Source organism: Humulus lupulus, chromosome X, assembly GCF_963169125.1.
Source record: "Humulus lupulus chromosome X, drHumLupu1.1, whole genome shotgun sequence".
In the NCBI taxonomy this organism is placed as follows: Eukaryota; Viridiplantae; Streptophyta; class Magnoliopsida; order Rosales; family Cannabaceae; genus Humulus; species Humulus lupulus.
The window spans coordinates 192,349,272-192,421,360 of NC_084802.1; the positions used below are offsets into that span (position 1 = coordinate 192,349,272).

General features: G+C 42.8%; 1 protein-coding gene across 2 annotated transcripts; it reads right to left on the minus strand.

Annotated features, from left to right (window-relative positions):
- Positions 1 to 39,143: 39,143 nt before the first annotated feature.
- LOC133803384 (cytochrome P450 734A6) lies at positions 39,144 to 42,509 on the minus strand. 2 transcript variants are annotated; one of them, XM_062241411.1, is made up of 6 exons: positions 42,183 to 42,509; positions 41,948 to 41,997; positions 41,317 to 41,862; positions 40,441 to 40,685; positions 39,925 to 40,288; positions 39,144 to 39,804 (listed from the first exon to the last, which is right to left on the minus strand). In XM_062241411.1, exons 2-6 carry the CDS (start codon positions 41,948 to 41,950, stop codon positions 39,385 to 39,387), a joined length of 1,578 nt encoding a protein of 525 aa, XP_062097395.1. In that variant the 5' UTR covers positions 41,951 to 41,997; positions 42,183 to 42,509; the 3' UTR covers positions 39,144 to 39,384. The 2 variants fall into 2 exon arrangements, with proteins under 2 accessions (XP_062097395.1, XP_062097396.1); XM_062241412.1 differs by lacking the exon at positions 41,948 to 41,997 and having other exon boundaries at positions 42,183 to 42,508.
- Between the last annotated feature and the right edge of the window lie 29,580 nt (positions 42,510 to 72,089).

Below are 72,089 nucleotides of genomic sequence, written 5' to 3' on the forward strand. Positions count from 1 at the left end.
TCAATTTTGTTATTAAATAGTATTACTTAACATGTATGATTCTTAAACAAAATTCCAAGTATACTGCTATATGATACAATATTAGAGCAGCTGTGTTAGCTCAAGCGAGTTTGGTTATTTGGAAAGTGATCAAGGGCTGATTGTAATGCCCCAAATTTCCTAATAAGGTTTAGGACCTTTATTAGGAGGCCGGGAGGGCCATAATTGATTTATTATGTGATTAAATGATAATATGCATGTTTAGGTGTATTAAATATGCATGTGAACCCATTTTTGATGAATTAGGTGATTTTCATATTTTGGCCATTTCGGACATATTTGGCATATATGTGATATGTGTGTGGTGCTTTATTATTATTTGGTTATGCCAGGGTTACTCAGCACGAGACGATCCTAGGAGGTAAGCTAGTGGGAAGTCACAACGAGATTTATTCTTGACTCGGAGTGAGTCAAGGGGTATTTAGCATTACTGGGTTATTGGGTAATGGGAATAAATATTTGATGATAAATTGGGAGTTAGTAAGATCAGGGGGAAATTCTGGAGGTTTTGACTATTTTGTCCCCAGGGGTGTTTTCGGGACCCCGAGCATTAGGATTTGCTTAAGGCTACTTAAGCTTGAAGTAACCTTTTAAGAAATAAAAAGAACGTTCATGAAGTTCTCTCTCCCTCTAAGTTCCATTTTCGTCTCCCGATCGCATTTTCGAAGGAAACTTGAGTTCTAGGATTCAGATTCAAGCGAGGATCGAGGCATAGCGATCCTAGGGAAGATTAGATGCTTATTAGCTGGAGGATTTAGTTGGAAACAACTCAATTGAAGGTAATTCAAGTTTTAAGTTCTAAGTTTTTCTAAAGTTTTTAAGCTTGAATTGGACTTTGTGTTTTGATGAGTTTTTGATTGATTTGAGACTTGGGTTTTGCTGGTTTTGGATCATGGGGATGTTTGGGAACTTTGATTTTGGGATTTGGAGATGTTTGGATAGGTTTTTGGAAGGTTTTAAAAGTGGAAAATCGGGGGAAAATAGCTGGTTCGAGGTTGGGCCGCGACCCTGTTCTTGGGCACCGCGGTCCAGGCTCGATGAAGCAGGTGGATAGTTTTCAAAGGGCTGGGGGCTGCGACGCTTGGTGATGTTTATGGCCAAAATGATGTTTTGATTAGGGGAACTCAAACCTTATGCCTCGAGATCGTTCCTACTACCCGGTTTAGTGGGATTTGATGTCCCGGAGGCTAGGTCTTGGTTCCGAGATTGGTTTTAGAACTTGAACTCATTGGATCACCATTTATGGTTGTGACTAGGTTATCACTAGAGGCTTGGAATCAGGATCATGCTTGTGGCTCGTTTATTGGTAACCTGTGCTTGGACCAAAAGTAAGAAAACTGCACCCTGTATATATGACATGCATGGTTATTATTGAGGCATGTCGAGTGTTTAAATGTGATGCACGAGAAACATGTGGTTAGGGCATGCCATGAATGTTAAATGTGAGATTGATCAAAGCTTGAGTCTCTATGTTTGTGCATGATCCTAATTATGCTAGCAATTGTTAAGTAAGCATGTTGAATGCCCTGTATTCGAATATTTAACATATGATGTATGCCTGGTTGTAACGCCCTGGATAGCCAAGACCGCTACACTATGTACTTATAAAGGTGCAAGACTTGCTATTCAAGTCATTAATTTAAAAAATGTGTCACTAAACATGTATGAGCTAGGGTTAAAAAGATTTTGGTCTTAAAAGCTTCATTTTATATAATTAAACTGTTATATACATGGTATCCCAAAAGAATCAGAGTTAAAAGTTGGTTTACAGACTTCCAAAAATACATAAACAGCTGTTAGCCATACTAAGGCAAAATAGACAATCTCTAGGTCTCGTGCCCCTACCTAAACCTCAACCGTGGCGGCCGAGCAGCTGTCCATGTACATTCTGCTCGCAGAGCTCTCCAATCAAGGCTGATCAAGCTTGCCCTTGCCTTTACCTGCACCACGTAGCACCCGTGAGCAAAGGCCCAGCAAGAAAACACGTGCAACACAAACAGTAATAACAGACAGAAAACTCACTAAGCATGAACTCTCATCAAGTAATCCACATTAATCATTCAGCATATATTCAGAATCATGGATGCAATCAAACACTTATAACATTCATATCACATAATAATCAGGGCCGACAACTTAGGCCGCACCCTCTGTTTACCCCACTGACTCCGGCCCGCTTAAACCGAGATCAGTGCATATTAAGCTGTCCTTGGCTACCATTGACCAAGCCGCGCCCTGTGCACTAGTGTAACCCTTGGCACCCTTAGGCCGTTGGTTCACTAATTATCTTGCATGGCATAATACCATCTTTTCAAGCATACACAATAGGGAACCCTTAGTCCCGTTACATATATTCAACTAGGTGTAGTTTTCTTACCTTTAATCTTTACGATTTCGGATTACGAGCGACGCTCCTCAAGCACGATCCGTTCCCGAGCCTAAGCTTTTATTACCTAGTCACAACCAAGGTAAAGGATACCATCAACAAACTTAAATGAGCTTCTAGACAAAGTTCTAATCTCCGGAACATTGAACTTCACCAAACATGGTAAAAGATTCAATCCCGAGCACCCTAGGTTAAATTCCCAAGCCTAGAATCTCAAAATCCCAAAATCCCTTAAGGGTCGTGGCATTAGCCATCCATGCCATGGCATGGCCCCAATCAGAGACCACCAAATGCCCAAAAACAGGTAAGGTCCGCGACCCTACTTAGACCATGCCGCGACCCGCCCTCCTTCCTCAGCATCCATCAGCTTCGAAGGGCCGCGGCTCACCAAGAACTATGCCGCGGCCCGACCCCTTCGAACCCAGAAAAACCACCATTTTTAACTCCCAAACCTCATGCAAAATCACTCAAAATCACCCCAAATCCACAGCTCAATTATCCAAAAACTTCCCACAAGATTCCAACAACACAACCCAGCTGAATCCTAGGCTAGAAACTCATAGAAAACCCATTCCAATTACTAAAACTTTCTAACCCAAGAACTCAAAACCCAGCCATGCCAAACTCGAATTTAAGCCTCTAAATCATGAATTATAACTTACCTCTTCAGCTGAACTCCTTTTCTAGGCAGAATCCCTGTTAATTCCCAAGTTTTCCAGCTCCAATTCAACCTTAGCATCAATATCACAATCATCTCATTACTCAGTCAAAAACTCAAAGTTTCTAACTTCAAAAAACAGTTTAATTCTTACCTTAGCCTAGATTAATTATTCCCTGAATAATATCTGAGCTTAGATTCAAATCCCCACTGAATTCCCAGCAAATTCCCAGGTTAAAGTCCCATAAATTCTCTGTTTTTCCCTTCCTTGTGTTTTCCTTGAGAGAGAGGAAAGAAGAGCTGAGAAGAAATTCTAAGTCGGTTTATTTCTTCTGTCTACAACTTTCTATTTTTAGTAAGTTATCCTTATCACTTAGGTCAACCTAAGGCTCGGGGCGCTGGAACCGTCCCCGAGGGCAAAACGGTAAAATTCCCCAATATTCCCGCCTAGACTTCCTAACCTCAAATATATCTCCATATATTTATTTTTATAACCCGATAGTCTAAATAACTACTCGATACCTAAAATATCCTTGACTTATCCAAAGTCAACTATTAAGCCCTGTTGTGACTTTTCCCCGCTAACTAGCCCGAGGATCGCCTCGAGTCGCGCTCTACAGACCTACCCACATAATAATGTGGTTCTCACAATACCATATATACATATCACATTATAGCCAATATAATCACACAAGCATTATTAACCATATAATTATGCATTTAAATCAATAAAGTCATGCAAACCACATTTAATCCAATAATGCCTTCCCGGCACACTAATCAAGACCCTTAAGCCTCATTAGCAAATTTGGGGTCGTTACACTGGTAGCATTGCTTACTTGTGTGTGGCATTGATTAGTCAGAATCGGCACTGGCCGCGTGTTACTGACCTAAGAGTCAGAAACGGCATAAGCGTCATGAATGCAAAGTCGATCAAAAATTAGATCTAATCGATGTCAACATTGAATAACTCATATGGGGTATTAATGCTGGACCGACCCTAAGTTCGATGAAAATTATAAGCGCTTGACTAGTCTATGACTAGTTACTCAGAGCCAGGGCCTAAGGCCTAGGTGACTGCTTTGTCACATGGCTAAGGGAGCGTTACCCACGGTTGTGACTCTATGGTCACTCGGTAGGTTTATGTTGGTGACTATTTCATCAAATACCTATCTTGTTTAAGCTAGTGAAAGGATCACTTATTCACTCGGTAGGTTTATGTTGGTGACTATTTCATCAAATACCTATCTTGTTTAAGCTAGTGAAAGGATCACTTATTTATAAAGCCCAGGTAACCCTATCGTCACATGGCTAATGGGAACGGAACCCACCTTAGTGACTTTTACAACTGTCACTCTTCTACTTTGGACTAAAAGTCCTGGATGATTATTATGATCATCGGTTGATGTTTTATACCCAACATTTCGTGAACTTATTTGCATGCGTGATTATGACTGTTATTGCTAGACATGCACTTTATGATCTAATGACATGTGTTATCCCCAAAATTTGAAAATGATGATGTGACAATAAAAGTGACAAGTGGCAATAAATGGCTAGGTCAAAGGTTTGAGATTAATCTTGTGATATTACTGACATGAAAATTATTTATCTGGTTTGGAAGTGATCTGACCGACCTGGTAGAATTTCTGTCCGACTGGTAAAGATTTTTGACTGACCAGTAAAGTGTTTGGTCAACCAGTCAGTCATTTTGGCCGACCAGTCATCTTGGAGTCTAGTGTATCCGGTCAGTCAAAAGTTGTGCCTAACCGGAAGGGTGCTTTGGCTGACCAGTCTCACTTCAAGGAATGAAGTTGGCCGACCAGACAAATCATCATTATGCAACGAAATTTCAGTAATGACTTCAGCTAGAATTAGTCATACCCACAGCGGGAATCTCTCAGATTATCCCAAAGAAATCGCATATTGTTGTATTTTAAATTTTATTATTAATTAAATATTGGTGAGGGCAATTGAAATATCCCGATTATGAGGGATTTTGATTTGTATGATCCTAAGCCTATAAATAAAGAGCTCATGGCATCATTGAAGGGATTCAGATTTTGATTTTTCTGAGAGAGCATTTATATTCTGAGAGAAATCTTGTATTTTCTTGCATTTACACTGAAGAAACTCAGTTGACACAGGTTCATCTGATCTTGAGTGTAGATCTATATATCACAACTCTAAGTGGATTAGGCTATTACCAACATATTGGGCCTGAACCACTATAAAATTATTAGTGTCGTATTTTCTCTTGAAGGTTTATTGTAGTTTTGATGTAACGCCCTGGCTACCCCAGAACAGTTACGGTGAACGGTGGACCAGAAATTTGACTCACTACCTGAGTCCTTTGGTCAAAAATGTGCTCTAAGTGTAATTAACAGGTTAAGGTATAAAACCAATAAAAAGGAAATGGAGATTTTCATTACAAACTGCTCTGCAGAGCTAATCAAAATATTTACAAGTGGTTCTCAGATCAAAATGGTCATTACAGTTTTAAATTTACAATCCCGCCGACCTAAGCGGCAAAAATAGGGTAAACCCCCTAGTTCCTCTGAGAACTCCTTGGCCGTGGTGGTCAAGCGGCCGCATATGTACACATCACCACATTAGCTCTCCACTCAAGGCTAGGTGAGCTTTTCTTTCCCTTTACCTGCACCACATAGCACCCATGAGCCAAAGCCCAGCAAGAAAACATAATACTTTTCATAAACATTATCAAATGATTATCATTATAATCACACTGAGCATAAAGCTTTCAAACAAATGAGTGAACATCACATGATTCAAGTGGGAGAGTGGCTGCTAGGTAAGCCACTAGCCTCCGGGCACTTATTTCCTTCATCGACCCTCGGGGTCGGTCTGGCATTAATGCTCTTTGAGTCATTCAATGCTAATAGTCGATTAGATCTAATCTCTGTTGGCTTGCGTGATCCACGCTAAGGCCGTTCTGACTAATGAGTCAGCGCTATGTGACCAGTGTCCAGTATCACTGCCGAACCTGACTAATAAGTCACAGCTTCACAGTTGATACTAACACCTTTGCCAGTTCTGACTGATGAGTCAGTGCAACGTGACCAGTGCCCAGTGCCACTGCCGAACCTGACTAATGAGTCACAACTTCACAATTGATACTAGCACCTTTGCCAAACCTGACTAATAAGTCAGTACCATGCACAAGTGAGCAACATATGCTAAGTATTCTATATTCAATCCATGTTCATATTACACAACCAACATGCCTCACGAGTATCCGTGCATGTTACACTTGGGGTGCAGTTTTCTTACCTCTGGTTCGAACAAGAATGAATAAAAGAACAACCCTGAGAACGATCAACCTTTTGGTCCTTTAGCGGTTACCTGGTCATAACCAATTATAGGATTCCATCAATAAAAGGTTCCCAAACCAAAACCTAACCTCCGGGACATCAAACACTACTCAACCGGGTAGTAAGTTCAACCCCGAGGCCTTAGGTTTGAATCCCCATGCTAAAAACACTATTCTGGACAAAATGCCCTGTTGGGTCGCAGCCCTTCCTAGCTGCGCCGCGGCGCGCCTCCAAACAGAGGCGGCCTAACCCTGGTAGGCACCCTGGGCCGTGGCGCACCTATACCATGCCGCGACTCAACACCCCTTTCAGCCAAAAACCAGCAACGCACCAGAAATTTCCCCTACGTTTTCCCTCTCAAAACAGCCCTTCAAACCGACTCTAAACCTCTTCCAAACACCCATTTAAACCTCCAAACATCACCCATAACTCTCCCTCATCATAACCCAACTAAAACACCACAAAAACTCCCCTTGATTCCAACTATCCACTAGACAATTACAAGCTGAAAACCCAAGCTTAAAACAGAGTATAACCAGAAACTCAATGGATAAAACTCACCTCAAACCAGCTTTGAACCCTCTCCAATGGCTGAACCAAGTCTACAACCTCAACCTTTAAGTTCCCTAGCTTAATTCCACACCTTGAGCTCAAAACTCCAAAGAGGAAAAAGAGAGAGATGGGCGTACGGGAAGGATGAAGAAAACTCTGTTTTTGGTTCTGTTTTTACAGCCATCTAAAACCATATATATCCAAATCCCAAATGACCAATATACCCCTAGGTCTTTTAAAGCTTCTAAAACCACTTCAAGGGTAATTTTGGCACTTTCCACCTACACCGTTAATCATAATTAATGCTTCCCAATTCCCGCTAATCTCAATATTCTCAAACTCCAATAATTCACATCCTGTTACCCTTTAATGCCCGGTAACACTCTAATCATTAAAACACCCCGAGACTCACCCCGAGCCCCGAGCTTAAGCCTGTTATGACCAAACCGATAATTAACATTCCTTGATCGTCTCATGCCGAATGGCTCGAACAAATCCACATCATAATGTGGTCCCATAATATATCACCAACATGCGTACAAATAATCAATTTACCCTCAACGGGCCAAATTACCATCACACCCCTGTAATTAAAAATATGGACTCACATGCATGCATTTCACATCATATCATAATATAATCAACATATACATGCATTTTATCAATTAATATCATAATTAAGCAAGTATGGCCCTCCCGGCCTACTATTCACACCGTTAAACACAATAGAGAATTCGGGGCATTACATTTGACGTCTACTCATCATTGGCCAAAATCGTGGTCAACATTTTGGTGCTTTCATTGAGAGCCTGAAGAGAAAAAACACACTATTATCTTATTATTATGGCGCCCAAGAATACCAATGTGGCCTCCAAGAAGCCAGGCACATCTAAAGAGCCTGCTAGATCAGAAGGTCCTGGCCCTCAAGACCAGGAGACTGAACCCAGGGTCTTCCTCGAAGAAATGACTCCAGAGGTTGAACAACAACAGGAACCCATGGGGGCCTTCCAAGAGGAGATGGCGTAATTCAACGTCCGACAGGATTCATTTACTGAAGAGATGGCTAGACAGAAAGCTGTGTTTGAGCAGCAAAGATGGGAGATGGACGCCAGGAGCGAAGAGATTAGGCGGCGGCAGGAGGAGGCCGATAGGAAACACCGCGAGGCTGCACTTGCTCTGGAGGTGGCTACGCAGTTGACCCAGGCCAATGCCCAAACTGCAGCACGAGGAGCAGCTACCCAGGAAGCAAGGAATACAGATGCTGGTCGAAAAACTATTGACAGAGCCAATTCTCGAGGACCAGACAGAAGCAGGAGTAACCCTCTGATCGGGAAGATGATGGGGTCCGATTTGGCACTGCCTCGACTCAAAGGGGGAACTCTAGAACCCCCTCCAGGAGCCACCGATCAGAAACTTCTAGATCAGGGAGTCACTGGTCGGGCAGTAAAAAGACTCCACCCAGGCAGGATCAAACCAAGACTCCTCGAGGTAAATGAACTTCACAGTTCAAAGATGGACATGGTCGTGATGAGGCTGATGGTCATCACACCGACCGATCGAAGGAAAAAGATGGCAACGAACAACAAGGAGGAAAGGACTGCCTGACACAAACAGGAAGGCCACCACTGCATCCCGGCCAGCAGCGCAGTGGGAGAGAGCACGTCCCGCATGATAAGCCTTCTGAAAAAACTCGGAACACAGTGTTTGATCACCTAGGGGGACGCAAAAGGGACGTTATCAGAGACAAGAGCAGGACCGTCCTGGTCGAAGGGCAGAATCTGAACCACCCTGCTAGCCAAGTAGAAATACTTGACAACAGTGCACCAGATGAAAATGCCCACCAGGCGGTCATGACCTTGGCACCTCATCAGTTACACCAGCCATCCAAGCCTAGCTTGATGCGCTAACAGCCGCAGTTCAAGGTTTGTCGAAACGACCTTCTGCAATTGATCCGGTAGACCACAGAAGTGGCAGCCCATTTTGTGCCTGAATCAGGGCAGCCCAGTCGCCAGCAAAGTATAAAGCACCGGTACTGCCAGTATATATAGAAAAAGGCAGACCCCATAAGGCATGTTGGGAAGTTTGAAGACCAAATGGAGCTGCTCGGGGTAAGTGATGACTATCGCTGTAGAGTTTTCCCCACTACGTTGTCCGATACTGCCCAAGAGTGGTATTGGAAATTCAAGCCAAACTCCATTACCTCTTGGGAGAGTTTCAGGAAAGAATTTTGTAGACAGTTCAGCGCTGCTCGGACTCCTCCGGTTTATGCCAATCACTTGGCAGATATCAAATAAGGAAATGATGAATCTCTAAAGTATTATATACAGAGATTCATGTGAGAGGCTAACCGAGCAACTGCTGTCAAAGATGAGGGGAAGATGGTTGCAATATCCTCTGGGATAACATATCGGAGCCCCTTGTGGGATAGTATACATCGCAATCCAATCTCAACACTCCAACAATTTCTTGACCGAGCGGACAAGTACATAAAATTAGATGATGTGATTGAGAAAGAAGAGAAAGGTATAAATAATCTAGGTGGATCAACTGATCCTCCTAAGAACGGAGGAAGTGGTCAAAATGGCGGAAAGATTCGTGGGAATAACGGGTCTGACCGCCATGATGAAAATAAGGCTAAGTTGAGTCCGAACGATAAGTCGACCAAGTATGAGCCCCGATTCACAAACTACACAACTCTTTCAGCTAGCCGGGCAGAAATCTATCTCGCCAATCATCAGGAAATTCCCTATAAGAAACCTCCATCGATGAAGAAAGAGATATCTAATAGGGACATGAACAAATTTTTTCGGTTCCATGGAGATTATGGCCACGACACAAACGAATGCAATCACCTCAAAGATGAGATAGAATTTCTTCTCAGTCGGGCAAATTGAAAAAGTGTCACGCAGAAACAACCCAAGGAGAAGGAGGCAGCAACAATCCTGGGTTCAAACGCATAGATCTCCACCCTTGCAACCTGGGCCTGTGGACTTTACCTTAGACACTATATGTGGAGGTCCACACTTGGTTGAGGACAGTAACAAAGCAAGGGAGAGATATGCCCAGACACTTCGACATGAGCGGGAGTGCTAGGATCGGATTTGGTGGACAAAGCCTGATGAGGAACCATTGGAATGGCGAGCACTTGAAGATATATTATTGCTAAAATACTGCTTTCAGAGTGGTAGCTTAATTTCAAGTTGTTTAACTTGTTATTTGAGTTTGGGTTATGAGCTGGTTATTTTATAACTAGTAATTTATTTATTTTTGAACAATTTTTGTTGTTTAAGACTCGTTATTAGACATGTTTTGTCCATTTTAATTTATGAGTAATAAAAGAGACTACGCGCAGCGTGGTCGATTCTTGCTACAAATATGCATGTGTGTTAATTATCTGAACAGTGTTCAACTGGTCGGTAAAATCGGACAGTGTTCAACTGGTGATATATTCCAGCAGTGTTCAACTGCTCGAATATTTTCTATATGTTCTATGTGTTTTACGAGTAATTAAATGCTCGAACAGATTTGGTCAAGTAGCAAGTGACCAAGGATCTTTCAACCCTCGATCACTTGGGGGGAACATGGGGTGTACTGGTACATAATTTAACACAGGCAATAAGAGCACGAGTTAAGATATTTGTTTTTAGGCTGACTTGTAAATTTTGAAGTCAGAAAAGGCCATTGAGCTAACTTGTTTAACAAAGCTTAAGTAACTTGGGATTTTTTATAATTTCAAGTTAAAAGGAAATATTCGTGTGACAATAAACATTATGCTCATAAAATCTTAGAGCAATAAGAGTGTGAGAAAGCATACTTAGTAGGGACTTATGAAATGTCTAGAATTTCTAAGTTAGAAAACTAAGTACTCATGCGAAAATATAAGGCATAGATAAGAGTGACTTTACTATTCACAAAAAACTTATAATTTTTTTTTAAGTCTAAATAGACTTAGAATGTTTCAAGTTAGCAAAAAAAAAGTAAAGTATACATGCCAACAGCTCGGCCGTACGAGCAAAGTATAATAAGAAGATAGTTGAGATAAGTGTCTACTAGTCAGATAAGAGACTCTCTGGTCGGCTAAAGTATGATCACTGGTCTAGTAAACTGTTAACGGGTTGATCAACACCATCCTCGGCATCGGTGACGTCCTCTGGTCGGAATGATAAAGCAGGAGAAAAAGGCATAACACCAGTAGGATTGGCTGCCTCTTCAGCGGCCTTTGCCTCGCATTTGGCAAGTTCTTCTGCCCTGGCCTCCTCTGAGAGAAAGTCGAGGTTGAGGGGCTTGTTCAACTTCCATACCTGGTAGAAGCATTTGAAACAAATCTCCTCATAACAAGCAAGATTAGCTTCCTTTTCTCGCTTCAGCTCCTCATTCTTGCAAGTCATTTTCTCCAGCTGATCAGTCAACATCTTGTTGGATTGGATTTGTTTCTTGTTCTCATCAGCCAACTCTCTTAGGGTTCCATCCTGCTCAGCAATGGTCTTATCCGCTTGCTCGACCTTGGATCGAAGATTCCCTTCGGATGTAGTTAAAGCTTCAATCTTGGTTTGGGCTTCCACCAACTGATCATTTAAGACTTTGATCAACTCCTTATAGTTTATTGCTCGGTGCTGAGCATGATTAATAGTGATAAGTGATTGAAATGGATAACAGATAGTTACTTAAAGTAAAAATAATTAATAACAAAATGGGATGTCTTGATGACAAAATAATACTTACACTCATCAGTTGGGCAAGACCCCTTTGCAGGACAACTTCAACACTGAGCCGAGGCAAAGACTCAAAGGTTTGAGTTGTTGAAGCATGGCGTAGAGTCTGGTCAATCAGTTCCTTCCCAATATCACCTGCAATGCGGAGGGGTTCACTTAAGCCAGCCGAGCGGGTAGGTGTTAAACTAGCAGAAGGAGGAATCGATGAAGGAGTCAGCTGCAGGATGGTGATAGGCTGGTCAGGTAATCTCCCCTGACTGGTTGGTATAGTCTTCGCGACTTTGTTAGGAGGGTTTGAGCTACTACCCTCCCCAGGTTTCCTCTTTTGGGCGGCAGCGGAAGTGTTGAATTGTCTGAACATACCTAGATCTGCAAAAAAGAGTGAAGCACAAGACTTGTTAGTAAAAATGGGAGACAATATACAAGTAACTGAAAATTTTACTATTACCACATAACTCTACAGATTTAATACAATCAGTCTTGAAGGAGTTATTTATATCAAAACACCAAACTATGGTTACTGATTAGCAGAAAAACCTGAGTTTAGAATTTGATCAAGAAAGTCATCCTCTTCTTTAGATGACGAGCTGACATCTCTATCGAGCTCAAGGGTCTTTCCTTTCCCAAGCTTTGTAGGAATGGCCCATCTACGATGGTCCTCTGGAAGGGGTTCCCTAATAATAAGGTCACCTGGTCGGCGTAAGTAGGCAGATGGTTCAGGAGAGAACTGATCAGTCACTACTTCAGTGTCAGTGTTTGACTGGTCAGTTGTGTGCGCTTCTTCAGCAGTGCTATCTTCTATGATGTTTTGATTGTTTGGTAACAATCCCACCAGCTGAAGATTGTCCACAGTCACCAACCCTTTGACATTTTTCTCTTCGGTAGACATACTAGCAAGTTCCTTTGCCCGGGAATGCATTTCCCTAATTGGTAGAGGTTGATGGAAAGGGCCTGCATGTGTGAAAGCCAAATTGCTGGCCTTAATGTCTGAAGTAAGAAAATACTCTGTGTAGTATTTTCTAGGATTCGATTTATACGCGATACTGTGGAGGTATTTAATCCCTTTGTGCCTATGGAAGAGGTGGAAAAACCTGTATTCTTATGGCTTGGGTTAGTCCTAAGGTCGAAAGGGTAATGTACTTCATGAGGAGTTGGTGGCTCCCAACCTTGAAGGTAGTAGAGAATATATAAAGCAGATAATGCCTGAATCCCATTAGGAGCTATCTGGAAAGGAGAGACATTGAACTAATTTGCTACTGACCGGAAAAAGGGGTGCAGTGGAATGGTAGCTCCTGCAAAAAAATGGTATCTGGACCAGGCGCAATAGGGTCCACCAGGCTTGTTAGCTCTCTGATGAGGTCACGGGCATATCATGTTTACCCCTTCCAGGCCCGAAGCTTGAATGTGTTTGTCGAACATGCTGGAGTTAAGTTTGGAAGGTTTGGCTATGAACCAAGAGGGTGTTTCATCTTCATCTTTTCTTGGTTTTAGAATAGCTAATTATTGAATCTCAGTTGTAAATTTCTGGATAATCTTTCTCTGGGGTTGCTAGATTTTTGTATCTGGCGCGACGGTCTTGAAGAAGCCGCAGTTTGGGCTTCACCACGTTCCACTACCTTCTGTGTTGCTCTACGAGCCACTTGAGGGTCTTGGTCCTGAGGGAGTCGATTGGATTTTTTCACCCTCATTGGTGGATGTTGAAGTTGTTGATTAAGGATCCTTGTGAAGGAAGGATAAGACCGATCGGGGAAGGATCTTTTTAAGGCAACGAAGGCGATCTTTGGGAGTACGACTACTAGGAGATTTGGATGAAGAGTCGCTACTTTGAGGAGTGTCGCTTGACTTGGGAATTGAAGAGTCAAAGTTTGTATGGTTGTCACCTCCCCTGTAGTCGAAGCGATTCATCTACAAAAAAAAGTATGGGGAGGTGAGTGAACCACACAAACATAAATCAATCAATCCAAAGGAAAAATATTTATTTACTACTCAGAAAATATTTTACTGGGTAGTAAAAATATTTTTTACTCCCCAGAATAAACATGTATGAGAGCAAAAATGATAAGCATAAATTTTGGTGCCTAAATGCATGAACCAGTTTTACAAGCCCAAATGCGTGGGAGAATTCATGGGCCGAGCGGATGAGGCTACGTCTGAGCCGTTGGCGCGAGATGCCCGAGCGAAAAGGGGAGCATCTGATTGGATTGGGCGTGATGTCCGAGCGGATGGTGTGTTGGCTAAGCTGCTCTTGTGGTGTCTGATCGGCTGGGGCATTGGTCCGAGCGGAAGGTGCTGGTCTGAGCGGACGGCACGATCCAAGTGGATGGCACGGTCCGAGCGAATGGCGTGGTCCAAGCAGTTGGCGTGCATGACCGAGCGGATGGGCGTATGCGTTCGAGCAGATGGGGCATCTGCATCCGAGCAGTCAGTGCGCGTCCGAATGGCTGGGCTGTGCGTCCGAGGAGGCAGGTGTGTCCGAGCGACTTGGGGCATGTCCGAGTGTCCGATCAAGTTTGAGAGTGATGACCGATCGGCCATGTGCATATTTTCCAATAAATTATTTTCGAGAAGACTACAAATCTCAAAAGGCATGGGACACAAACATGTTTTTCTTACTCATAGGACACTATAGCAAGATCAAAAAGTGGGATTTGAAAAGTTCATGAGGTTCTAGGAATTTCATATGCTCATAAAATACCCATAAACCCAAATATGCAATGTGGGGGTGAAAAATAATTTTTTCTTCAAATTTTCATGAAATTGGAGACAAAATTGATTTACCCATAGCCTAAACTACATCAAAACAGCCACAAATTGCATCATTCATCAAAGATTCATACACAAATCCAAGAGTGTATTCTAAAAGGGGTTTTGGCATATACAAGGGTTTAACAAGCTTTTATGTGAATTTTAGAGTTTAAAAAAGCTTACAAATGGAGATGAGGAAGAAGAACTTACCCAAATATCTTGAAGAGGTGTTGATTTCTTAAAGAATCCTTAGATTTGCTTGAAGAAGATTGGAGCCCTTCTTGGAGTTCTTGGAAGTTTTCGGCCAAGAGGAGAGGAAACCTTGAAGGTTTCGGCCAAGGGAAAAATGGGTAGTTTGTGAGCCCTCTTTTTTGCTTATGAATTGGGAGCACTTATGGGTCTATTTAAAGGAAGAGAGTGGAAATTTTCACTTACTCTTAGACTCTTGAAATTCTTTTTGCTATTCTTTTCCCCACGATTGGGAACAGTTAACTATAATGATCGTGGTCTGGTAAGATGTCGTGGTTTGTTTGCAAAGGCGGGAGAATGTGTAAAGTCAGTTTTCTCTTTTTATGCCGTCAGCAGTTGGAGAATTTTTTTTTATTATGTGAGTATATCATATAATAAACTTGGGGGGGCAAATGTTATCCCCAAAATTTGAAAACGATGACGTGACAATAAAAGTGACAAGTGGCAATAAATGGCTAGGTCAAAGGTTTGAGATTAATCTTGTGATATTACTGACATGAAAATGATTTATCTGGTTTGGAAGTGATCTTACCAACCTGGTAGAATTTCTGTCCAACCGATAAATATTTTTGACTGACCAGTAAAGTGTTTGGCCGACCAGTCAGTCATTTTGGCCGACCAGTCATCTTGGAGTCAAGTGTATCTGGTCAATCAAAAGTTTTGCCTAACCGAAAGGGTGCTTTGGCCGACCAGTCTCACTTCAAGGAGTGAAGTTGGCCGACCAGTCTCACTTCAAGGAGTGAAGTTGGCCGACCAGACAGATCATCATTATGCAACAAAATTTCAGTAACGACTTCAGCTAGAATTAGTCATACCCACAGCGGAAATCTCTCAGATTATCCTAAAGAAATCGCATATTGTTGTATTTTAAATTTTATTATTAATTAAATATTGGTGAGGGCAACTGAAATATCCCGATTATGAGGGATTTCGATTTGTACAATCCTAAGCCTATAAATAAAGAGCTCATGGCATCATTGAAGGGATTCAGATTCTGATTTTTCTGAGAGAGCATTTGTATTCTGAGAGAAATCTTGTATTTTCTTGCATTTACACTGAAGAAACTCAGTTGACACAGGTTCATCTGATCTTGAGTGTAGATCTATTTATCACAACTCTAAGTGGATTAGGCTATTACCAACATATTGGTGCTGAACCACTATAAAATTATCAGTGACGTATTTTCTCTTGAATGTTTATTGTAGTTTTGACGTCTACTCGCCGTTGGCCAAAATCGTGGTCAACAACATGTTATTACTGTTCATGAGTATATTGAGTTTTCTTGCTGGGCTTTGGCTTACGAGTGCTATGTGGTGCAGGTAAAGGCAAAAGAAAGCTGGACCATCCTTGAGTTGGAGAGCTTAGATGACGATGTGTACATATGCGGCTGCTCGACCGCCACGTCCGAGGGTTGAAAGGGGAACTAGGGTTAAACCCTGTTTTGCCGCTTAGATCGGCTGGTTGTAAATATTTTCTTGTAATAAACCTTTAAATTATTTTTTTGGGATCCTAATGAAACATTACATCTTAACCAAAAATTTAAAATCCCTAAATCGGTAATCATACTTAGTTACACGTTTATGGCCAAATGACTCGATTAGCGAGTTTAACACTGTTTATAATGCGCACCGTAACGGTCCCTGGAGTTTAGGGCGTTACAATTTGGTATTAGAGCATGCCAAGATTTATGGTTCCTGAAGACAAGCTGGGCATGTACACTCAGCACAGAAGATAGCTTCACTCAGGGAATGGTAACTATTTCTGTAGTTATGTGTTTAACTGCTTAAATAGAATGTAAATGCTTTACCTGCATATTGTATTAGGGAGCATGAGATTCTGATAGAGCCTAGCTCTTGACTATATGATTATATGCTCCGTGAATATATATATATATATATGAATGTGATCATATGATTACCTGCTCCATGAATATATAATTGTGATATTTGCATGCTGGAGTTGGAGGCATGGTATACATGTTGGAAGAGCAGGGATTATGATTGATGTATGAATGCCATTGGCATGTTTTTAGCACTGCAAGTGGTTTGTGAATGTGGTGTGGTAAGATTGTTCCCGTGGGGAAAGCTCTTGATGTGCTCATCATGTTTAATCAGTCAAGTTATTGACTACAGATTCAATCAGCAGGTTTATATCCAAGGTAGATAATGAGGCCTGGTGGTGGCTATATTGAGGCTGGGGGTTACAACCAGGGTTTTAGTTCTTCATCTGCTCCTATAAATTTTCAGTAGATGTTCACAGATTTGCAATCAAGATTTCAGAGGCATGAGGAAGAGATTAGGTGAATGAAGCAACATTAGAATCTGTTGGGGAGCACTTCTTCCTTTATTATGCCAAGAGTGACACCAGTTTTGGCTCAGCCTAGGGTTGATAGCAGATGGGTGTTTCTTTGTGGAAGATTCCAGGAGTATTAACCTCCAGTCTTTGAGGGAGGCCTAGATCCATTCAGAGTTGAGCAATGGATGGGCATGATCAGTTCCATTCTGGACAGTATGGGGCTGGTAGGTCACGATAGGGTGATTTGTGCGACATATGTATTGCGGGATGATGCCCAGACGTGGTGGGAAGTAGTATCCCAGACACGAGACACAGCTGTGATGGATTGGAAAGAATTTAGGCAGCTGTTCAATGAAAGATACTATTGTGATGCAGCTAAGACTGCTAAGATGAATGAGTTTATGAATCTCGTTCAGGGAAATGCAACAGTAACCGAGTATGTTAACAGATTTGATGGGTTGGCCAAGTTCGCTTTTGACATGGTACCCACAGATGTAGCTCGGAAGGAGAGGTTTGTTCGGGGATTGAATTCCAAAATAGCTCAGGGCATTAGGGTTACCCCAGTGCATGAAATCTCTACCTATGCTCAGGTGGCAGAGAATGCTCTTGTTGTTGAGAGCATAAGAAATGAGAAAAAGAGATCCAGAGAGCACAGAGCTCAAGTAATGGTATCTCCACTTATTGGAGTGAGCAAGAATGAAAGCTGGAAGACTCATCCAATATGCACTAGGTGCAAGAGGCGTCATCTGGGAGAATGCCGAGCAAAGGCATGTTTCTTATGTGATATGGTTGGACATTTCTAGAAGGATTGCCCAAGGCTAAGAAATGATGAGCAAAAGGGGATGGACAGCTCGACTCCAGCTCGAGTGTTCGTTCCGATGCAGTCATAATTTGAGACTGAGACTAGTTCCTCAGGGATGGCAGGTCAGCTTTCTAGTTCTGATTTTGTATTGTGCTGACTAGCTTAGTGCCATGTTGTTCTTTGCTTGTTGCATCTAGAGAAAACATGGAGTCATTATACAAATTGCATGGTTATGTTATGATGGGAAAGTGCTACTGTATTGGTGATCTAAGAGATGAGGTGAATTATTGTGGAAATGACCCATCAGTTTATATGATAAGGTTGGTTACAATTGATTTTGAGATGATCTTTGTTGACGCAGTTCTTCGCCAACAAATAATTATACGAATAAACAGGATGGATTAGTGCTAAATAGTGAACCGTAATATGAAAATATCGTAACTCTAAACTGGCGAAATTAGTATCGTGGGAAGGTTATCACTCATTTTCTTTTAGGTGGTTCGAAGGTTAAAATCCCTCTAGTTCACCAGTCAATATTATTGGTCTCTCTTGACAATTCCTTTACAGGTGTTTCTTTACAAAAAATATGCTAACCCCTTACAACGCCCAGGGTCTTGGAATTTATAGGGAGAGGATACCTGGGCGTTGGTAAAGGGGGTCATCTCGTGACCTTCTTACCCATCATGTCATCTCTGTGACACTGATGATTAATTCCTAAAACCTGACAATGAGGTGTTGTCTAATCAATAGGTAAGGGGGGATAATGGGCCACATGGCCCAAACCAGTCGTGGGGTGTCTGAACACGCACGTTTATACTGCGTGTCCGAGAATTCAGGAATGGAATAGACACGTGATGTTTGATATGTGCACATTTACATTGTGTGGTAGCCTTTACAAGGATTTGAGTGTCAGATCTATGCCGCACCTTGAGCTTGATGTAGCGCCAGCTCGTGATATCCATACTGTTGATCCACTGCCTTCGAGTAGACTGCTAACTCTCTAATCAACTCGGGCTAGGGAGGTGTAGACTCGTAACAGCAGCTCCGGATGGACGATTTACACATGGCAGACTGAATTATGCCCTTTTCCAGCTCGCTAATAACTCGCGGATATTTAGGGCGTACATTTGCCCCCCAAGCCTCTGCTCGTGACACATGACGTCATCTGTGACCACAGCAGGGGCTTTTAGGTTCCTTTTTTGAATCTTCATGCCCCATCCACTGCGCAGGTATCGAACACGTGGAGCACCGTGGTTGGCGACAGTTCATCTTCTGAGAATTGCATTAAATGGCCTAGCCTATCTTCGGCCATCTTTTCGTCTCTCGAGTTGTGACCCTTGTATCTCGCATTAATGCGATCGAACGGTCCTCGTTCCTTCGCCTTTTACATATATATAAGGTTGGCCACCTTTCGCATGAGCCACCCTTTATTTGAATTTTTTTTCCTCATCTTCTCTTCTTTTTAGCCTCAGAAGTCTTCCCTTTTCTGGTTATCGTCCCAGAGGTTTCTACGCTCTTGCCACTAGAGTTTCTCCGTGACGCCAGTTTTGAAGGCTCCACCAGGACTCCGACTCCCACGCTCCTTGCGACTTTCACACGGCAAAAACACTGTAAGTCCTCTGCCTGTTGCACGTTTTGATGTTTCTCTTGTTAGGTAAACTTCTTTCTTAGTCGCACACTGTAGGTTGTTTTTTGGCTGGTGTTTTGTGCGTAGGTTTTTATCCTAGGGGTATCAATCATATGAGAACATGTTTAGGAATGTGACATATAGGTCAAGATAATTTCTGGGTAACTTTTCTTGGGTATCTTTTCGGAATGCCTGTTTGGAGAGGGGAAGGCGATAGGTTTCTGGGGTGCAAAACCGGGTAGCTTAGGGGTCACGCTTCCCAGGCGGTTTTGGTTTTTGAAACTTTCCCTCCAAGGCAGGCATTATCCTGACCCTCCTGACACACAAATCCTGAGCAATCAAGGATCCGTTGGGAGCATAGGCGCATGATCACAGCATTGCATGGCCTCACGCACCGCGAGCTGAGATTACCTCAGCCCGTGTACGAAAATCATTTCTCGCGCTAGATTCCCTTTTCTATTTTTAGGTCGCCTATCTAAACTTTCTTCATCTTTGTTCGCTAGGTGACCAGATGGGACCCAGGAAGAACATGCCCAAAAAGAGCGCCGCCGGCTCGTCATCCCAGCAGGCCAACAAGGGGAAAGAGATAATTGCTAAATCCCCAATCCCCCACTTTGGTCCCACCATGGAGAAAGAGGTCGAGGTGGGACCTGACGCCTTCTTTGAGGTTGAGAGGATATTCTCGAAGGTTACGACTCAAGGGAAGGACAACAAGATCTTGCTATCGCATAACATCGAAATTAGGATAGGCGCTCTTGTTTCCCGACCTCCCTTCGAGGGCGAGAGGAGCTGCACGCCCCTCGACGAGGAGTTCGCGGCCTGGAGTGACAAACACCTCAAGGCCGGGGCCTTCCTTCCTTTGGACCAGTACTTCGCAGACTTTCTGAACTACGTGAGGCTGGCTCCTTTCCAACTGCCCCCATAATAGCTCTGCGGCCGGAGGTCGTGGCAATAGATTCCTCTTCCAGCTCGGAGGGTAGGACCTTTTCAATACATCCTTAGATTTGTCTTATAATCGAATAACCTTACATGTGTCCTAACGCTTCCTTCTTTTTGTTTCAGGTGAAGAGATGGTACAACCTGGAGAAAACGTCCTGCGGTCCATCTTCCAGGGGGGGAATCCTCCTTCCGGATCGTTCGGGCCCCTGGTCAAGAAGCCCCGGTTTACCAAGAAGACTCATCCCGGGCCTGTCAACAAGTCTCCCGCCAAGGGGAGGAGCCAGGGCCTTGCAGCAGTGGAGAACATGCCTCCACCTCCTTCGCGACCTCCTATCCCTGCTCAAGACCAGGAGGCATCAACTGGAACCCCGCCAGCTCCCACTCCCACCGTACGTATACCGGTTAACACTCAGGCTCTGGAGAAACTCCCCGAGGCCTTTCGAGGGACGGTCTACGAGACCGCGAGCTATACGGTGGAGCATTGCTACAATGCCACCCCGAGGGACTTGCAAGAGATCGAGACAAGGAGCCCCGAGAATTTCATGGAGTCTTCGCTGGGGATGAACCTCACGGTAAGGTTACCTAGTTAACTTAGTCAATTTTCTCTGCTTTCTCTTTAGTACATGCCTTACTATTATTTCCTTTGTAGGTGGCTTTGGCTCTACACCGCAGCATAGCTCGGTCCAGGGCCAGGTTTGACGAGATCAAGGGCAAGTTCCAGACCGCTCAGGCTGCTCTCGCGTTTTCACTACAACAAGAGCGAGATGCCAAGGCTGCCTTGACAGCTATCAAGGAAAGCGAAAAGGTCGCGCAGGTTGCACTGGCCGCTGTGAAGCCCGATCTGGAAGTCGTACAGGGGGCCTTGGCCACGACGAAAACCGATCTCGAGGCTGCACAGGCCGCCTTGGCCACTGCGAAGGCCGAGCTTGAGGAGGCCAAGGCCGCCCTTGTCGCAGAGAGGGCATCTTCCAGCTCCTCCATAGAAGCCATGCTCTATCACTGCTGGGCCTTCAACCAGGATGGTGATTTCTCCTTCCTAGCGCCGGAGGTGTGGGAGCCCTTCCTCGAGAAGTTCAAGGCTCGTCTTCAACAGGAGTCGCCCTTTGAGACCGAGGAGACTACCACTATAGGCGAGCAGGAGATCGAAGTGGTGACCTCAACGGAACGGCCTGGGGGGGCCTAGAATTTTTATTTTTATTTATTTGTAATTTTTTACCACGAGGTTTTTCTCCCCGAGACAATCAGTTTTCCCGAGTTTTCATTATAATCTACTTTTACCATTATTGTTATTTACTTTTAGCGCATTTGGTAAAAACTTAGTTTGTGTTAATTTATTATTGATATTTCGTGCTTTTTAAGAAAAACATCGATTAATCAATTTAAATCAACTTCTAAGTTTGGGACCTGGTTGTATCCAGGACGTTGATTTTAAAAAACTTAGTTCGCGTTAATTCTGTATTGATATCTCGTGCTTTTTAAGAAAAACATCGATTAATCAATTTTGAATCAACTTCTAAGTTTAGGACCTGGTTATTTCCAGGATATTGATTCTAAAAACTTAGTTCGCGTTAATTCTTTATTGATATCTCGTGCTTTTTAAGGAAAACATCTATTAATCAATTTGAATCAACTTCTAAGTTTAGGACCTGGTTATTTCTACGATATTGATTCTAAAAACTTAGTTCGCGTTAATTCTTTATTGATATATCGTGCTTTTTAAGAAAAACATTGATTAATCAATTTGAATCAACTTCTAAGTTTAGGACTTGGTTATTTCCAGGATATTGATTCTAAAAACTTAGTTCGCGTTAATTCTTTATTAATATCTCGTGCTTTTTAAGAAAAACATCGATTAATCAATTTGAATCAACTTCTAAGTTTAGGACCTGGCTATTTCCAGGATATTGATTCTAAAAACTTAGTTCGCATTAATTCTTTATTGATATATCGTGCTTTTTAAGAAAAACATCGATTAATCAATTTGAATCAACTTCTAAGTCTAGGACCTAGTTGTTTCCAGGACGTATGCCCCTCAAGTAACCAGGAAAGGAAATTTCGTGGTTACTTGAAACGTGCTCTTTTAACATTTCGTCCACAAAAATATACAATAATATGAAGAAACTCTCATTATCTAATAAAACAAGGTGGCTTTTCTAATTAAGCCTTACAAAAGTATTACTGATAATATTTCTTTAGGTGTATAGCGTTCCAAGTCCATGGGACTGCCTCTCCATTAAGTCGAGCTAGCTTAAAGGTTCCTTCTTTCACAGCCTCTATTATTTGATAGGGTCCTTCCCAGTTTAGCCCCAACACTCCGTCCTTGGGATCCTTACCGGCTAAGAAGACTCTTCTAAGCACCAGGTCGCCTACGCTAAAGATGCGTTTCTTGACCTTTGAGTTGAAGTAACAAGTGATCTTCTGTTGATAATGCGCGAGCTGTAGCTGCGAAGATTCTCGTTTTTCGTCAATTAGGTCGAGGGACGCGCAGAGCAATTTGTCGTTCTGGTCTTGGTCAAATGTCCAGACTCTGCGAGGCTATCTTTGCTTCGATGGGAAGGATGACCTCACTCTCGAAAGCCAGGGAGAAAGGAGTGTGACCCGTCGAAGTTCGGTGTGAGGTCCGGTATGCCCATAGCACCTTGGGGAGCTGTTCGGGCCAAACTCCCTTGGCTTCATCCAACCTCTTCTTAAGGCTTGCTTTCAATGTCTTGTTCACAGCCTCGACTTGCCCATTAGCCTGGGGATAGGCCATGGAGGAGAAGCTTTTAACTATGTCGTGCCTCTCGCAGAATTCGGTGAAGAGGCCACTATCGAACTGTGTTCCGTTATCCGACACGATCTTCTTTGGCAGCCTAAATCGGCAGACAATATTCTTGACCACGAAGTTGAGGACCCTCTTTGAGGTAATTTTCGCCAGGGCTTCTGCCTTTGCCCATTTTGTGAAGTAGTCTATAACCACTACAGCATAGCAAACTCCTCCCTTTCCCGTGGGAAGGGCCCAACTAAATCAATCCCCCAGAACGCGAACGACCACGGGGACGAGATCATCTTTAGCTCGACTGGAGGGGCTCGGGCGACCGTGGTGAACCGCTGGCACCTGTCGCAACTTTTGACATAAGAGATCGAGTCTTTTGAAAGAGTGGGCCAATAATACCCTTGCCTCAACACCTTTAAGGCTAGGGATTGCCCCCCAGCGTGATCTCCGCAAAATCCCTCATGCACCTCCTGCAAAATGGTCTTCGCCTCGCCTGGTAGAACACACCGCAGAAGAGGTAAAGAGAGGCCACGCTGGTAAAATATCCCGTCTATCATTATATACCGCGGAGCCTGGTAAAGTACCATCCTTGCGTCGTTTCGCTCCTCAGGTAACTTCCCTGTTGTGAGGTACTCGATTATGGGAGTCATCCAGGTTGGTCTGGTGTCGATCATCTCGACCTCCGCCTTAACCTCCTCTATGCTTGGTCTTTCCAAGAACTCTACCGATACCAGGCCCAAAGTTTCTGCTTCCCTGGAGGTGGCAAGCTTTGCCAGGGCGTCAGCGTTGGCATTCTGCTCCCGAGGTATCTACTCAATTAAGCCGTGCTCAAATGCGGATAGCTCCTTCTTTACCTTGGCCAGGTAAGCAGCCATATTGGTTCCCCATGCTTGGTATTCTCCTAATACTTGGTTTACCATGAGCTGGGAATCGCTGTAGCACTAGACGGAGCTGCCCTTCAGCTCCTTGGCTACCCTTAGCCCAGCCAATAAAGCTTCGTATTCGGCCTCATTGTTGGATGCTTTGAATTCGAATCGCAACGCGGAGTGGAATTGATGTCCCTCTAGGGATATCAATATGATTCCAACCCCGGACCTGTTCTCGTTAGATGAGCCATCTACGAAGACTTTCCATGAGGCCCGAACCGGTTCTTCCACTGGTTCTTCTCGGAATCCTGTGCACTCTCCCACAAAATCAGCCAGGGCTTGGCTTTTTATAGCAGTTCGCGGTGCATACAATATCTCAAATTGGCTGAGCTCGATAGCCCATTTCAACAGACGTCCCGATGCTTCAGGTTTCTGCAAAACCTGTCTTAAAGGCTGATCGGTTATGACGTGTATTGAATGGGACTGGAAATACGACCTGAGCTTTTGGGAGGCCGTAATAAGGTAGAAAGCCATCTTTTCCATCAACAGGTATCGGGATTCAGCTCCGAGAAGCCTCTTGCTTATGTAATAGACTGGCTTTTGAGACCGGTCTTCTTCCCGGACCAGTACGGCGCTAGCTGCATCTTCTGTGACAGCTAGGTAAAGGAAAAGAGGCTCTTGTGCTGCTGGTTTGGACAATACGGGCGGCTTGGCTAAATGTGCTTTCAGGTCAAGGAAGCACGTTCGCACTCTTCGATCTACTCGAATTTTTTATTTCCCCGGAGCAGGTTATAGAATGGCAAACACTTGTCGGTAGATTTGGAAATGAACCGATTAAGGGCTGCCACCCTTCCTGTCAGACTTTGAACGTCTTTTTGCGACTGGGGTGATGGCATCTCGAGTAGCGACCTGATCTTATCAGGGTTCGCCTCTATTCCTCTGGTGTTGACAATGAAACCTAGAAATTTTCCTGACGCAACCCCGAAAGTACACTTTTGGGGATTTAGCCTCATGCCGTATTCTCTTAAAATTTTAAAGCATTCCTTCAGATCGGAGACATGTTTATCGGCAGTTTTTTACTTGACCAACATGTCGTCAACATACACTTCCATATTTTTCCCGATCTGATTGGTAAATATCCTATTTACCAACCTCTGGTATGTAACTCATGCGTTTTTCAGCCCGAAAGTCATGACCTTGTAGCAATAAACGTTAGTTGGGGTCATGAAGCTAGTGTGCTCCTGGTCCACCAGATTCATGGTGACCTGGTTATAGCCTGAGTATGCATCCATAAAAGACATGAGCTCGTGCCCCGCCGTGGCATCCACCAATTGGTCAATCCTTGTCAAAGGGAAGCAATCTTTGGGGCAAGCTTTATTTAGATCAGAAAAGTCGATGTAGGTCCGCCACTTCCCGTTGGGATTCGGGACCAAAACGGGATTGGCGACCCAGATTGGGTACTTTGCCTCGCAAATAAAGCCGCACTTTAAGAGCCGGGCTACTTCCTCCTCTAGGGCCTCAGCTCGGGCGTGCTCAGGCGCCTTTGTTTCTGGGACTTCATAGGCACGTTCTTGTCCAAGTTCAGGGTGTGCATGATGACGCTCGGGCTAATCCCTACCATGTCCCCATGAGACCAGGCGAACACATCTAGATTTTCTTGTAGAAATCTAATCAGCTCCGCCTTCCTTTCGCTACACAGGTTTTTCCCGAGCTTTACCACCTTCGAGGGGTCTTGTGGGTCGATATTCACCTCCTCGAGCTCTTCGATGGCTTGGAGCTCGAATCTATCCTCGCCTATTCTGGGGTCGATATCATTATTCAAGATGATACTCTCCCCACTGGCATTCTGAGATTTTTCTGTCTCCGGAGTAAACCTTACTTCCTGAGATTCCTCGTCCCCACCCTGGATGGTCATCGTTTGCTGCCCGGGTCGTGACTTTCCCTTCATGGAAATACTATAGCATTCCCTGGCAGCGAGCTGATCACCTCGGACTGTGCATATCCCCGTGGAAGAGGGGAATTTGACTGCGAGGTGGCGGATGGAGGTTACGACCTCAAATGCTATCAACGTAGGTCGACCCAGAATGGCGTTGTAGGTGGCAAGACAATCGATGACCACGAATTCGAGGAGTTTAGAGACAGTCCGGGGTCCATCTCCCAAGGTAATTACCAGCTTGATTGTCCCTATCGCCGCTGATCCTTCTCCGGAAAATCCATACAGCATCATGGAGGTGGCTTTGAACTCGGTGACAGATAAACCCATCTTTTCCAGCGAAGACCGGAACAGCAGGTTCACCAAACTCCCATTATCGACCAGTATCCTTCTAACTCTCCGGTTGGCGAGTTGGGCAGTTATGACTAAAGGATCGTTATGGGGGAACTGGACGTGACTAGCATCTTCCTCGGTGAATATGATTGGTTGCCTCTCCAGTCATTGTTGTTTGGGTAGATGCTGCTCTGGGACGAACTCCACTTCGTTATGAGCCTTCAACTCATTGACATATATTTTCTGGGCACCCCTGCCCGTGTCGGCCAAATGGGGGCCTCCGGAGATCGTGGATATCTCTCCTGATATCACAGGAGGAGGGGTGTCCTGATTTATCCGGGGCCTGGGCTGACTCACCGGAGCTTCCGGAGCCGGTTGACTGGTGGGAACTCTGTTCCTTGCATATTGAGCCAAAGGTCCGGCTCTGATGAGAGTCTCGGTCTCATCCTTCAGATGTTTACAATCGTCAGTGTTGTGGCCAATGTCGTTGTGGAATCGACAGAACTTGGAAGGGTCCCTCTTGGCCTTCTGGTGCTTCAAAGGCTCTGGTTTCTTCCAGGGGAGGCAGGCAGAGTTGGCTTGGAAAATGTGTTCCCTAGTGTTTGTGAGCTCGGTATAAGTCGCGTAAACTGACTTAAATTTTTCCACGAGCTTATTCTTCTTCGGACCGTGTTAGCCGCCCTCGCTGCTCCCTTTTCTCTTGCCTCCACCCACTTGGTTATTCTGTGTAACGGTTTGAGTCATTTTCACGACATCCGTTCCCACTCCAATGGGCTGATCAGGGGCTTGGCTGGTTCCCACGATTGATGCTCGCACTTCTTCCAAGTTTATCCATCCTTGGGCCTTGTTTAGGAATTCACCCACGGTGTTGACACCTTTTCTCTGTATCTCTTTCCATAGTCCGCCTCCAACGAGGATTCCAGTCCTCAAGGCCATAAGCTTGGAACTATCGTCCGTGTCCCTGGCTCGAGCCGCGACGTTTGCGAACCTGCTCAGGTAAGCTTTCAAAGGTTCCTCGGGCTGCTGCTTCACGTTTGCCAGGGTGTTGGCTTTGATGCAGGCAGCTTGAGAAGCTCGGAATGCCCTCTTGAAGTTAGCAGAGAAGGTCTTCCACGAGCTGATGGACTACTTTTTACTCTGGTTGAACCATTGCCTGGCCGACCCAGTTAAGGAGGAAGGAAATATCAAACACCTTAGCTCGGGACCGATGTTGTGAGCCATCATTAGGGTGTTGAACATACCCAAATGATCCGATGGGTCTCCATCTCCATCGAACTTGGACAAGTGGGGCATCCGGAAACCCGGTGGGTACGTCGTGGCCGCTATGCTGGGGGCAAAGAGCTCGAGTTCGTCCCCCGAGTCATACTCATATTTTTCCTTATCTGACAAGAGCTTCTTCATCAGCTCCTCCATCTTAGCCAAATGCTCTAGGGTTTGGTCTTTACTTCCTTGGTTGGTCTGGGGCTGTTCAACAGCTCCAGTTCCATTGTAAGCATTAGGCGGGTTATTGTCCCTCCAAGCTTGAGCTTGGTTAGGTGGGACACTCCCGCTGTCACGTACTTCTGAAAGACCATCCCCTCAGCAAGTAGGATTACCATTTCTAGCTGGATCTTCCCTCTATGAATTAAGGCGATCTCGAAGGTCGGCCTTCGGGGTGCCCCGAGGGCTTTGCGCCGAACTCAAGCGATTGTGAAGGTCTTCACCAGACCTGCCACTTTGGTGGCTCCCAGTCCAATAACTCCCGTTTGAAAAACTCGGAGCCCGCTACTGAGGGTGAGGGTTTGGGACTTCTCCGTGCTCTCGGCTACGATGGGAGAGACCGGCGGAAGGAGGATTTCTCCTGCTGCTCCCATGAGCCGAAATGTCCCAAAATGGATGGGGAGGAGATGGGTATCTTATTGGCGACGGGGGATGCCTAACTGGTGATGTGATCCTAGTCCCGTCCGGGCGGATTAAGCTAGGTCGCGGCCGCTCCACTCTACCATCCCCTGCGTCCTGCGCTCGGCGGTTTGACCGTGGTGCAGGAGGCTGGCCAGAGCAGGCTGTCTTTGCGAGCCCTCCCCGGATCTCCTCCGCAAGCTGCCTCAGGCTCTTCTGGGTGCGTTCGATGGTGGAATCGAGCTAGGAGTTGAGGTTCGAACTGGCCTGCTGAATTACTGATTGGCCCTAGGAAACTCCTCAAACACAGTTTCCTGGTGGTGGTGTGACGTGGGGGTAGAACTCGGAGTCGAGGTTCTGACTGATCGGCTGGGCCTGGACCAGTTATCTCGGCGGGACTTATGAGTCCCACTTTGTCTCTTTCCGATGTTAGCATCGGTTGTAAGAGGGGGTAACCGGGCCAAGACCTCTTCAATTTGCTTGTTTTCCCTTGATAGCTGACTCCTCAACTGTATGCTCTCCATCTCTATCGCCGTTAGGAAATCCGAGTTCGGATTTGGCGGCCGGGGTGCCGAACTCCCGGTGTCGCTCTGGCCCATAGGCTGCTTTCCCGTTCGTTGCTGGACCTCAGGGTTTTGTTCATCGGATATGGCGGCGTGGTGGGCCTCCTGCCCATCATGCTGATCCGCTTCATTACCATGCCTTGAACGAGTAACCACCATGGTCAGGTTTCTGCGATAGCACCAATCTAAATCCCCTCAATGAAAGCACCAAACTGTTGACACGGTTATTCGCCAACAGATAATTATACGAATAAACAGGATGGATTAGTGCTAAATAGTGAACCCTAATATGAAAATATCGTAACTCTAAACTGGAGAAATTAGTATCGTGGGAAGGTTATCACTCATTTCCTTTTAGGTGGTTCGAAGGTTAAAATCCCTCTAGTCCACCAGTCAATATTATTGGTCTCTCTTGACAATTCCTTTACAGGGTGTTTCTTTACAAAAAATATGCCAACCTCTTGCAACGCCCAGGGTCTTGGTATTTATAGGGAGAGGATACCTGGGCGTTGGTAAAGGGGGTCATCTCGTGACCTTCTTACCCATCATGTCATCTTTGTGACACTGATGATTAATTCCTAAAACCTGACAATGAGGTGTTGTCTAATCAATAGGTAAGGGGGGATAATGGGCCACATGGCCCAAACCAGTCATGGGGGGCCTGAACACGCACGTTTATACTGCGTGTCCGAGAATTCAGGAATGGAATAGACACGTGATGTCTGATATGTGCACATTTACATTGCGTGGTAGCCTTTACAAGGATTTGAGTGTCAGATCTATGCCGCACCTCGAGCTTGAGGTAGCGCCAGCTCGTGATATCCATACTGCTGATCTGCTGCCTTCGAGTAGACTGCTAACTCTCTGATCAGCTCAGGCTAGGGAGGTGGAGACTCGTAACAGCAGCTCCGGGTGGACGATTTACACGTGGCGTACTGAATTATGCAATTTTCCAGCTCGCTAATAACTCGCGGATATTTAGGGCGTACAATCTTAGATTTGGATTGGTTAGTCAAGTGTGGGGCAATGCTAAATTGTAAGGAAATGATAGTAACTCTTGGGTTTGAGAATGGGAAGCCTTGTAATAGTTGGCACTATGCATGATTCTGTATGCTTATGACATCTGTATTGAGAGCTAGAGTTTTATTGTAGGGGGATGCATAGAACTCTTAGCTAGTGTGGTGGATACCACTTACATTGTGCCAGTGGGGTTGGAATAGACTGGATTAGTCTGTGAGTTTCTGGATGGGTTTCCAGGGGATTTGTCAGGGTTGTGTTTGTATAAAAAGGATAGAATGGTGATTGGATTGGTGCCAGAAATGGATTCAGTTCTAGGGCACTGTTTTGAATGGCTCAGCAGAGTTATAAGAAATAAAGGTTCAGTTATTGAGTAATATGGCGTTCTCCAAGGTGGATCTTTGATCTGGTTAGTACTAGCTGAAGATCAGAGAGAAGGATAAACAAAAGATTGTTTGTATCAGATAAGGGCACTAGGAGTGCTGAGTTATGATTTGAGGGTTTAATTAATGTTGAATTGTCTTGTTGAATCAGATGGACAGGACATTTAAAGGATTATTTGAATGGGATTTGTGATCATCTTGGACGATGGAATCGTGATGTATTCTCTGCGAAGATTTGCCAAGGTCAAGGGACACCTCGGTAGGCAAGAGTTTCCTTTGATGGGCAGGATATTACATGTACCTTGAGAAAGAGTTCTGAGTCTTTTTGCAGATCAGAATCAGTTAGTAGGTGGTTATGACACCTCAGTGGCAAAGAAAAAATGATTGCTTACACAACATGTTGGTTAAAGGATCTGACCAGAACTAGAGTAGAGTTTCTGGTGGGCCAGGTGGCTAGTTGTATGCTTGAGATTACTATCTCAGAGAAGATCAAAAGGAAAGAAGATTAAGTGAACCACAGATAGGAAAATTGAGTGGGAAGTCTTAGCTGGATTAGCTAAGGGTGTTACAGTATCAGGTATGAATTTATTGAGGTATAAGGATCGGATTTGGAATCCGATGGACACTGGAATTGATTGGGAGATTCTGAATGAATCTCATGCTACTCTCTTATTCTCTTCATTCAAGCATCATGTCAGTGTATCAGAGTTTGAAAGCTTTATAGTGGTGGCCTGAGATGGAGACGGGCATAATGGAATGTGTGGAAAAGTTCTTAACCCGTTAGCAGGTCAAGACAGAGTATCAGAAATCAGTGGGGCCATTGTAGCCTTTGAGTGTTTCATAGTGGAAATAAGAAAGCATCGTGATGGGTTTCGCGGTGGGGTTGCCCAGGTTAGTGGGTCAGCGTGATTTGGATTGGGTCATTATGGACCAGTATTCCAAGTGAGTTCATTTCTATCAGTAAGAGTAAGTAACACAACTGATCAATGTTCAGATCTCTATGTGAGAAAGATAATGTGCTTTCATGGAATTCAAGGTCTATATTATCAGATGAAGACTCTATTGTTACTTCCAGTTATTGGAAGGGTTAAGGAAGGCAATGAATATATAGATGGAATTCAGTACAGTTTATTATTCTTAGACTGATGATAAATCAGAGAGAGTTATCCAGTATTGGAAAGGTACCTTATGAGATGAGGTATGTTTGAGAATATTTATCACCCATTCATTGGAATGAGATGGGTGAGGTGTTGAGTTTGGGTGAGGTATTGAGTTTGGCCATTTCTGTCATATATGTGATATGTGTGTGGTGCTTTATTATTATTTGGTTATGCCAGGGTTACTCAGCACGAGACGATCCTAGGAGGTAAGCTAGTGGGAAGTCACAACGGGATTTATTCTTGACTCGGAGTGAGTCAATGGGCATTTAGCATTACTAGGTTATTGGGTAATGGGAATAAATATTTGATGATAAATTGGGAGTTAGTAAGATCAGGGGGAAATTCTGGAGGTTTTGACTATTTTGTCCCCGGGGGTGTTTTCGGGACCTCGAGCGTTAGGATTTGTTTGAGGCTACTTAAGCTTGAAGTAACCTTTTAAGAAATAAAAAGAACGTTCCGGAAGTTCTCTCTCCCTCTAAGTTCCATTTTCGTCTCCCGATCGCATTTTCGAAGGAAACTTGAGTTCTAGGACTCGGATTCAAGCGAGGATCGAGGCATAGCGAACCTAGGGAAGATTAGAAGCTTATTAGCTGGAGGATTTAGTTGGAAACAACTCAATTGAAGGTAATTCAAGTTTTAAGTTCTAAGTTTTTAAGCTTGAATTGGACTTTGTGTTTTGATGAGTTTTTGATTGATTTGGGACTTGGGTTTTGCTGGTTTTGGATCATGGGGATGTTTGGGAACTTTGATTTTGGGATTTGGAGATGTTTGGATAGGTTTTTGGAAGGTTTTAAAAGTGGAAAATTGGGGAAAAATGGCTGGTTCGAGGTTGGGCCGCGACCCTGTTCTTGGGCGTTGTGGCCCAGGCTCGATGAAGCAGGTGGAGAGTTTTCAAAGGGCTAAGGGTCGCGGCGCTTGGATAGGCGGTCGCGGCGCTTGGTGCTGTTTATGGTCAAAATGATGTTTTGATTAGGGGAACTCAAACCTTAGGCCTTGGGATCGTTCCTACTTCCCGGTTTAGTGGGATTTGATGTCCCGGAGGCTAGGTCTTGGTTCCGGGATTGGTTTTAGAACTTGAACTCATTGGATCACCATTTATGGTTGTGACTAGGTTATCACTAGAGGCCTAGAATCAGGATCGTGCTTGTGACTTGTTTATTGGTAACCTGTGCTTGGACCAAAGGTAAGAAAACTGCACCCTGTATATATATGACATGCATGGTTATTATTGAGGCATGTTGAGTGTTTAAATGTGATGCATGAGAAACATGTGGTTAGGGCATGCCATGAATGTTAAATGTGAGATTGATCAGAGCTTGAGTCTCTGTGTTTGTGAATGATCCTAATTATGCTAGCAATTGTTAAGTAAGCATGTTGAATGCCCTGTATTCGGATATTTGACATATGATGTATGCCTGGTAGCATTGCTTACTTGTGTGTGACATTGATTAGTCAGAATCGGCACTGGCCGCGTGTTACTGACCTAAGAGTCAGAAACGACATAAGCGTCATGAACGCAGAGCCGATCAAAGATTAGATCTAATCGATATCAGCATTGAATAACTCATATGGGGTATTAATGCTGGACCGACCCTAAGTTCGATGAAAATTATAAGCGCTTGACTAGTTACTCAGAGCCAGGGCCTAAGGCCTAGGTGACTGCTTTGTCACATGGCTAAAGGAGCGGTTCCCACGGTTGTGACTCTATGGTCACTCGGTAGGTTTATGTTGGTGACTATTTCATCAAATACCTATCTTGTTTAAGCTAGTGAAATGATCACTTATTCACTCGGTAGGTTTATGTTGGTGACTATTTCATCAAATACCTATCTTGTTTGAGCTAGTGAAAGGATCACTTATTCACTCGATAGGTTTATGTTGGTGACTATTTCATCAAATACCTATCTTGTTTAAGCTAGTGAAAGGGTCACTTATTTGTAAAGCCCAGGTGACCCTATCGTCACATGGCTAATGGGAACGGAACCCACCTTAGTGACTTTAACAACTGTCACTCTTCTATTTTGGACTAAAAGTCCTGGATGATTATTATGATCATCGGTTGATGTTTTATACCCAACATTTCGTGAACTTATTTGCATGCGTGATTAAGGCTGTTATTGCTAGGCATGCACTTTATGATCTGATGACATGTTATTACTGTTCATGATCATAATGAGTTTTCTTGCTGGGCTTCGGCTCACGGGTGCTATGTGGTGCAGGTAAAGGCAAAAGAAAGCTGGACCATTCTTGAGTTGGAGAGCTTAGGTGACGATGTGTACATATGCGCTTCTCGATCGCCACGATCGAGGGTTGAAAGAGGAACTAGGGTTAAACCCTGTTTTGCTGCTTAGATCAGTTGGTTGTAAATATTTTCTTGTAATAGACCTTTAAATTATATTTTTGGGATCCCAATGTATACAGTAAATGTTCTAATGAAACGTTATATCTTAACCAAAATTTTTAAATCCCTAAATCGGTAATCATACTTAGTTACACGTTTATGGACAAATGACTCGATTAGCGAGTTTAGCACTGTTTATAATGCGCACTGTAATGGTCCCTGGAGTTTAGGGCGTTACACTGATCTCCTCGATCACTTGGGGGGCATATAGGGTATACATGATCGCATATAAGTAAATAAGTTAAAATAGCACAACTGATTAGTACTTAGAAAATTTTCAAAAATTTATAAAGTATTGTGCTTCGTCTAGCAAGGACATAAAAAACAAAGAAGCTCTAAATATTTGAAATGAGCAATAAAGTTTAAATCGTATATAGCAAAGCAAATTGTTATATCAAAATAAAATCATATGAGTAGTATATAATATGAATAAAGCAAGAGTAAAAATAGTCACACATATTATCCGAGATTAAAAGCTTCTTGACCAACCATTGTTTTTGCACCAAGGACCTTAAGATCCAAGGTAAGATAAACAATATATATATAATAAGATGCCCCCCTCAAGGCTCCACTACCTCAGAATCTTCCCCTTTAGGCTCCTCTTGCTCAACTCCAGGAGTGGCATGGACTTCTTTAGCAGCAGCAGAAAGCTCCTCCTCTTCACGAGCAACGCACTTGGTGATTTCGTTGTCAAGAAGATGAGCAGGGATGTAGTCAAAATTAGCCACCTTATTGTTCTTCCAAAAATAGGAAAAATTGATTAAAGGTCGCACTCTTGAACTTGGTCAAGTTCTAGGAGCAAGTTCTAGGAGCATGACTCATTGTCATGCTGAAGCTCTTCCTCGAGAAGCTTCTTCTCCTCTGCTGACTTGAGTTGCTACACCTCGAGTTCTTTAACACGAACGTCAAGACTATTCCTCTTCTCTTCAAGCTCCTCTAGCTGGCGCTTGAGTTTTGCCTCCGACTCCTCGAGCACCTCGATCACTTTGCTTTTATTATCGATCTCAGTGTTTTTTCTATCAACGTCCTTCTACAATTCCCAAGAAGCTTGAAACTGGAGAGTATGGGCGTCCTTAAAGTCTTTTACGACATCCTGCGATTTCCTTAAGGCCTCCTCGAGTTTAACTGCTTCGGCACGGGTGTTGTTGAGAGTAATAACACCCTACAGAAACTAACCAAGACAAGATTAAGCACGCGAAAGGAATAAAAGTGTATAAGACTTAGAAGAAAAATTGAAAAACAAATAAAGAGTAACTCACCAAAAGGATTTCGGACAGTTCTCGTCCAAGACTGGAGTCGACTGACGCGTTTTGATGCTTGAAGACAACATCAACACTTGTCGGGTGTTGAATAAGGGTTTGGACCCAGGAAGAGAGGGAGGAAGGAGTGTCCTGCTGCTCGGGGGCGACAACATGAGGAGTGTCTGACGGTTGGCTGGAAGGTGTCGTCGGAGAAGCAATAGGAGATCTGCGAGCAGAAGGATCACTGCTCTGCTACTTTACTGCCGGATGGTTGCTCGAATTGGCCCCCAGAGGGGAAGCATAGAGATTGAGCATCTCTGAATCAAACATGGATATAGTAAAAAAAATGCAAGTGTATCAGATTATGGAAATATATAAATAAGCAGTACATTTATGCAAAGTGTTATATGACTAGGCAGACTTTTCAAAACAGCCTACGACCTCAGCATACACATACAACAAAAGGAAAAACTATAGTACGTGGAATCCCCTCCTCCTCGTCAAAAGACATGGGCTCGTCCTCCTCCACTTCCAGCATTTTCTTGTATTTTCCTTTGTCAATGAAATGAGCTGAGGCTCGAGGGCAAGGAGCATCCCCTTGCTCCCTTATGTTGATCCTTGTTGTCCTCCTCTGAGGGATAGGGACCGCTTGGGACTGGTCGGAACGCCCCAATTCTTCCTCAACTGCTTCCTCACCAGTTCCTCGCCCAACAACACTTTCTTCATTGGCGTGGTGGGTATCAAGCAGATTGAATATCCTGAGGTTATCGTCGGTTGTGAGCAGTCTACAACTCTTTGCTTCAAAGGGAAGCCGATCTAAGACCACTGCTTGCTTGGCCATGTCCACAGTAGGAATGGTTCTATTCCATGGCCCTAAAACACAACAAGAAAAAATAAGGCCAAGGAAAGAAAGGGAAACGAAGAATGTGACCTCGCAGACTAAAATAATTACTTGCTTGTTGGAAAGGTTGATTGTCGGCGGCCAAGGAAGTTGTTATAAAATACTCCTTATTATAACTGCCCACGTTGCTCCTAAACGTGGGCTAAGTCGGGAACTCTTTGGTCTTGTCCCGGTGACACAAGTAGAAGAACCCAGTACCTTTATGGCCTGAATTCGATTTCAAATCGAATAAGTAATGGACCTCATGAGGAGTAGGAGTGGCCCATCCTTGATTGTGATAAAGAATAAATAATGCTGAGAGCATTAAGTATCCATTTGGGGTTATTTGAAAAGGAGCAACATTGAAGTAATTTGTGATGCTTTTAAAATAAAGATGAAGGGGGAAACTTGCACCTGCCTGAATATTATATCTAGATCAGGCACTGTATGCACCACCAAGACTGTGTGCCTGCTGGTCAGGTCGAGGTAGAACTAAATCTACCCCCCTAAGTCCATATCTTTGAGGATACTCCCCAAGTAACCGACTCGAGAGGATATTGGCTGGAGCCACATACCACTTAACCTTCCTCCTCAAGCGGGCTATTCTCTTCGCGATGGGTCTTATGATATCTGTTAACTGCTCATCATCAAAATCAATCTCATCAAAAGGCACATCTTGGGATCATGTCTGCGGTTACTCTTGTGGTTGTTGTTGTTGCAAGGGTTGTTCTCTTTCTAGATGTTCAGGTTGTTGTTGTTATATGGGTTGCACAACATTTTGCGCATTCATCACATACCTAGAAACCTGAGGGTCTGTAGTAGATATGTGTCTGGTTGTTTGCTTGATCCTAGCCATATCTGAAGAACAGAAAGTAACAGTTATGGTCTCTTCAACAAACGAAGACCTGCTTGTTGCCCTTCCTCTGGTCAGAATTCCGACCGGGAGTGGATCAATGAGTCAGGATGCACAATAAAAGTCCTTGTTTTAATTCCTCAATCATCCGGCAATATTCCTGATCGGGAACAAAATCATAATGAGAGTGCTAACCAGATTTATCAGATGGTTCCGGAATATCACGAATGAGGACAATATCTCGTCGACTCCGTTCCACTTCATCGACCAGTGTCTGTAGCAGGTCAGGGTCAATAGAATAATCATTCCCCAATGATCGTGTGCATACATCTGGTGAAAAGTAGAGGGGAGTTGAGCTATTTGACCAGCCTATGCCTATGTGTGTGCCTAACTAAGTGTGATCTGTTCGAGAAACACAATTCTATGCTGGAGCAGAAACTAGTGCAGATTGAAAAGGCAAACAATACTTCTTCTTTGAGTTTTCAAAATTCCTCTCGAAGCCAACAACATGATCAAGGGTAACCCAATACCTAAAATCATTTTCCTACTCCCCAAAAAGACATTTTCCTAGAGAATCAATGATTTTTTGCAAAAAACAGCCAAGTTTTTACGTAAAAAATCAAGAACATCAAGAACACATAGATACAAAATCTCAAAAAATGCTTGGAAAGTATGCGACAAGTAAGAAAATGTCATGCAAACACAAAAAATGAAGTTAGATACTTACTATGATGAAGATTTGATTGAAAAAATGGGAGGAAAAAGGGATTTTAGGAAGAGGAAATGAAGAGCAAGGTCATGTGTTTGAGAGGATTTTAGAGAAAAAGAAAGCTTGGGAAGTTTGAAAAAGTAAAGAATGAAAGGTTACGGGAATACTTATTTATAGGTAACGACTCGGAAGCGAGCAGATGATGTCATCATAAAAAATTCATCATGAGTTTATGAGGTGATGTTATGCGCATGAGTTGGTGAAAAAGGGGCCTCGTTTTTCGCTGAAAAGGTGCAATGATGACAGAGTGGAAAGTGTAACAGACTATTTTACCCAAAAGTCATCACTTGTGTATTCGAGGAGGCATGTACATTGCGTAAACAAGCAAAGCTATGAGCTGTAAAGTGATATTAAGAAGGTGAATAAATGCTTACCTGGTCGAAGATTGGAAGTTTATCCAGTGCTAGTCGCCTTAGGATAAACTTGGGAGGCAAATGTTTAACCCAATTTTGACTTGATGACGTGGCTTCTATGAAAGAGACACGTGGCGTCATACTACATTAAATTCAGAGAGCTGGTCGGAAGGAGTAGCTGATCGAGAAGGCTATGTCAGAATATAAAAGATTTTTTAGCAAAGATCCAATAACCTGCTCGATGAGGGAGCAGACTAGTACCATCCCATGAAGCTGCTCAGAGTACAAGACTTGCTCGATGAGCAGGACACTTTAACCTAGAGATTTGGGTTTCACGAGACACCATCAAATATCCCAAGATATTTATGTAACTAGTATTTAAATTGTAATATTCCTATATTATTTGAATATGTAAATAAATGTATTGATTCCACACCTACACATGTAGGGCCTAGATTTGCTTGTAAGAGCCCATAGCCCACTAGGACTCTCTATAAATAAGAGATTCATTCAATCATTAAGGCTAAGTGAAAATTACGAGAGGAAAAGCTAGAGATATCTTTTGTAAGCACTTTACATACAAAACCTTGGAATTGTATTCTTTTGTCAGCTTAAGAAACTTAGTTGAACCATGTTTCTTCTTAATTTTAAGTTTGACAATTCTTTGATAAATAAAAGTGCAAGTAGACGTAGGTCATTTCCAACTCTTGGGCCGAACCATAATAAATTCTTTGTCGTTTTCTTGATTTCAGTTCATTATAATTCTTTTCTATCGTTTAAATTGACTCAGTGTCGTTAACCAAAACGTTGGTCAACATGTTACTATGTAGTTTAAACACGGTACACGAATTTGTCACTAAATCTTGTTTAGTATGTGTTCATTGAATTAAAGCGATATAGCATATTTATAAATTATGATCCCTTGGGGCATGTAACCCTCATTACAGTCTTTGACACATTATGCAAATTTAAGAAGAAAAATTTGTATAAGACAAGTCGAGCAAAGATAGCATGAACAACATTCTGAAAAAGCAGCTGCTAAAAAAAAATCTCGCGGAGAGCCTAGGGGTGGGAGTGACTGTACAGAAAATGAGCAATTGATATTAAGCCGACGACAATGAATATTTCGACAGAAATTTCATTGCCTGAAATCACTAGAAACACACTAACTCGATAACGGACAGAAAACCCATCCAAGGAACTGAATTCAACTCACTGGTAAATATACTTCATTTGCCCGACAAAGGAGACTGCCAATTTTAGTACCTACTCAGTTATTGTTAAGATTTATAATCAGTTCGAGTATCAGAATATATTCGGTTTGCATGCATCTAATACGAATACGATAACTGTGGCCGCAGGACTAGGTCGCTTGCTTTGATTGAATTACGTTTAAAAGTGATCTTGTTTACTAGTCGTATATTCACATTGACCTGCTAGTTGAAATTCATTTACTGCGAGCGTTTACACCTATTAATTTTGTTTAATACATTGACAATTTTTGACTGTGAAGTATCAACCTTAACAAACTAAAGTCAACGACTAGCTAATGCCAAATTCTCACAATTCACGATTACAATTTAAACAATAAACTCTATATTACAACAAAAATACAAGTTAAGAAAAGAGTTCATATCTTCTTTTCCCTTTGACTATTAATCGTTCATGTTGAAATCGGCCTCAAAAGGATTTGAGCACCATATTTAGGCTGCACGGTTATAAACAACATAGGGGTATGGACGTACGTTGGTGACACCATGAGATAGTAACGCTGCATGACGACGGCCAAGACTATTTTCGCCTCAACCATGGCTAGATTTTGGCCGGCACAAATTCTAGGACCGAGTCCAAATGGACAGAACGAAGCTAGATGCTTCCGAGGCTCAGCAAACCTCAATGGATTGAACTTATTAGCATCTTCTCCCCATATCTCAGGGTCGTGATGAACCGCAGTCAAGGCCAAATACAACTGTGTGTCAGCAGGAATGTCTAGACTTCCAAGCTTAACTCTCTTCAATGTCTTCCTCATCATCAACGCAGCAGGAGAATAGAGTCGAAGTGTTTCATTGATTATCATTGTCAGCTAAACCAATATGTAAAGTTCAAGTAAGCATATTTGTGCTAAATACTAAACAAGAAAAAAATAATAATAAGAACTGAAAGACTTAGCACTAAACTCTTAAGAAACTAAAATTGAACTTACAATTTTAAGATCATTTAAATTATCTGCAAGTGGAAGTCCATTGAATCCGCAGACTCGAACTACTTCTTCCCTGGCCTTGCTCTGCCATTCCGGGTGCTGAGCTAAAAGAAGGAGAGCCCAAGTCAAAAGATTGGCAGTGGTTTCCTTTCCTGCAAAATAGAAAGTCTTGCACTCGTCTACGATTTCCTCTACTCCTAGTTTCTCTTCCTTGCCATCCTGATTTTTATGTGAAGACATTAGAAGAGTAAGTAGGTTCCTTGAATTTTCACTTGTCTTGCTATTTGTCATTACTAGCCTCTTCACTGAATCACGAGTTTCCTTCTCTAGTCTCCTCCTCTCTCTGTTGTCCTTCGTGGGCAAAAACCTGTGTTTGAAAACCATTGCTTCGTTCAAAGAATACACCAAATATGAACTAATCTTCTTACGGGTTTCTTCTATTTTCTACATAAGACATGCATATAATATTTATAAGTTATACACATTGATAGATTTTGTAGCAAAGAACAGACAAGTCACCTGAATCCAGGAATATATATACTTCTAACTGCCTTGGAGAAAAGATACATTTGCATTTCTTGCAGGTCGAATATGCGTTTCCCTTCTTCAAAACTACTTCCGAAAGCTGTTCTAGATATAATGTCTGCCGAAACTTCGTGAACTTCCTTGTGCACATCTATTTCAAATTCATCCCTTTCTTCTCTTATTTCCTCCCACTTTTCAACCTTTTTTATTATACTTGTCACCATATCTGGCACCCAACTCTAAAAAAATTTACCCAAGGGAAACATATCATGAAGAGATAACATTATAGTTTTTGGGATAAAAACTGTGTCATGGCCAAAAAATGTCAACTTTCATGTAAAAGGAAAGATAAGATCCATCTCCTAGACAAAAAATACACCTTTTGTGGTAAAAAAGAATAGCTAATGAAAATTTTATTCAAGTTGATATGCTAACATATATAGTTCACAAATTAATTCATTATAAAATGATTTTTTAAGAGCAAAACCAACAACCCCCTACTCAATTAATTCTAATAGAAACCCCGTAAAGTCAAATTAATATGTTATAAAAATAATAAATTACATTTATTTTTGTGTGTAAAAAAATTATAAATTTGATTATTCAAATAATGCACATATTTTTTTGAACTAAAATCTCTAAAATCATATATTATTTGAAAAAAATATATATAATCAATAAATAATACTATATGAATTAGATAAAAAAAATGTTATTATAATACATATTATAGGATAAAAAAATAATATAAAGCTGAAAGGGTTGCAAAAATTAAAGGTAAAAGAATGATAAGGCACATACATACTAATTAGCTAGTAAATGTATCATAAAATATAAAAAAAAAATAAAAAATAAAAAGTTTAATAATACCTTGACACGCTCCATACTGAAGGCTTGGTTTGCAATCCTTCTATGAATAGCCCATGAGTCTCCTTCAAGCCCAACAAGGCCCTGTCCAAACAGCTGCTTATTGGAGGGGTTAAACCCGACCTTTCCAAACAGACCACTGGTGTTCATAAGGACCTCCTTTATTAGCTCTGGGTCAGCAATTGCCAACCTGGGCTTGGGCCCAAACCAATACAAGAAAGTCTTCCCGTACATGCGAGACCACTTATGGTAAAATGGGGACACGAATGGAAGCACATCATTGTCGATCAGAGTTGACTTTGTCTGAATCTCGGTGAAAAGACGCCGGATTTGGGCTGTGTTCCCGAACAATAGACGGTAACCTGGGCCACTCACGCCTTGATTATGAAACTGCCTTTGGATTTTCAATGGGACCCAAATTGTGGAGTAAGCGAATTTCGCAAGGGTTACGAAGAGGAGAAGGATCATGAGCATGATAAGAATTGGTAGACTCATCGTATTGTAATGTTTCTCAGAGAAATTTCCAGGGTTGATGAAGTACAAGGGGTTCTGTTAAGTTAAGATTAGATTAGATTAGTTCTGTTCTTTTCTAGAAAATTGCTGCCACAGTATGCGAAAGTAATATCTTTGATACCATCTATCATTCCAAAAACTCTAATAACATCATCCCAGTAATCCAGAAACCTGACAAAGAAAACATTACATTACATGTGCAATTGCAATTTGGAAAACTATGATCCAATGGTATATCGATTCAGATAATTATAAATTCAATTAATTGATTATTGCTTTCACCATAAACCCATTACGCCGCTTCACTACCGCTATTCAAAAATGAAAAAAGAAAACTTCTTTGCAAGAAACCTCACCTTGCAGAGCAATTGGAATTAGGAACCGATATATAACCCTAGAAAGCCTGAAAAAGCAAGCTCCAGAGACTAAAGGCCATAATCAAGAAACTCCTCTATCTATCCCTCTTTCTGCAACTTTCCCAATGTACTAGCGATCGGCTTCAACTAGATCATACATGAATGTTTGGAAACCAAGAAATTTGATCAGCTCAGATTATAGTTAGGTTTGGTGTTTTCCTCTATAGCACCCGACCCCGACAAATTGAATAATCAATACATAATATAACAGAGACGGCTGCTTCTGTATGCCTTTTATTATTTAATTTTGGACAAATTTTATTGGGACTTTATCTATTTGTCTAAATATTTGTTTTGGGATTTTGGGATGGGGAATTTCAGTATTTATGCATAATAGTCTTTCATATTACAAAAAAATACTATTATTATTCACATTTTCAATTTAATGCTAAACATTCATTTTCTATTAAAAATACCTCTTTCACTTTTACACTCAAAAAAATTTGAAACTATCATTTCTCTCTCCACACTCTCGGTTTCTCCCTCTCTCAAACCTAACAAAAACCCCAAAATCCTGAAGAGCCCCAACCCCAGTCGATCCCCACCGCCATCAAGCCTCTCAGGCAACTCCTCTCCCCCATCGCCCAACCCCCATCGAGCCTCACCCATGACGACTCATTCCCTTTGAAATCGAGACCCACGACGCATTTTTCCTCCCACGGCGACAAGCAAATGTTAGATCTCGAACGCAAATCTATTTTTAAGCGAAATGCATGTTGAATCTGTGATCTATGGAGTGGGTTCGTCAAATTTGTGGTTTTTCTTTCCAGGTTTGAACCAGTGGCTCGATAGGTTCAATGGTAGCTCAATAGGGGCTTTATGGGGGTAATATGAATGCTTGGATAGAAGCTCGATAGGAGCTTGATGGGTAATATGAATGCTTGGATAGAAGCTCGATATGGGCTTGATGGTGTACCAATGAGGGTTGTGAGTTGATATACTTAGTAAGAATTGGAAATAAAAATTTTCAATCAATACACTGAGTACTCATAACAAAAAAGCAGAAAGGCATAATATGTCATATGTAAAAGCTGTCAAGTACAAGGTGCCCCACCATTGGCATGGAAGGAAAGACAGAGTAAAAAACCAAAAGAAGACTAACTAGGGCGATGAGTACCATCTGAAAGACCACCCTGAGCCTCGGCAGCCTCACCAGCTAAACACTTCCTAAGCTCCTTCACTCGCGTCTTCTCAAGAAGGAAATCCAAGTTCAGATTTTTGTTGGACTTCTAGATCAAGTAAAAGCAAGAGAAAGTTGTCTCTGAATACTCTTCTCGAGCCTTGTCCCGAGCAGCTTTGACCTCTTGCTCCTTCTCGACAATAGCGTCCTTCCGAAATTGGTCCATGTCAGCAATCAGTTTCTCTTTCTTGGCTTCAGACTGTTGGAGCTGATCGGCTAGTTTCCCCTCCACCTGGGTTATCCTGAGATTCAACTCGATTACTTCCTGCTGTTTGAGCTCCATGGCACTACGGAGGGTGTTGATATCTTCATCCTTTGAAGCAATGTCAGCATCCCTAGATCCAAGAACATGCCTAAGGTCCAACACCTCTTGGCGGACAGCTTCAAGCTCGGAACGAAGGTTGGAGAGCATAGAGGTATACTCCACAGACCTATCACGGACATGAGAGACTAGCATCAGTGCCTGCAAGACAAAAACAAAGCTAGGACCCTTCAACGACAGGCTGCTAGGTATATCCTGATTGATGGAATCTTGTACCGAAGGGGATACTCAATGCCACTCCTCAGGTGTATTTCGAAAGAGAAGGCCAAAGAATTGATGAGAGAGGTCCACGAAGGCTTTTGTGGGGACCATGCTGGGGGGCAGAGTTTATCAAAAAAGATCCTAAGGCAAGGATACTTCTGGCCAACAATGAATGAAGACTCGATGGAATTTGTGTGGAGGTGTGACAAATGCCAGAGGTTCTCCAAAATTCCACGAGCAGCCCCTAATGAGCTAAAACAGATGCAAAGTATAGATCTAATCGGATCTCTGCCCACAGGAAAGGGCGGCGTCAAGTACGTCGTAGTGGCCGTCGATTACTTCACTAAATGAGTCGAAGCTGAACCACTTGCAACCATAACGACCAAGAAAGTGCTGGATTTCGTAGTAAAAAACATTGTGTGTCGCTATGGATTGCCAAGAAAAATTGTCTCAGAAAACAACACCCAGTTTGATAGTGATCTGTTCACAGATTTTTGCGAGCGGCATGGAATTATCAAGAGCTTTCCTTCAGTTTCTCACCCTCAAACAAACGGACAAGTTGAGGCAGTCAATAAAACGCTAAAAGATACTCTGAAGAAAAGACTTGAAGAAGCAAAAAGGGCATGGCCAGAGCAATTGCCTGAAGTCCTTTGGTCATACAGAATGTCCCATCGCACAGCAATAGGCCATACCCCATTTTCCTTAGCTTATGGATATGAGGCTATGTTGCCTGTTGAGTTAGATCCGCCATCGCATCGAAGAATATCGTACGATCAAGGATTTAATAGCCAGCTATTGATGGAATCTCTAGATTTGGTCGATGAAAAGCGAAAGCAAGCCCAACTCCAAGTAGCAGCTTACCAACAAAAAGTCGCTCGGTATTTCAATTCTAAAGTACGCAAAAGGAAATTCAATGTCGGAGATTTGGTACTTCGAAGGGTTTTCCTCAACACCCGCGACCAGGCTACTGGAGTACTCGGACCTAATTGGGTAGGATCGTACCAAATTGAAGAAGTCCTCCATCCAAGCATTTACAAACTTGCTCGCTTCAATGGAGATCTCATTCCTCGCTTTGGAATGGAGAACACATGCGCAAGTACTATCAATAAACAATTCTTCTTAAAGAATTGGCTTGTATTAATTTTACTTTTTACAAGTTATGAAAAAGGGTTGGTCATTTTATGTGACTGGTCGCTTATAAGTGTAAGATCATTTTGTTGATCACTCGTACAGACATGTTTTGTCCATTTATTACGAGAAAAAAAAATGGACTGTGTGCAGCCAGTCATTCTTGCCAACTATTGTATTTATTACAAGTATTTGCTCATTACGTGTGTTATTTTGCTGTATTATCATTTTTATAAGTCTTTATTACGAGCAGAAATGTTCGAACAGGGTTCGGTCAAGGCAAGTGACCGAGGACCTAAAGCTCCTCCCTCACTTGGGGGGCATATAAGGTACCTAGTAAGCAAAGCATATTAACAGGTATGAAAACATACGAGCAAAATAAGTGAAAGCATGCTACAGTACTTGGAGTATTTTGTTAAATTAAACCAAAGTACTATGCTAAGTTCGATCATGTGAACAGATGTTATAATAAAATGCAAGTATTATAATATCAAAAAGGAAACATTTTACACCGCGAGCAGTTACTGCTTGGATGTAATTGTCTGTTAAAAGTTAAAGATGCCCATGCAGGAATAAATATAATTGTCTTGAAGTACATATAAAAAAAAAAGATAAAAAAAAATTATAATCATGAGGCAGGAGGGTCTTATGGATTTTCCTGGTCGACTGCAGCTTCGACTTCATTCTCCACGCCTTCAACGCCAGTGGCCAAAGAGATCTCGGGCAAGGCTGGGGTTTTCGCTCTTTCTTCTTCCTCCAAGCGAGCGACGCACCGGGCTATTTCAGTTTGCCTCATGCGCTCAGGGAGATAGCCGAAATCGTCCCCTTGGTTGTGTTTCCAGAAATCATAAAAGCACTTGGATGTGGCGCCCTTGTACCTCTCCAGATTGATGACGTTGGTTTTTTCGAGATCGTTGATGCGAGCCTCCAACTTATCAGCCTCTTGCCTGCTCTCGATCAGGTCCGTTTTGGCTTCGCGAAAATTGATGAGATGGGACTCTTTGTACTTCTCCTTTGCTTCGAGGGCTTTGTCCAGAGCAGCCTGCTTTTGCTTCATCTCCTCGGCCAGTTTATTTTTCTCTTCGAGCAATGCCGCATTTGCCTTCTGAGCTACCTCAAGTTGCTCTGTATATTTCGCTTCAACAGCCTTAAGCTCCTCCGTTGCTCGGATGCCTTGGATTGCTCAGTGATGACCCCCGAGCGTAGCTGGCCGGCAGTCATGGTCAGCATTGCCTGCTATCAGAACAAAATTTAAAATGACTATAATAGATAAAAAGATTGAGTCTCAACGGGAAGAGAAAACTTACACTGGCAAGCTTGTTTAGTGCGCGGTTCAAGATCTAGTCGACGTCCATCGACTCTGTCCCAGCCATCGTGCCTCAGGATCCTTGTCATCCTGTCCTTGGCCGATTTTAGAGCGCGGCTCAATAAGTCATCTCCTGTTTGAACAGGGGCAGCTGGCTATGTCTAATCGACATGAGCCGGTGGAGGAGGGGTTGACCCGACCGGTGCAAGCGGAGATTGCTGCTCGAGGGGAGATGTAATGCCCCAAATTTCCTAATAAGGTTTAGGACCTTGATTAGGAGGCCGGGAGGGCCATAATTGATTTATTATGGCATTTAATGATTATATGCATGTTTATGTGAATTATATTATTATATGATGGTGAATGCATGCATATGGGCTAATATTCTAAAAGCAAGGGCATTTTGGTAATTTGGCCGTTGGGGGCGTGATTGTGTAATTTCATGCATATGGGTGAATTATAATTTTACCACATTATATGTGGATTGGTTCGAGCCATTCGACATGAGACGATCATGGGAATGCAAGTTTTCGGTCTAGTCATAACGGGATTAAGTTCGGGGCTCGGAGTGAGTCTCGGGGTAATTTGGTACTTAGAACGTTGCCGGGAATTAAAGGGTAATGTGATATGATTTATTGGCATTTGAGAATATTGAGATTAGCGGGAATTGGAGAGCGTTAATTATGATTAACGGTATTGGTTGGAAAGGACAATTTTGCCCTTGGGGTGGCTTTAGGAACCTTAAGTGACCTAGGGGTATTTTGGTCATTTGATTGGATTTATATGGACTTTAAGCTGTAGAAAAACAGAACCAAAACAGAGCGTCATCATCCTCATCTTTCTCTCTTTGCCGTACACCATTTTCCTTCTTTTCCCCTTTGGAATTTTGAAGCCAATTTGAAGGAATAAGCTAGGAAATCAAGGGTTGAGCTTAGGAACTTGAATCAGCCATTGAAGGGGTTTGAAAACCGAGCTTGAGGTAAGGAAACTCAGCCATGAAAGTTTGATTATACTCTGTTTTCTTTTAAGTTTCAGCTTGTGATTTCTTGGTGGTTAGTTGGAATTAATGGAAGTTTAATTGATATTTAACTTGGGTTTTGATGTGGGTGAGTTGTAGATGATGTTTGGTGATTGAATTGGGTGTTAGGTTGAGGTTTGGGACTGGTTTGAAGGTTTGGTTTCGAGGGAAACGCAGGGGAAGAAAATCTGACTGTTGCTGGTTTGCGTAATGTGTCGCGGCCTGGCTATGGCTTGGCGCGGCCTGAGTGTGCTTCTGAGGCAATTATGCCTCTGTCAGGGAGATGAGCCACTGTAACGTCCTACGTTTTTGGGTACCTTTAAACGACTCGGGTCGGGATTTTTCCCCCGGGTTAAGAATATTATTTTAAATAATATTATATTTTGTTTGGAAGTATTCCATGAGTTATTGCTAGCCAAAATATGAATTTTGTGATTTTAAAAGTCAAGATAAGACTTTCGGTCGTGGACCGACACAAAAACCCTGATCGGGTAAAAATCTCGGAAAATAAAACGAAAAATCATGGCAATTATATTTTGGGCATAAAATACATTCATAAAAGTTAAAGTTTGGTCAAAAATAATAAACCTAAAAGAAAATGGAAATTTTAGGGCATTTTGTGTTAAATGCCTAATTTTACCGAAATAGGGAATTTTATTCCATGAATTGACCTTAGGTTAAATTTTATTATGTGATTAATTAAATTAAATGTGAGAGACATTTAATTTAATTAATTAATGTTTAGTTTGGTGATTAAAACTTAATAAGAGTGAAAAATGTGTCAAAAGCCAATTTGGACTTTTCTTCTTATGAAACATTAATAACATTTATAAAAAAAAATTAAAAAAAAATGAAATGATCATATATGTAGCAAAGAGTGGCCGGCCATGTGGTGTTTTAGAGTGGTGTGAACCCAAATTTTATAAAATTTAAACCCCATTTAATTAAGAAGTCAAGTGGGCAAGTGGGTAGAAAAGCACTCAAGTACTTTGTGATATTTTGAAGAGTTTTGTGAGCAATTCCCACACTAAGAACCGATCACTCTCCCTCTCTCATTCACTATCATCTTTTTTGAAGACCTCTCAAAGTGTTCCCTCAATATTCAACCTCAAGAACACCAAGGAAAACTTGGAGGCTAAGTCTTGGTCTAGGAAGTATTTTCCCTAAGGTAAAGCTTCACTAATCTAGGCTTTTGTAAAGTTTTAAGCTTAGAGTTTCAAATAGCTAATTAACTATGTTGTTGGGGGAAGTTGGTTAGGGATTTTTGAAAGGTTTTGGAGGAGTCAAAGCTTATAGGAAGGTCCAAACCTTAAGCAAGAACACCAAAGAGGTAAAAAGTTTACTTTTGATGATTTTGTTGTAGGGTTTTTAGTTTTAAGCATTATTTTGTATATCTAATGCTTAAAGTTTCTTGTTGGTGATGTAATAAGGTTATGGTAGTTGTTTAATAATTTTTATGATGCATGAGTATTGATTTTTGAAAATGGGAACCAAAACCCCCAAGGGTTTTGTAGGATACCCTAAAACAAAACATGTTTTAAGCTGTGACTTCCAAGGGGTCAAGCAGCCACTGTATATTGTTTTTGAAAAATTAAATTGTACTGTGAGGTTGTTGAGATTGAGTACATAAAATTGAGCTTTTGAAACACAAAAAAATGTTTAGAAATGAGTAAGTTATGCTATTTCAAAGTTTAGGTAAAAAACTGTTTTTTCGTATTCTTATTTTCGGAACCAAGTTTGGACAGCCACTGTATAGGGCAAATGAACCCAGTTTTTTCTAAAATTTTGTGGACATATTTCTGGCATAACCTATTATTCCACTGTAAAATTTGGTAAGAAAATACTGAACGGTTTGAAAGTTATTAACTGTCAAAGTTTGGAAAAAATAAGGACTTGAAAATAATGTCATTTTTACCTCATTGTTGGAAAATGATTTCACCAATCAAAAATGCTCATTTTGACCTAAGATTTTACAAAGACCTAAATGACATAACAAAAATGGAATTGGGAAATTTTGGTAACAATTGGGTAAGTAAATTTCAAGTTATGAACTAACGAAGTATGTAGTTAAAAATGTGAAAAATAGGATTTTCACACTTAGTGTAAAAATGAGATTTTGGAACATAAGGTAAAAAGTAAAATTTTGCTTATTTCAATATATAAATTGGTAAGTCTTCAAATCATATTTTCACTAAAATTACCCCTTTGAGTTTAAATGAATTATTTTTATTAAAGAGTTTTTATTCTTTCTAAAAATAAGAGATTTAATTTATTAATAGTTAATAAATTAAAAGAGGGTTTAAAATCCTATATTTTGATAAAATAATTAAATGAATTATTTTTCTAGTAAGTAAAAATTGATTAATTGCTTTTGGAAAATTAATTAGTCAAGATGAGAAATTTATAACGGTTTTCCTAATTAAGACAAATTAGGCAATTTTCTTAAATCGGTTTTTAGATATTAAAACTTTAAGAAAACTAAAAGGAAAATTTAAAGAGTTTATTTTCTTTAAAAATAATTAAGGAATTTGTTAGTATTTTCTGGATATAATACCGGCTAAAATCTTACATATTTTAACCGACTAGTCGAAAGTGCGGGTTAATAGCGATACCTTGAAAGAATAAGATTTTTAGCGGGTTGTGGGGAAATACCATTGTGATACCCGAGCCTAGGTATCGAGACCTTAGGATAGGTCTCCCCGAGACTTAGGGTTTAGTCTCGAATATTTTGTATGACTTTCCTTAATAGGTTTAAAACCAAATAAGGATTATAAATCCTTACAAATGACTTTTATTAAAATGACCAAACTGCCCAAAATAATAATAATGAATTATGAGTGCCATAATTAATCCGAGTATACTGTATGGATAACTACAGTATTGGCTAAGCGTAACTGGACTGAACGTTGGAGGGTGAAAACCTGCTGAGCGCTAAGGACTCCAAGTAAGTCAACTTATATGTTATACCCAGATTTCGAGCCATAGTAAATATGACCTCGAAAGCTGAGTTCGCATTAAATGGTCTCGTGAGGGTTAGGGTATGCTCTACGATTGTAAATCGAAGCCTGCAAAGTACGATACATGACCTCGAATGTACTGACCTCGAAATGATCTCGATCTCGAAGGATAGCTCTGAGAGCCCCTCATCTTCAGGAACAACTTCGGAGCAGGGATATCGAGCTCGATGTACTATCTCGAAAGCAATGGTAGCTCGGGAGATGTCAGTAGCTCGCACAATGACGTGAAACCTGAGATGCTGAAGCCTTGGAGATACGCTATGACCACCTTGAATATCTACAAGTATTGTAAGCATGAGATGTAATCCTCATTTATTGATATAAATCCCCAAGAATTATGGGATATTATTTAGTCAGTTATGCGTTTCCTGATCTTTGGGGAACGTTTCCTTTTATATCTGATTATTGGCATTTAAAGCCATTTATTTTTATTCACAAAAGAGTAACTACCCAAAATATGTGGGATAGTATTCTGCATCCTTCTCTATAAATAGAGAAGCCATGCACCATTGTAATGGACCGAAATTCTGATCCTTGAGAGAAAACTCTGGAGAATTCATGCTAAAGAATTGTTCAGAGATAATCTTTAGATTAATAACAGAGACTCGTGGACTAGGCAGATTTAACTGCTGAACCACGTAAAAAACCGTGTTTGATTCGTTTGTTTATTTTTGGCCATTGTCTTAAATTGTTTACGTGCTCTCTTCTTTTATCTGTTGACGAAAACGGCGTCAACAGTTTGGTGCTTTCATTGAGAGCCTCAAGCATCCATCCCAGAGAGATTCATGGCTGCAAACAATCAGAACACTCCTGAAGAAAATTACCCAAGGCGTCCTGGAAAACAACCAATGGAGAACCCGGACGCTGAAGAAAGGAGTGGGTCCTCTGATTCCCGGGGACCACCTCCACAACCAAGAGATGAGGACATGTACTATAACCCTGAGCGTTATGTCCCTATCGTAGAATTGGATAATCGACAGCTGAAACAGCTGTTGGCAGATGCCAACAAACGTAACGAGGAGTTGACTAGGATAGCCGCGGAGGCGCAGGTGGCTCAGCCCCCGCTCCCGCGTCAAGACCAAGTCCCTCCTCCAAGGGACGTGCACGTTCCTCCCCGGAGGCCCCGTGGACGTCCACGAAAGAATGCTGCCACAAGGAGGCCAGCACAACCCCCAGCACCAACAAAGCCATCTGCTCCTTCTAGGCCTCAGAGAAGTACTCGAGCTGGGTCCCGCCTAATCAACCTGTGGAAGTGCCTGCAGGAACTGAGAACAACCGAGCTCCTGCAGAGGCTCGGACTCAGGTTCCTGGTCGTGCACCGAACGCAACTGGCCCGTCTCGGGCAAATTCTGGACCCTCCAGGCCGAGGCAAGGACGACAACCACCGTCACCTATACGGTTTCCTCCGTCTCCCATAAGATATCCTTCACCTCCCCGCAGGAACGCTCAACCTGGTCGAGATCAGGATCAAGGGCGTACGGGGGAAAGACAAGGAAACAAGGAGACGTTCCAGGGGCGGAAAGGCGCGCCATCCGAGAGAAGTCAGACGTCCCGATCTCGCACTGCAGAGACAAGGCGACGTAGAAAGGATCCACCACGAAATGACCGATCGATGAGTTTCACCAGTGATGAGTCCGGAGAAACTAGGTCTGTCAGTAAACACGACCGGGGTCATAAAAATACTGGAAATCACAAGAGCCATCCCGACTTGCGCAATCATCTGAATCAGAGCAGGGGAAAGGGAGATCAGACAAACCCGGATCTTAGAAATCATCTGAATGGGCGTAGAGATCCCTCACGGAGACGCGAGCCTGGGATCGCGATTAATGACTATCAATTCCAAACACCGCCTAAGGACCCAGTACAAGAAAGGATCGATCAGCTCGAAAAAGCCTTTAGGCTTTTGAAGAATGAACGAGGGAGCGGTCGATATGAGGACTCGGATGAGGAGCTCGAGCCGTTTGCTCCCAATATTTCTAACACTCAGTTCCCTCAAGGGTTCCGGATTCCTCACGTCCCAGCGTTTGAAGGGAAAACCGACCCCTGCAGCCACCTGAGTACATTCAACACTATCATGAGAGCTAGTAACGTGGGTTACGAGCTCAGATGTATGTTGTTTCCGACATCATTGGCCGGACCTGCCAAGAGTTGGTTCGAGAAGTACAAGAGACATTCTATAACTTCGTGGGATCAATTTTCTAGAGACTTCAAGAAGCAGTTCCGAGCTATGATGGGAGTCAGACCCGAAGCATCCACTTTGACTAACGTCCGACAACAACCGGGCGAAACACTGAAGAGCTACCTGACAAGATTTAATCTAGAGGTCGCCCGAGCTCGTGACGTGGATGACAGCGGGCACTTGATGGCCATCCGAGCTGGTGTTTTACCCGGGAGTGCCCTTTGGGATGACATGCAAGGGAAACCGGTGAGGTCGATAACCAAGTTTAACAGACGGGCGCATAAATTTGTCAATGTAGAGGAGGCGAGGTCAACACTCAAGGCGACCTCGCAGACCGAAACTACAACGATAAATATTAACTCCGCCTCAACCTCGGTTGACCCAGCAGCTGCACAGCCTACCTCGGAGAATCCCTCCAAGAGGAAAAAGAGCGAGGGAAGTAATCCCGAGGCTGATGGAGGAAAGAAGAAAAAAGGAGAAAGGTATTTCTCCGTGTATAAAGTGCACACCGAGCTCAATGAGTCTCGGGAAAACATATACCTGGCTAATGAAAACCAGGTCCCCTTCAGGCGTCCGGACCCTATGAGGAATCAAAATTCCAAGAGGGATTCCAGCAAATACTGTCGATTTCATAGGGACACCGGCCATACAACTGATGAGTGCCGACAGCTGAAGGACGAGATCGAAGGGTTGATCTCGAGAGGTTATTTCCGGCAGTACGTCAAAAACCAGAATACTGGACAGGCTACTGCTAGCCAGAGAGTAGCTGCGCTTCCGGCAGTACAGAATAATAACTCCTGATCTCGGGATGAGGACAGGCCTCCGCCGATAGATGGAGAGGACGTAATAACCATCTCGGGAGGTCCTCATCTCGCAGGAGGGGGCAGAAATGCTAAAAAACGATATGTGAATGAGCTGAAGACAGGGGACGGGTCTCCATACGAACCCGAACCAAGGGCACCAAAAAGCCAAAGGGTTGAGACTCAGCCTATAACCTTCACCGAGGAGGATGCCTCCCATGTCCAGTTCCCTCATCATGATCCACTCGTCATCACCCTACAGCTTGCCAACAAAAGAGTGCGCCGAGTTCTCATAGACAATGGGAGCTCAGTTAACATTCTTTATAAAGCGACACTAGAAAAAATGGGACTCTCCCTTCGCGACCTGAAGGCTTGTGCAACCACTTTGTACGGCTTTTCTGGAGAAGGAACCGCCTGTATGGGGTCCATTGAACTCCCTGTGACCTTGGGAGACTATCCAGTCTCGGTGACCAAGATGATGGAGTTCGTGGTGGTAGAGTTACCATCTGCCTACAATGTACTGCTCGGGAGACCCGCCCTGGTCGGGCTGGGGGCAGTTTCATCTGTAAGGCATCTAGCCCTTAAGTTCCCAACTCCAAGCGGGGTCGGAACATTGAAAGGAGATCAATTGGCAGGAAGGGAGTGCTACAGCATTTCCTTAAGGGGAAAGAAACAAACAAGCGCGCAAGCACTCGTTGTCATACAGAATAAAGATGGGACAGTTTTAGAAATTGATGAGGAGATCGATCCAAGGATTGAGGAGAAGGTCGACCTCCAACCTTTGGAAGAGCTCGAAGAGGTTCAGCTCGAGGAAGCTGATCCCTCAAAGAAAGTGAAGGTCGGGAAACACCTCCAAGACGATTCAAAATAGCAATTAATTTGCTTTCTGAAGAAAAACCAGGATGTCTTCGCGTGGTCACACTCTGACATGGTGGGAATAAGCCTTAATGTGGCGAGCCACGCATTGAATATAGACAAAAGCTTTCCCCCGAAGCATCAAAAGCGAAGGCAGCTGGATGAAGACAGAAAGAAAGCACTAAAGGAGGAGGTAGACAGGCTGAAAGAAAATAATTTCATAAGGGACGCTTTTTACCCTGATTGGGTGGCCAATCCAGTGTTGGTCCCGAAACCCAATGCGACATGGAGGACGTGCATTGACTACTCGGACCTCAACAAGGCCTGCCCGAAAGACTGTTTTCCCCTGCCGAGAATTGACCAGCTCGTAGACGCCACGGCGGGGCATGGTCTGATGTCGTTCATGGATGCTTATTCTAGGTATAACCAGATTCCCATGCATGCCCCCGACCAAGAGCATACGAGCTTCATCACAGACAAGGGGCTCTACTGCTACAATGTCATGCCATTCGGACTCAAGAATGCCGGAGCCACGTACCAGCGGCTCGTAAACATGATGTTCTCAGAGCAAATTGGGAACAACATGGAAGTTTATGTTGATGACATGCTTGTAAAGTCTCAACTTAACAAAAACCATGTTGATGACCTCGAAGAGTGCTTTGGCGTGCTCAGAAAGTACAACATGAAGTTGAATCCTCAGAAGTGCACTTTTGGGGTGTCTTCAGGGAAATTTCTGGGTTTCATTGTCAACTCTCGTGGAATCGAGGCTAATCCCGATAAAATAAAGGCCCTGATCGATATGCCTTCACCTCGGAAGCATAAAGATGTTCAAAGCTTGACTGGCAGGATGGCAGCTCTGGGCAGGTTCATTTCGAAGTCAACGGACCGCGGTCTCCCATTCTTCAACTTATTGAAAGGAAGTAAAAAGTTCGAATGGACAGATGAGTGCGAGCTAGCCTTTCAAGAGCTCAAAAGGCACTTAGCCGAACCACCCATCCTATCGAAGCCTGAGACGGGAGAAGTACTGTTCTTATACCTCTCAACAACTGAACACGCGATAAGCGCGGTGCTAGTTCGAGAAGAAGAGGGAATACAGAAACCCGTCTACTACATCAGTAAAAGATTACTGGGGGCAGAGTCAAGATATCCACTAATGGAGAAGCTCGCCCTCAGCCTAATCCACTCATCTCGCAAGCTCCGCCCTTACTTTCAAGCGCATCCTATCCATGTACTAACGGATCAACCACTAAGGCAAGTCTTGTCCAAACCAGAGGCATCTGGTCGACTCCTTAAATGGGCTGTTGAGCTCGGAAAATTCGAGATCACCTACCATCTGAGAACAACCATTAAGGCACAAGCGTTGGCAGATTTTATAGTGGAATGCACCGGTACAGCCGACGACGAGGTAACAACCACGGCCCACGAGCTGTGGAAACTTTACGTCGACGGGTCGTCAAATGAAAATGGAGCGGGGGCAGGAGTTATTCTGATCACTCCTACAGGGAGCAGATTTCACTCTGCTTTAAAGTTCGGTTTTAAAGCATCTAATAATGAAGCTGAGTATGAAGCTTTACTTGCGGGACTACGAATAGCAAAGGAGCTCAAGGCCAAAGCTATACATTGCTACAGCGACTCCCAGCTTGTAGTTAATCAAATCTTGGGAGAGTACCAGGCTCGTGGCACAAAAATGGCAGCTTATCTGGAGAAAGCAAAATCCGCATTGGAGTTTTTTGAGTTTTATGCAATCGAACAGGTTCCCCGAGAACAAAACTCAAACACAGATGCCTTAGCTCGCCTCGCCACCTCCGCCGAAAATGAGGAGCTAAATGTCGTACCCGTAGAGCACCTGTCAGCGCCCAGCATTACTGAGCCTGACGAGGAAGATGTGTGTATGGTCGAGACAGAGCCGACCTGGATGAGCCCGATAGTTGAGTACCTCGAAAATGGAATTCTTCCAAAAGATCGAAATCAGGCTCGGAAACTAATGTATCAACTTCCCCGTTACACCATCCTGGACGGAAGGCTATACAGAAGGGGGTATTCCATGCCATTGCTCAGATGTGTAACTCCTCCCGAGGCAAAGAAGATTATTGAAGAAATTCATGAAGGGTTCTGCGGAGACCATACCGGGGGGCATAGCCTGTCCAAGAAGATTATACGCCAAGGATATTTCTGGCCAACCATTAAAACGGATTCTTTCGAGTTCGTGAAAAAGTGCGACAAGTGCCAGAGATTTGCCACGATACCCCGAGCTCCACCCTCCGAACTAACCATGTTGACATCCCCATGGCCTTTTGCGGTATGGGGCATCGACCTCATAGGCTCACTTCCAACTGGCAAAGGAGGAGTAAAGTATGCTGTGGTCGCAGTTGATTACTTCACAAAATGGACGGAGGCTGAACCATTGGCGACCATAACTTCGAAGAAGATCCTAGATTTCGTGGTAAAGAACATCGTATGCCGATATGGAGTGCCAAGAAAGATTGTGTCTGACAACGGAACCCAGTTTGATTGCGACTTATTTACCAACTTTTGTAACAAGAACGGTATAATAAAGAGCTTTTCGTCAGTGGCTCACCCTCAGGCGAACGGTCAGGTCGAAGCCGTTAATAAAACTCTCAAGAGTTCCTTGAAGAAAAAGTTGGAAGAAGCAAAGGGACGATGGCCTGAGGAATTACCCCAAGTCCTTTGGGGATATAGAACTACAGCTCGGACATCAGCTGGGCATACCCCGTTTTCTCTAGCATACGGCTGCGAGGCAATGTTGCCCATTGAGGTCGAAATTCCAACGATTCGAACTCAGACTTACGACCAAAGTTCCAATCATACTCAGCTCGAAGAAACCCTAGACTTGATCGAAGAAAAAAGGGAAGAGGCTCAGCTGAAAAATGCTGCTTACCAGCAACGGACCACGAGATATTTCAATAAGAGGGTTCGAGACCGAAAGTTCGGAGTGGGAGACCTGATTTTGAGACGAGTATTCTTAGCAACCCGAGATCCAGCAGCTGGGGTGCTCGGGCCGAACTGGGAAGGACCATACCAGATAGAGTCAATCATCCGACCGGGCGTATACAAACTTGCGAGATTAGATGGGAGCCTGATACCTCGAGCATGGAATGGCGAACACCTTAGACCATATTATCAATAGTGTAGAAAGTGTCGCCTGTAACCATGATTTTCCGTATTTAGTGTGTTTTTGAATTTCAAATAAAGGGTCTACTTTGTTTCACATGTAATTTATTTTATATTTTTGCAATCTCTCTTAATTTAATAACCTATTATCACACTCATAGGATATTAAGGGGGCATCATTGGTATACATACCACCAGCTTAAAAAATAAAAAATATACATAAAGTACTTGGATATAACCAAGTACGCGATGTTAGATAGTTCGGACATAACCGAATTATCAAACACAAAGTATTTGGACATGACCAAATGCGCGAGCTTAGATAGTTCAGATATAACCGAACCATCGCGAGCTTAGATAGTTCGGATATAACCGAACCATCAAAACCTAGATATCTGGAGTTAACCAGATGTGTAGACACAACAGGTTTGGAACAAACCAGCCAAATTATCGATCGATGACAAATGGGAGCCTAAACCTATTGCGAGATAAGTCAAAGTCGAGGCTGGAATATCTTAGAAATATAGTTTCGAACTCTTAACCTCGGAGCTAAAATACTGAGGATGAGGAAAAGTAACTAAAAAAAAAAGGTATAACCAAATCATTCATATTACATACCATATAAGTACTTTCGAGTTCATGGTTGGAGTAATATCCAACCTTGATAAATAACGAGGTCGGAAACGGATAATCCGAATAAACTATGCATGAATGCATCGAATTTCGAGCCTAAAATCCAAACTATGTTTGTATGCATAAATAAACATAAACGAGTTCATCAATTATAAGAATGTGCAAAATATTTCGAGCCAAGAAATGTAAAGCATGTAAAAAATTAAATTAGTTAAAGAAATTGTATCAGCCCCATGGGCGTAATTCACAATAATTACATAAGAGGACGCAGCCCCAATGACTGATCTTCCCGAGGTCAGACTCAATGAAGAGGAGTCTCCTTGGCCTTCTCAGCGGCACCGGACCCCTCAGGACGAATAGCATGACTATCCTCCTGAGCTCCCTCCGAAACGGTACCCGGAGCAGCCTTTTCCTTCTCGAGCTGCTCAGCCTTCTCTTTCTCGAGCCGTTCAGCCTCTTCCTTGTCGAGCCGAGCATTCCATCGTTCGAGGAAGGACGCCTCGAGGGGACCCAAAAAACTGGTGTCCAGTTCTTCGTTATAGGCCCACATCCGGTACATGGCTGAATCGACCGCCGTTTCCTTCTTTTCTTTGAACTCGGCAGTAAGGCGGGTTTTGATATCCTCCATAAGGTCGAGGGTGACGGCCTTATCTTCCTCGAGCTTCTTATTGGTCTCCCGAAGCTGGATGTTATCTTTCTTTTGCTCCTCGAGTTCGTCTTTCAGCTTTCCGAGCTCCTTGGCCATTTCCTCACGCTCCTTAACCACTGCCTCGAGCTTAATGTTCGCCGCCTTCAGGTCATCATTCGCTCTAAGGTGGAGGTCCCTCTCCTCTTGGGCGAGGGTCCTGCTCGAATGGACCTCGTTGTTCAGCTCGTAATTGAGCTGGGCAGTGAAAGCAAGAGCCTGAAAAAAGGAAGAAACCATCATTAGCCTCGAGACAGTATGAATGTAAACAAAGGGAATATAGGATACTTACCGCGGTAGTGTGCTCGATACTCTTCTCGTACAGGACAGTGCGGTCCCGAGTGCCAGTTAGACACTGCCACTGAGGAGCCTCGAAATTGCCGTAGCTCTGGCCGATCCGGGACATTACATCCGAGATCAGCGTAGATCCGTGAGGACCGGCAGCATTATCCACCACATACGAATCCATATGGGTGGAGATGGTTAGCTTCTGAGCTCGGGAAGCAGAAGGTCTTTTGGCGAGCTGGGTAGAAGGTATTTGACCCGCCACAGGAGGTTGGGATTCGGCCACGGCAGCGATACCGGTCTGCGAGGCCGGCGCCACCACAGAGACGACGGCCTGCGAGGGTGGTATCATCGTGGGGGCGTTAGTCTGGCCAGTCGACGCAGCAGCAGAGCTCGAAGCCGGCGGGGGAGGAGGAGGCGTTTTCCTAGATTTCTTGGAGCCTTTCCCAGGCTGGCTGGTTTTCAGTCCCCCTGACCTGGGGCGTTTGCTCCTCTTGGCACCCGCATTGTCGATAAGGGCGTCGAGGTCGGAGTCCATATCGCCTGCACAAGTCATCACAGTGAGTCAGTAAAAGAGATGCAAGTTACTTCAACACTATATATAGAGTGGTGGAAGAAAAAACCTAACTGGAACTTTCCCCCGAGCTTGAGCTTGGGGACCATGAAATTCCCCCGTCTTCAGAAGAGGCGGGGGGAGGGCCTTCCCTATAAGTTGGTGATAACCTCGAAAGGTCCCTATAATCATTGGTCCCATACTGCACAACTATCCCATTCCACACCTCGTCCGTGGTATACATAGTGTCGTATTTCCCGAGCCCACTATCAAACCTATGGACACAGTCATCTACCCAACTCCATATGTAGAAGTGGTATCTATCCTGTGGGCACGAGACTAGTCTATTGGGCCTGTGTTTTAATAAAGTGGGGGACCACATTCGCGAAGTAGGAAGGGTTTTACCTCCACCGGAGTCCGAGCTCGAGGCTTCGTCATTGGCCTCATTTCCCGACCGCGGACTTCTCGAGCGAATTGGGAGGGATGCTTTCCTTTCCCTCCTCGGAGGAAGGATGCCTGTGGGCAGAGGCACTTCCTCCCAGCATTCATATTTTTTACTGGACCAGTCAGAGGTTGACTGGCCCTGTCCCAACAACCCACAAGCTCGTAGCTTGTCCTCATGTAGCAGAAATGAGAGAGACCTCCTGCCATAAGGGAGTCGGAGCAGGCTCTCTCTGTGCTCCTTCATTGTCTCGTCAGGGGTGGGACGCTGAAAGTTAGCTGAAAGGCGAGATACACTTCAACTAAACATGGATTCAAGGGCTAAAGATTCGAGCTCAAAAATAGAAAGTAACGAGAATACTTACGAATTCGCCTAAACGAACGATGTCGAGACGGGAACAGACCGTCTGTCCAGAAAAAAGCCCTCTTGAAGTCAGGGGGATGGTTCGGAAGGTCTTCAAAGATTTTTGTCTCTTTGGGGTAGCTCGAAAGATAGTAGAAACCATCTCCTCCCCGAGCTCGGGAGGGATTACTCTTCAAGCAAAAGAGATATAAAATCTCTTGGGGTGAAGGTCCTGTCCACCCCTGCTCGTGAAACAAGGACCTCAGGGCAGACAGCACCCTGTATGAATTGGTGTTGAGTTGGAATGGAGCCAACCCAACAAAATCGATGAAGTCTCTGAAAAAGGACTTCAGGGGCAACAAAGCTCCTGCCCTTAGGTGTTCTTGGCTCCAGGCCGCGTATTTCACACTGGAATCGCGGCCCCCAGGAGCGGATCAGCTCTGTTCATGCCTTGTTGGAGCTCGACAGTTCAGTGTGTCCAACGAGCTAAGGCCATGAAGGGCCAGGATGTCAGTTATCTGGTCGGAGGTGGTAACCGAGCTCTGGTAGAACTCGGCTTCAAACATCTCCCTCCTAGGCTGCGAAGACGAAGGCTCCGCCATTAAGGAAAACTGAAGTTCCCCCGGGTGGTATGCTACCGTGACTTTTAACGCGGGGTCGAGGGGAACTGGCCTAGGTCCGGGGTTAGGCTCCGGATAGATGGCTTCCCGAAGGACCTTTCTCTTCTTTTCGATGACCTCGTCAATCTGGCGACGATAGTGGGCTCGAATGTCTTCTTGCTCGCGTGCGATCTCGTACTCTTTAATCCAACGCTGGTTCCGGGCAAAGATCGATTCCGGGCTCGGAGATTTGGGCTCGTAAGGGATTGCTCGTAATGACCCCCACCGTCTTTCCGAATTCTGTGACATCTAGCGAGAAAGAAAAAATGGTGAGGGCCATGCATGCAAGAATCACGAGCTCGATGGATGAGCTCAGAGATCTAAGGACAAGAAACTAAGTATTTAGACCCTTACTAACGAGTCAGAGCGTGGGTTCCACGGGAAAGGAAAAGGAGCGTGGATGATTTCTTTTTTGAAAATCCCGAAATTCAAGGGAAAGGAGAGTGGCGGTTAGCCAGGAAAAGCGTTTTTGGGTTTCGTGTAATTGTCAAGAACAAGGGTTTTTACCCGAAAACTTGGTGTACAAGAAACATAGCCTAAAATTTTCAAAACCCAGAAAGTTGAAACGCCGGTCAAAGGACAAAACTGGGCATAAACCAGAGGCAAACATCCAGAAAGCAATTCCAGAAAACATAAAACCTATCGGTTCAAAACCTCCTATCGCATCATGCTAAGAACACATACTAACGTACACAGCAAGCACAGTATAAAAAGAACAATAAAACTGGCGTACTTACACAGTGATGGTGAGTGCAGCGAAATCGTCGAGTGGAGAAGAGGTTGCAAGAAAGAACTCACTGACTCGAACAGACCAGGGTTCCTTTGTTTTTTGGGTCGAGAAAACATGCACGGGATGGAAGCTTCTTAAGAAAGTTTCTGGCTTTCTTGTTTTTTCTTTTCTTTCTGGTTTACAATGAACAAACGTAAAGAAGAAGACGAAGAGGAGATCTTATATATATATAGGTGGGAAAACTAAATTGATCAGGAGCGTTGGTTAAAATCCTCAACAGATCGAATGGAGGGGAATCGGTGATAAGATGACGCCGAAAAGGTGTCAGACGGACGATCGTGGGCGTGTTCCCAAGGTACTCAAGTACCTAAAGTGAGCAATACCCATCTGGCATGTGTCCATTTTCAAGAGTGTGACGGTATGGTTCCCGAAAAGAGTAGTTCAAAAGTTTCCTTCTCTTAGGATTCGAACAAATACTTTTGAGGGGGCAAAATGTTATACCCAGATTTCGAGCCATAGTAAATATGACCTCGAAAGCTGAGTTCGCATTAAATGGTCTCGTGAGGGTTAGGGTACGCTCTACGATTGTAAATCGAGGCCTGCAAAGTACGATACATGACCTCGAATGTACTGACCTCGAAATGATCTCGATCTCGAAGGATAGCTCTGAGAGCCCCTCATCTTCAGGAACAACTTCGGAGCAGGGATATCGAGCTCGATGTACTATCTCGAAAGCAATGGTAGCTCGGGAGATGTCGGTAGCTCGCACAATGACGTGAAACCTGAGATGCTGAAGCCTTGGAGATACGCTATGACCACCTTGAATATCTACAAGTATTGTAAGCATGAGATGTAATCCTCATTTATTGATATAAATCCCCAAGAATTATGGGATATTATTTAGTCAGTTATGCATTTCCTGATCTTTGGGGAACGTTTCCTTTTATATCTGATTATTGGCATTTAAAGCCATTTATTTTTATTCACAAAAGAGTAACTACCCAAAATATGTGGAATAGTATTCTGCATCCTTCTCTATAAATAGAGAAGCCATGCACCATTGTAATGGACCGAAATTCTGATCCTTGAGAGAAAACTCTGGAGAATTCATGCTAAAGAATTGTTCAGAGATAATCTTGAGATTAATAACAGAGACTCGTGGACTAGGCAGATTTAACTGCTGAACCACGTAAAAAACCGTGTTTGATTCGTTTGTTTATTTTTGGCCATTGTCTTAAATTGTTTACGTGCTCTCTTCTTTTATCTGTTGACGAAAAACGGCATCAACATTATATTGTATGGCTGCAACATGAAATGATTATTGTCTTGTATGTTAGTATAGGGATACATGCATATATATAGACTGTCATAGAAAGTTGCTTAGAGATGTTAGTCTAGTGAGTGCTGATTTAGAAAATATGAATGGTAGAAGTCCGTCATATCCTAGACGGTTGATCCCCGTCACACTGCTTGATTTTATTTATGTCCGGTTCATTACCGCGACGAGTGGCCATGAGATGAGGATAAGCTGGTTAAACCTAGGGGCGCCAAGATAAATGGGACCTAGGGGCCCTCATGCTTACTTAATCATTGGACGGTTAGAATCCGAGCAAGTGCTCTGATAAGTTATTCCCGGATAGCAGCCGTGAATATTGGCCATTCAGTGAGAGTGCCTAGAGATACTAGGGGTTGCCAAGATTGAGTGAGGCTGAACACCCTAGGGGCAACTGCTCACCAGCACCACTGATTAACATAGAAGTCTCCGTAAAACCGTGTAAATTGGATTACACTCTTGAATAAGTAGCGATGCCCTAGGTAACACGATAGTTACCCTTGATGAGAATATTTATTGGCTAGATCTTAGTGTGGGGACTCGGTTCTCTTTTACAGATTAGCAATTATGTTGGAGGGCGCGTTACGCCTGAATTGTTGGAAATTGTCGAGCGTTGGTCTTGAATTATATGGTGATATAATATATCTGCTTGCTCTGGGATTTTCTGAGTGCAGGGATATAATTGTTGATAAGATATAGTTGTGATATAATATATCTGCTTGCTCTGGGATTTTCTGAGTGCAGGGATATAATTGTTGATAAGAATTAGCTGTGATATAATATATCTGCTTGTTCTGAGATTTTTCTAAGTGCAGGATTTTTATCTAGATATGAATTAATTTATCCTTGGTTATCAGGCATGACCATAAGTTTTCCAGGACGCTTTAGCGTTCTTGAAATTGATTGTTTAGGGTCCGGATCCCTATTTCTCTATCTGCTTTGTTTGAAAGTTGATCTTACTAAGCGTTTTCGCTTACCTAGTTGTTTCATGTTGTAGGTAAGAGCAAAGGCAAGGCAGGGCAGTGAGCGCTGGAGTCTTCCTTGCAAATGTACATGTGGACCGACCTTTTGGGAAGCCTTTTTATTTTTGGAAATGTTGTGTAATTTTCCTAAACTAGGCTCACTCTAATCTTTATAAAACATGTTTGCAACTAAATGTTAAGTATGGCCATACGACTTTTTAAAAAGTTTTTTTTTTCTATGGGGTTTTGAGACATTTTGTTAAATGAAAACATTTATATTTCCGCATTATCGAGTCTTGAAAATCCGGGTCGTTACAGCCACAGCATGGCTATGGTGAGTCGCGGCCCATCAGGGCAGATTTGGCCAAAAATAGGTTTTTGACTTGGGGATGCCAGCTTAAGGCCTCGGGGTCGATCCTACTACCCGGTTAAGTGTGGATTGATGTCCCGGAGGCTAGATATTGGTTTGGAAACCTTTGCTTTCATTTTCATTGATGGTATCCTATATTTTTGGTTATGACTAGGTAACTGTTAAAGGACCAAAGGACTGATCGTTCTCAAAAGTCGTATCTTTTATTAATTCTCGCTCGAACCCAAGGTAAGAAAACTGCACCCCATATGTGACATGCATGGCTGTGATTGATGCATGTTGGATGTTGAATGTGAACATTGATAGCATAATGAATGCTTGGCAGTCTTGCCCATTTGCATATGATTATTGTTGAGGCATGCTGGATGATTAAGTGTGATGCATGTGATGCACGAGAAACATGTGATTAGGGCATGCCATGAACGATGAATATGAGATTGGTCAGAGCTTGAGTCTCTGTGTTTGTGCATGATCATAATTATGCTAGCAACTGTTTAGTAAGCATGCTGAATGCCCTGTTCTTGGATGATTGGCATATGATATACATTGATAGCATTGCTTACTTGTGCATGGTACTGACTAATTAGTCAGGTTTGGCAAATGTGCTAGTATCAACTGTGAAGCTGTGACTTATTAGTCAGGTTCGGCAGTGGTACCGGGCACTGGTCACACAGGGCTGACTCATTAGTCAGATTTGGCAAAGGTGTTAGTATCAATTGTGAAGCCGTGACTCACTAGTCAGGTTCGGCAGTGGTACTGGGCACGGGTCACGTTGTGCTAACTCACTAGTTATGACAGCCCTAGTGTGTTTAGTGCAAGCTTTGTCGATTGGATCTAATCGACCCTCTGCATTGAATGACTCCAAGAGCATTAATGCAGGACCGACCTCAAGTTCGATGAACATAAACAAGCATTTATCTAGCCAAAGGCTAGTCATTTAGAGTCAGGGCCAGCGAGCCCCGTGACTGTTAGGTCACATGGCTATGGGTACCAGCCCCTTAGCGACATGCTTGTCAGTCACTCATTTGATAAGAGCCATTACGGGAAAGCCTAGGTAACAGTGTTGTTACACGGCTATGGGCACTGGGCCCTAGTGACTTGGTTGTTAGTCACTCAGTATGGTTTACCAGGACCTCAAAGTGATATTCACTCATCTGATCAGAGCTATGAGCTCTGTATGATCATTTGATCATCATATGCATGGCTTGGGCACTGAGGCCCCAGTGACTTGCTTGTTGGTCACTCAGTATGGTTTACCAGAACCTGTTGAAGGTTAGAGGCTTACCCAACAGCCACCCTTCCACTTGAATTAGTGACTTGCTTGTCGGTCACTCTGTATGGTTTACCAGAACCTCAAGTGTTGCGACACTCATCTGATTAGGATTGACTTGATAGTCCTCCAATCAGAAGGCCAGGATTTCTTATCCTGGATACCCCAGCTTCTGTTTGAATTCATTTGCATGCTGAATAGAGCTATGAATGCTAGGCATGCCAGATATGATTTGGTATCATGATATGACTGTTTATGAGCATATGAGTTTTCTTGCTGGGCTTCGGCTCACGGGTGCTTTGTGGTGCAGGTAAAGGCAAAAGAAAGCTGGACCATCCTTGAGTTGGAGAGCTTAGGTGATGACGTGTACATATGCAGCTGCTCGACCAATACTTGGGCGAGGTTTGAAAGTGGAACTAGGGCTGAACCCTGTTTTGCCGCTTAGAACGGCTTGTTGTAAACACTTTCTTGTAATAAACTCTGAAATTATATTTTTGGGATCCCAATGTATACAGTAAACGTTCTAGTGAAACGTTATATCTTAACCAAAGTTTTTAACCCCTAAATCGCTAGTCATACTTAGTTACACGTTTATGGCCAAATGACTCGACTAGCGAGTTTAGCACTGTTTGCAATGTGCACTGTAGCGGTCCCTGGAGTTGGGGCGTTACAGGAGATGGAGGTGGTGTTGTATTCTTTGAAGGACCAGCTGCTGGAGGGTCCTCAGTGCAGGTTTTCTTGGCCGGAGGTTCTTTGTTGCACTCCCCGCGATGCCGTCTGCTCACCTTCTTCTTGCTCGCAGGAGCATCAGGCGCACTGTAGAGATCGAACATCTCTTCGGATAGCATGTCTGCAAGAAGGCAAATACACGAACATTTAGACAGTATAAATAAATGAGTGTGCTATGTCAAAAAAGGAAACAAAGGCAAATGTAAGTAAAATACCCGAGCTATAATTACCGGTCGCTACATTATATACTTTACTAGTGTTACACTCACTCTCTAGCATGAAGAAGTCTGAATCTAAAGTGGGAGTGTACTTAAAGTTGTCGTCCCCGTCAAATAAGTGACAGGGAATAGGAAAACTATCTAAAAGTGAGAGATCAGTACCATTCTCGTCCGAGGATTCAAAGACAGGCTTGGAGACCTTCTTCTTGCCCTTCCTTAAAGGGGGCCGAGGAATATCTGCTCGCAGGGTGTTGGAGGGTTCCCTGATTGTCACTCCATTTGTACTCCTCATTGGGGGTTGTGACACATCTGGGTGCTGCTCGGGAACTCCTTCATTAGTGGTACTCCCCGCAGTGGTTTCCCTCACATCCTGGTGAGATGCCAGAAGGTCGACCAGCCTTAGATTGGTCTCTGTGACCAGCTCTTTGACGCTTTTTTCCACGTCGATCATGTTGGCCAAAAGAGCCGTTCGTAACTCCATCTCTAGAGTAGGGGCTGGTCGTAGCCATGGACCTAAACGACATAAAAGTTCTAGTAAACGCGTGGGAAGAGTTAAAAGAATTTAAAGCAACAAGAGAATGAAGAATTTACCTCCCTCAGTGAAGGCCAGATTGTTAGCGACCAGGTCTGGGGTTAAGAAGTACTCCTGGAAGTAGTTTCCTACATTGGACTTGTAGGAGGTTTCACTCAAGAAAACACGAGACGATTCCTGGTGGCAGAAATAGAAAAACCTTGTGTTGTCCTGATTGGGGTTAGACTTGAGATCGAACAAGTAGTTGATCTCATGAGGTGTAGGGACAGGCCACTTTTTATGGCTGTAGAGAATATAAAGGGCAGAAAGTGTCCTATACCCATTTGGTGTTATTTGGAAAGGAATGACCCCGAAATAATTGGCCACTCCTTGGAAGAATGAATGAAGAGACAAGGTTGCCCCTGACTCGATGTGATACCTCGACCAGGCGCCGGAGGCGCCACCAAGCAAGTTTTCCTGCTGGTCGTTGGTGGGTCGGACTAAGGTTACCCTAAGAAGTCTGTACTTCATGATATGATTGGCTATCATCCTAACCATGATTTGGCTAGGAGGAGCAACGTACCATTCGACGTCTGGTCGAAGGACGTTTTGGAGTTGGGCTTAATTTTGGATTTCTGGATCAGGGGTATGTTCATCTCGACCACTAGTCGAAGGAATTTCAGCCCGAGGAGCAGGTTGATTTGAAGGAAGGTTTGATGATTTCTTTTTCTGGGTTGTAGACTTTACTCGACCCATGTTTTGAGGTGAGGTCGAAGGATTATTTGGGGTGTTTCGAGAAAAAAGGATCTCCAGGATTAGCAGCGACGATTGTTCTTCGTCCTCGAGCAGTTGGGCGGGGCCAGCAGATTGTCGTCAATTGGCCTCTCACCTCCCCACGGATCTTGCATGAAAATTTGCGAACAGAAAAGGGGAGATGAGAATCTAATGGCCAAAAAGATCAAGATTTTTAAAAGTTGGAATAACGTTGCTCGTGTATAAAAGTTAAGCTTTTATACGACCAGCAACATTCTGACAAAAAACACTACATTTCAAGCGAACAGTTTGGAAAATGGGTTAAAAAGCATAAGCGAAAAGTTTTTCAGGAAAAACTTTTCGACTCTGAAAGGGCGGGAAAAACCCAGTTTTTTCTACAAGCTTAGAAATCGAATTTTTACTTCGATTTCACGCCCTAAAGTTATAATCCTAACTACCCAACTAATTCATCATTCCAGCAAAGTGTTATTTTCCTACCAAACTTAGCGCAAATCAATATACTCATTTACCCCGAAACCATTTTGCAAGAATTGCCAGGGATATTCAAGAACTCAAAAATCAAAAATAAAGGGGAAAATAGGCACGGCACAGCATAACAAAAAAAGAACGACCAGAAAGCTTACTTGGATGAAGGATTGGAGTGAAGATTTCGGAAGAATGGACAGGCGCCTTGAATCAACGAAGTTTTCTGGGTTTTTTTTTGCTTTGTTCTTCAGAGTTCTTGAAGACAAGAAGGTTGGTAAAAAGTGAAAAATGAAGGAAATGGGTTATTTATATTGATCGTGGCACTGTAAAAGAGGTAATAATGGGATTAATTTTTTGAAGCTGGGGAAACGCAATAGCTGTCAGACAACTTTTGGAAAACTGAAAAGACATGATTGCTTACCTTTTTCAAGAAAGCATGGGAGGCTCTAACAGATTTGGTGGGGTATGCAAAGGGTCAGTCTCTTAAGTTTACTTTATGCTGGTCGCAGTAAAATAAACTTGGGTGGCAAATGTTTACCTAAAAATGGCTCCTGATGATGTGGCAAGAATTTATTACACGTGGTTGGCATATGGTAGCGTCAAAATGAAGGAGTGTTGTTCGACAATCGACCAGGTGTTCCTTGCCTCATCAAATCTCGCGATTAGATGCGACCAGTCTGGTCGCATGCTTCGGTTTATTTCATTTAAAGATATGTAATCTTGTAATAACTATATTTGTTATTTTCTCTTTATTGCCTTGATACGCTAATATTAAGGATAATTATGGCCCATGTAACCCCCTCTAGCCTATAAATATGAATGAGAAGGCTCAAGGAAGGGGCTTTTGAACCTTGAACTTGAATACTCATAGAAAGAGCACAGTGTGATTATCCACCGAAAAGTTGTAATTCTCCTAAGGATTATGAAACTCAAGAACCCTAGTTCTTTGATCACGGCATTAGGATTCAACATCAATAAGAACACTAAGTGGACGTAGGTTATTACCACACAGTTGGGGCTGAACCACTATAAATCATTTGTGTCACCTCTTTACCATTTGATTTGATTCTTGATTTCTTTTTGTTTCTTTGTCGTTATTTTGACTCCATGTCGTTGGCCAAATCAAGGGTCAACAGTTCCCTTAAGGGTTAATTGGGACTAAATAGTTATTGAACTCAAACCTATAATATGATTATAGATTAATTATTCACTGGTGAATTAATGGTACTTTAGGAACAATAGGTAATTAGAAGGGTAAAATGGTAATTCTTGACCAGCTCTAATTAGCGAACCAATAAATGGATGACAGAACTACATTTATTGATTATATCAATGGACTACAAGAGAAAACTCTGTGAATATAATTATATAATTACTTATAGTGCAATTTCATATTTATAGTGGAGTAATAATAGAATTAATAAATAAGATTATTTAATTAAAGAGTTTAATTAATAATCTGGTTTATTGGAGTTTCGTAGTATAGGTTCATGGTCCCCGAGTCACTTATGTACTACATTGTCAATGGTAAAGATGTCACAGGCAACATTAATGGAGAAAATGATTAAATTACAAAGGAATTAATTTTTCAGGGCTAAGTGATAATTATGTGCAATTAATTAATTAACTAATTATTTTTTATTTGAAAACTTTATATTGGTTTAAATTAATATTAATCAATGTTTGGATTAATATTAAAGAGAGTTAATTATTATCTTAGTATAAGATAACTATTCAAACTGATAGTTTTTAAGATAAGATTAATTTTGAATTAACTGATATATATTTTTTTAGGAATAAATATGTCTTAAAATTAATTAAATAAATAAATGAGAAAAAATAGAGAGACAATTAAAGTGGCGTCACTTGGTGGTGCCACATGTCCTTGGGATTTGAATTTGAATTTCAAACATTATTTGTTTATTTAATTATTATTTTAAATTTTATTTAAATAAATAATTAAAATAAAAGATAACGGATCAATTTGAATTAATAAAACTAAATAAAAATAAAATTATTTTATTTTATCTTTATAAGTCTAATAGAAGCGATTCTTTTAGATTAGTTGTTATTTTGTTATCAGACTCTCTCAGAAAAGTATCAATATAATTTTTTAAGCCTGAAAATTCTCGAACTTCCTACAAGCATTCTCTCTTCTCCAAACTCTCTAGATTTCATGTGTTGAGAACATCTGGAGAGCCTAAATAATCAACTTATGAATCCTACGTGCCCACACACATTGTGTGTTTGAGAAACAACTTGGAAGACTAAGGAGTGAGTCTTCGCTTGATAGGAAGATCGATTGATTATACTAAAAAGCTCAAGGAAACTTGATAGGCTACAAGATGTAATCTCATTTTTCTTATGTGTGTTGATTTAATGTATAGATATATGTATTGATCTTGGCTCGGTATTAATGATTTTTAAAATCCCTTCACCCCACCTTCCACTGCATCCCTGATTTTATTCATATTAATACCAACATGAAGAACAATGGAAACGACTAAATCAAATAGTGTAAACATCATTTTACTGAAGACACAAAAAACTAATTCTATGAATCAATTAACAAGAAAAATCTTTACCAAATAACAAGAACAAGCTATAAGCATCTGGATTAGTAAATGAAAAACAACAAATGTTGAGACCCCTCTCCCTCCTGAGCAACCACCACCACCACAAGCCAAAAAATGAAGCATATCACCACCTGCAAAAAAACCCTAAGCAGCAAAAAAAATTATTAAACCAACAAAAACGAACCCAGCCTCGATCCCTTCATTTGCACCAGTCTTGAACCCAAGCCCGTGCCCAGTTGAGCCTCTATCAGAACCCACCACCACCGCTAAGCCCTCCGCCAATTAGCCCTTGTCGTCGAACCTGCACCACCTCTTGCATGTCGCCTATAAGCCCTCACCGTCGGACCTAAAAAACTAAAGGAAAGAGGGAGAGTGAGATGAGATGAGAGGAATGGAAACGGAGAGAGACCATGGGAGGGCGATGCTGGCGTCCAAACCCCCGAGTCACGGAGAGAGACCATGGGAGGGAGAGGCTGAGAAAGGGAGAGACAAAGAGTGAGGCTAAGAGATGGAGATCAAGAAACATAGGGTGAGAAAGAGATGAAGGCAGATGGTAGAGAAAGGAAGAGAAAGAGATGTGAGGGTTAGGTTAAATGAGGGTTTTGGGCTGATAGGTTTGGGTCCATATTCATTTTAAATATTAAAAAAAATAACATTTGTGACAATTTGCAAGTAGCGCAAACGAGCTCATTTGTGACAATGCAAAACTGACACAAATGAGCTTGTTTACGTCAGTTTTCACAAACACTCTATTAACAATGCCAGTCTTGTAAATGACGCAAATAGCCTTTATTGTGCATCACTTGCCCAACTGACACAAATACTTAAACTGAGTCAACTGCGTTAGTCAACAACATTGACTGACGCGTTTCACTAACACAAAAAGGAGTCAAACAACCTCCTACTCTTCATTAGAAGTACTATGACCTTACAATGGCAAACCTCTCCTCACATTTCCTTTTGTCTTGTCTACCACCAATTCAAATCTTTAAGATGCAAATTCAAACCCTTACTAAAAAAACTCGTACAAACAATTCAGGCAATCAAGTAAAACCCTTACCTAATTTCACTAAATGACCTCTAAAAAACCTATATTCCTAAACCACGTGACACTGAATCCAATCAATACAAATATAGCATTTGCCAACTCAGACTGAGCAACACCGGTCCTG

What these genes read in the sequence shown, in the direction of transcription:
- LOC133803384 (XM_062241411.1), bottom strand. An exon ending in TCAGTATGGAGCGTGTCAAG is followed by an intron (nt 40,686 to 41,316) that starts GTATTATTAAAC and finishes AAATTTTTTTAG; the next exon opens with AGTTGGGTGCCAGATATGGT. An exon ending in ATATATATTCCTGGATTCAG is followed by an intron (nt 40,289 to 40,440) that starts GTGACTTGTCTG and finishes TTTCAAACACAG; the next exon opens with GTTTTTGCCCACGAAGGACA.